A 72,089-nucleotide genomic window follows, 5' to 3' on the forward strand; every position below is an offset into this window, starting at 1 on the left:
CATGAGTAATGCTACTAGTTCGTCACTTGTCTATCTGGTTATATGTTTTCTAGCAATGTGATGAAAATTTCGTTTTTTTTAAAAAAAAACAGATCACCATGAATTTTTGAAATCTTGCATGCAGTTACAAAATGAGCTCCAAACGGTATCTACTGGTGAAGTGGGTAGTGTGGAAAGAGTATTGCGAGGTATGTTAGATGAGCATTCAGAAATCGCTGGAAAGTGTCTTCAACTAATGTTCATATCAGTTTCGAATGTTGATGTGGAGAGGGCTCTCCCTTCTTACAATGACATACTTACCGACAAAAGAACAAAATTAACACCAGAACACATTGAAGCAGTCTTACGTGTTATTTGCATATGTAAATTGTGAACACTAAAGTTTTTTTTTCTATTAGTGTTTTCTCTGTGTGTGTGTGTGTTTTCTTTAAATGATACTTTTATTCAATGAGGATGCTAGTTTTATTTAAAAAAAAAATATATTGTTTAATATAGTCATGCATGAACTCACGTCATGATGATTGATGATTCGAAATTAAGGTGAAATAAAAGGTAACTAATTGTAATTGCCAAGGAAAATAGTGGTCTTACATTGGATTTTTATTCACCGATTTTATCCCACTTTACGTATATTTTTTATAACGAAATTGCGAATTCTTATTTAGCACAAAATCGTGTCTCTAGTTACCGGTAATAGTCTAGATGTTAATTCCATGGATTACTATGCTTTTAAACTTAACAAACGGCCTTCGTACATCGGTTTACATGTGCAAGTGTCACTTTGGGTCACTTGTTGGATTATATTGTGTAAAAAATTAGAATAGTATAATTTTATTAGTATGTAAAATTTCTATATTATATATGTGGGAGAAATTTGCCCGATCTGATAAATATTATTTATTCTATCTTAATTTAAAATTATATGTTAAGTGGGGGTATTTATAATTTGATATATTAATGTATTATTTGTGTAATATTATATATCTAATTTAGCATGTACCATATACTTAAAAACATTTTTTGCCTCTACAAAATTTCAGTTAACTAGATGAAAACACTTACGTCAGCAACGTCTTTTTTCAAAGCTTCTTTTGGGAGTCCCTTATCCCATAGTTTTTTAAAACTTTTTTTTTTAACTCTCAGCAGTATATATAAGATCGAGCGGAATTGGCTCGAGAGAGGGAGTATTACGGAGGTCTTGCTTGGACTCGTTAGGTTCTCAGAGTCTTAAAAGGGTTCCTCGGTGGAAGGCATGAGCTATATTAGGTTCTACCTTCTAATAGGTTTTCACTTTCAAAGGACTTCTTTCTTGGACTAAAGTGAGGTCCTGTGAGAAAAAGTGATACAGTGAGTAATTCATGCATAGATTCAAGAAATATATTTTTTGCTAGGGAATTAGGCCCTGTACAGACGTGTTCGAGTTAGACTCAACATTCAGTTTCTGAATATTTTACTATTCTTACAATATTACGTGAGAAAATACGTTCGAACTTAGTCCAAATTACTACTTCGTAACTCTGTCCTAATTTCTAATGGGTGTGGTATGCCAATTCAATATCAATAAAACAAATTCGTACGTAACATTCAAATATAATTACTATAAAGTGTGTATATCCAAATTGGAAACAAAAGATGAATAAGTCTTTTATTCTATGTACGAGTTTATCACATTTTGCCTTCAATTCAGCATCGTGATACCACAAATCGTTTATCTCCTTGATCAATTGAAGTTTAGTTCTAATGTGCTTCTCTACCTTTTCTTTCATGAAGCTACAAAAGTTTTCAATCGGGTTCATATCAGGACTCGTGCTTGGCCACGGAAGAACACTAACTTTGTTGTTCTCGAAGAATTTTGACACAGCTTTGGCCCGGTGGCATGGGGCTCCATCATGCATAAAGATGAATTGTACGTCATCAAACCAGACTGCAGTCTGGGAAAGCACTTCTTTTTTAAGAACTTGGAGGTATTAGTCGTGCTTCATTGTCCTCTCTACTATATACAGTCTTTCAGGCCCAAAGACATAGATCACACCCCAGACCATGACTGAAGTAGGATACTAGGGTGGGTCGTTTTGCCACTTTTTCTTCGGAACGAAATGTAATACCTGGCAAAAGTGGCCAATCCACATGGACATTTCAGGTATATATTTTTTTTTTTTTTTCAAATCAGATAATATCTTCTGTGAGAACTATTGCATCAAAGTTTCAAAATTCCACTGAAAATTGCAAAAAAATACCAAAGGTTTTCATTAATTTTAGTTATGTTTAAGTAAACATTTTTTTGGTTAAATACTTGTCAGTTGCTATGAAAACTGACATTCAAGTATAAAAATGCCAGTTATATGCCCTTGGGGGGAATACGGGTGCCTCTTCTGTGTCCAGAAAAGGGGGCAAATTCAGTACAATTAAGCGTTTCTACAGCTTTTTTCGTCCTTGCCTTTTCCTTTGGGACCTGCTTGACCAATATGAAGATGAACGTGACAATTTTTTGGATAGCATCGTCACTGGAGATGATACGTGGTGTTATCACTACGAGCTAGAATCCAGAAAACAGTCCATGGAATGCCGATTTTTACAAGCGCGACATGCAGGCTCTGGTTCATCGTTGGCAAAAGTGCATAAATGGTGAGAACTATGTGGAAAAATGAGTATGTAGCTGAAATATTGCTCTGTTTAGCTATGCTGTTGTTAGTTATAAAAAAATATGAACCAGCTACAGTATTAGTATTAGTTAGCTCCATTAGTTTCCATAAAAAAAATATGCATTACTTTGTGAACGACTTTGGTATTTGACTGAAACTGTTATGATTGCTCAGAGATACAATGTAAGCGAGAGGGCTGCGGCACATATAACAGCTGTGCTTCAGGCAGCTTCAAAGGCTGGAATTATAACTTCTCAAAAATCTAGCGACATAACATCTGCTTTAACTGTAGACAGGAACAAAATAAGGCGTGCGAAACTTAAACTTGCTCGGAATTTAAAAGAAAGTCCTGGAAATGATGATCCCATTAAAATCCTATACTTTGATGATAGAAGGGATGACACTAAAACTCACACAGGCATTGTTAGAGAAGAGCACTTATCACTTGTGGCTGAACGTAACTCTCAATACGTTGGTCAGGTGACACCATCCTCTGGCTCTGCACATGACGAGACCAGAGCTATTTTCGAATATATCATGAGCCAACTCAGAGTTGGCTTTGATAAAGTTGAGGTTCTTGGGTATGATGGAACATACACGAACATGCTTGGAATGGAGTTGTTCTTCGAAAATTAGAGGAACTAACAGGAAAACAAATGCAATGGGTTATTTGTCTCTTGCATTTTAATGAACTGCTGTTGCGAGCTCTCTTCACGGATATTCAAGGCGCTTATTCAAGCCCCTATTATTACACACGTCCCATAGTTTCAAAACTATCTAACTGTGAAAAAGATTTCAGTGTTGCTATTCAAACCAATAAAATGTGACCTACCTCATCATAGTCCAGAAGAGCACAGAAAACTCAGTAAGGACCTGAGATGCTTGTTCCAGATATCTCAAGCCATTGATTTCAGTGCATGCCCAGAAGAGCTTGTTTCTATGTTCCCTGGCAAACTAAACGAAGCTAGCTGGTTGACTAGTGCAAAGAGAATTTTAACATTGTATATTGCAACAAAAACCCTACCAAGAAATTAATAGAAATTGCGACATTCACACTTAGAGTCTGTGTGGTTATCAACGTCGTATCAGAACATAGTCTTCCATTGCTGATGGTCCTCTCATGTCTTAGAGGCCATTCAAGGTCTAAATACTTACCAAGGGAATACCAGGCTGTAATCCGTTCATCCATTCAAACGAATGCATTCTTTGCACTTCCAGAAAAAATCTCGCCATGATGACTGATGGTCGACTTGCTGTCCGACAAGATGCATTACATAAGATTCTTAGTGCTCGAGAATACGAAGCAGGGAATCTCGGTAACTCCATTAGATATAAAATCATTCCCAGACTGAATTTTGAGGCAAACGATTAGACTGCAATGATCTTTTGGGAAAGCACTGATGTTTCAATAACTGTACTACCAGTGAGTTCTATGGACGGTACCAAACAAACAGGTCATGGTCAAACTTTCACTTCCTGACAACACTGTGCCAGAATAGTCCTTCACCGTCCATCCGTGCCACACGGTGGCAGTAGAACGGATAGCGAAATTAGTCACTGAAGAAGCCTTCCGAGTATGTGCCAGTGATGCTAGAGGCGGAATAATCAGGTCAACCTTTCCTTCTAGGCAAGCTGCTTCTAAATTTCAATCAAAGTCCCAATTTGTGACATTTTTTCCTGACAGTGACTAATTGGATTAGTTCATCTGGCCCAACATATGGTTGGTTGATTGGATAGGCCTAGCAGAGGAGCCCTAGGTGCAGCCACCTCTACATGGTAGGCTCTGGGTCACTTGGCCAGGCTATATTGCCAGGTGAGCGAGGAGCTGCACAACCGCTTAACTGTACTGAATTTGCCCCCTTTTCTGGCCCCAGAGGAGGCACCCCTATTCCCCCCAAGGGCATATAACTGGCATTTTTATACTTGAATGTCAGTTTTCATAGCAACTGACATGTATTTAACCAAAAATATGTTTACTTTAACATAACTAAAATTAATGAAAACCCTTGGTATTTTTTGTTATTTTCAGTGAAATTTTGAAACTTTGAGCCAATAGTTCTCACAGAAGATATTATCGATTTGAAAAAAAATCTATACCTGAAATGTCCATGTGGATTGGCCACTTTTGCCAGGTATTACATTTCATTCCGGGAAAAAAGTGGTAAAACGCTGCACCCTAGTAGGATACTTCACGTTTATTAAAGATATTCCAATTTGAATTCCACCCAGGTCAACGTCGCACATATTGTGAACATTCGTCAGACACAAAGATACATGATTCATCACTGAAACACACTATTCTCCAATCGTCAGCAGTCCAATATTCTAGGCCTCGTGCCCATTCGAGGCGCTTCTTTGTCATGTTTGGAGTAGACTCTAATTTTTGTTTTCTTTCTTGACCGTGTGCTTTTATTCCCTCGGCACAACGAATCCTTAGAAGTTGCACTTCTGTTTCCCAGAGCCAATCTTTTTAGTTTTTTGATATCTCTTTCGCCCATCCTATTTTGGCTCTTGTTCATTTCAACATAGATTCTACTCACAGATTTTTGTTCTATCCCAATTCTACTAGCAATGTATTGCCGTGTATATCTTATTTCCACAAGAAGTATCTTGTTAACTTCCATTTTACGCGGAGAAAGGTCTTTTGCTTTTCCTATTATGCTGAAATTACTACACATACTAAAAGATTGATACACGAAACACGTCACGATCATTTTAAACTGACCCATTCGAACTGTTGAACGCTTTGAATGTCGTTAACTTCTTACGACATCAACCCCAACACTTCAGACTGTAATTTGTTGATAGGAACCACAATAGCTATCTACAACTGTAACACCACTTTCAGAATTTCCCCCCCCCCCTTCCTCACTAATACCATCTGCTGTTCAACGGTGATATCACCACTTCAACTGACAGTAAACAAATGAAGGATGCTATATTGGTGATTTAACTATTAAATTAAATGTTCTAGAACTCTGAAATTAGGACTCCTACATCAATTTTGCATTTTTCGAGTGTGAGTCTAAGAATTTGAACACGTCTGTAGAATAGGGACAGGATTTGATCCTTGAAATGCTACATTCCATATTTAGGCGGATATGGCATATAGATTAGTAATTCCCTGATTTTAGGATTTTAGACTACTTATTCAAAACTGAAGCTCTGTACGGCTTTGGTAGGTTTTAAAGTAGTTGTTGTAGTTTGTTCCTCTTGCAGGACATATTAGGTTTTATGAATTCTCTAAACTCAGATTCCTGGATTCGATCCCTCGATGTAGACTCGTGAGAGGCTACTGAAAGAGATTTTTTTTTTTTTTAAATAGAAAACTACTCTATTTAAGGGAGTATGGTCTTTCCTCACCTTTACCTGTCAGATCTATTTAAGGATCTTTCGCTACTATAAGGCGAATTCATTCTCCTTTCCTACCTATGCTTGCATTAAGTATTTTAGATAAATATTCTTATAGATCATCTCCTATATGAGGGAGTACTCGAAATAGGGAGGTAGGCTAGGGCTTTTGATGCAATGAGTCAATGCCCTTTATAAGTTAAGCTAGACAGGGAACGCTTTTAATGAGGGTTAACCGTTCTGTCTGCCGCAGGCATATAATGAGAGAAATCTTAGCATAATAGACTGAAATATTGTGACGTCACATCCTTTTCGTTGCCATGGCGTTCGCCATTTTATTTTCTAAACAAGTAGCCTAAATACCTAAAGAACCTAAATGCAAAGCGAAAACAGTGATGAAATATTTCGGAATTGCAAACATTAGAGTGAATGACATATTTATGTTTCTTTTTAAATATTTCTAATCAATGAAACTAAAAAATAGATATAGAAAAAGAAAAAAATATACTCATCTTTGTTCATAATCAGATATTAATTGTAAATAATTCTGGAAAATTTTTGATTCATTAATATAAGTGTCATAACATTGCATACGTGAACAGGATTAATGTTTAACAGTTGTTTAGAATATACGCTGAACCATTCATAATTGAACATTTTCTTATTGTACTGTTTCTAAATGTTTTTTAAAATTAAAAAAAAAAAAGTTGAAGGGAATATAAGAAACGATCTGACCTTATGTCCGGATTGAAAATTTCCAAAGGCTTGCTTTTTTCCTTGTCTTTTGTAATATTGTAGACATTAATATTGTGAATTTCCATTATCAAGAATGAACATAAGGAAAGTAAATGTCCCAATTATAGAATTAGCATCGTTCTAAAATATGTACTTTAAAATTGTATTTTTACAGTTTTCCTTGTGCCGACAGTTTGCCAATCTGCACGTTAAGGTGATTATATTGTGTATAATTGCTTCTTAAGGTGGATTACATGATAATGACGTTTACATTAATTATTTGATTTCTACCTTATCACTTAAAGATGTAGCGCTTTTAGAAAAAAGTTCCTTAGATATTACTTTTCTTTATGAATTTTATTGATTTTCTTCGTAGTTTCCTTATTCTAAATCAGTACCCTTTCTCACCAACTTTCTCGGTCGTTAAAACATTTTATAATTACAAATAAATTTATAGCCGTTGTCCTCATTTGTACTAGACTTTAAAATACAGCGTTCGCTTCACGTGTTTATATAGAAAAAAAGATGGCGATCACCATGGTAACGGAAGTGAAATGACATCATTATTTCAGTCTATAAAGAATTCCAAAACTAGAGGTAAATTAGAGAAGAGAATACCCAGCACGTATAACTCATGCACCTTTAAAGAAAGCTATTTTAAATAATTTATCAATCTCTTTCTAATAAACTTTAAATAAAGGTAACTCAAGTGTTATGATTTCATATGTAGATAAGATCCTGAGTTATAAACCTGTTTATTAAGTTAATTACCTTACACATTACTTATTTTGTTTTAAGATACGAGTCTTAATATAATTTATATTCTAATTTTCTCTAAAAGTTTGTCGAAAATTCTGTCCTAGAGACACGGGTGGTCAGAGCTCACAGACAGAGCTCTATATTACTTACATAGAATAAAAATACTAATTTTTTTTTTTTCGACAAACCTATGTGGGCTTTTCGTCCGGTATATGAAATCATAAGAGTTTTATATGAAACTTAGATCCGGAAAGAAAACAGAAATGGCGACTGCAGTGGATCTGCAAACTTTAAAAGAGGCCCTGAATTTAGCAGAAACTGAAGAGGTAACTGTTGAACAGGTTTTAGAATTAATAAAATTGGGGAGACCGAGAACCAGAAATGATAGAGACCAACAACAGCAAAATAGCAATAATATGGACGTAGAAAGGCAAAATTGTTCCTGCTGGACCGTCCCCGAGGACGTAAAAATTGAACTACTACGATTTAGTGGAGATTCTAAGCAATGCCCTTTTAGCTTCCTTGACTCTATTGACGACTACTCTGAGCAGAAATGTTTCTTTCGAAACTATTTCGGAAAAGTTAGTTTCCCACTTGCTATATGGCGACAGTAGGGATTGGTTTGATTTCAAATCGCCTTTTTCTAATTTCTCAGAATTCAAAAGCAGTTTCATTCAGGAATACTATAGTTTTAACTACCAATTAGAATTTGAAGATGAAATTAGTAATGAAATTCAGACCCCAAGTGAATCACTAGCAAATTCATAAGGGTGTCTATTATTCTCTCGACTACAAAACCCTCCGAGTGAACAAGCACAAATTAAAAAGATTTTAAGCAAAGCTCATCCCAAGTATAGATTGTACTTGCACGAAAAGGAAGTAGCCCTCTTAACTGCCAAAAAGAAGTGTCCCCAAAATCCTAGGAATAAACAATAAATTACCTAGGTAGAACGAAAGGGAACAAGAGAAACTGTACTTTTTCAGTGCAACGCATGGAGGGAAAAACTGAAAGAAACAAACGGAGCCCTTCATGAACGCTACAATAGCAGATAGTACATGCTCCATAATTTTAAACTCTGGGAGTACTATTCTTTGGTCGACAGTAAGCTAGCAAAAAAATGGAAATAATTTGACTATATAATAAAGAAAAAAATAAATACCTTCTTAGTTAAAGGATACACAACTGCGAATTTTAGTATTTTAGTTCAAATTAATTTTTATGGCATTACAGTTAGGCTACGCTTTTCTATACTGGACAAGTTATTGAAAAACATCAATAGTGGCTACTATTGAAACCAGACAGCTCGCCGCTATAGAAATGATGTTACGAAAAGTTGCTGTTGAAGAAAACTTGAAACAAAATCTTAAAAAGGTCATTTTGAAAAATAAAGAAGTATTTTCAGACAAACCAGGTCAAACTAATTCAATTGAACATTATATAAATGTGAGGGACCCCCGTCTTTTCTTTTCAAAAATGCGCACCCTGACTTCTGAGAAACGGAAAATTATGTCTGATTTGTTGGATATAATGGAAAAAGATGGTCAGATAGAGAAATGTAATTCGCAATACGTGAGCGCACCTATCTTGCACAAAAAGGAAGATAGATCATGGAAACTTATACTTGACTCGAGGCGGACCAACCTCATGATGGAAAATGAGTTTTGCATTGCCCAGCATGCCTGAAGCCCGCTTTCGAACAGATCAGTATATCCCCCCCCCCTCCCCAAATGTCGAAATTACACTGCTTTTAATACCCACAAAGGTATATATAGGTTTAAAAAGGGAGCATATGGGCTCAAAAATCTTGCATCAGTTTAGCAAGGTTGATGCAACAAGTTTTAGGGGATCTATAAGTTACTAAAGTGATCTGTTACTATGATGATGCAATTGTATTTACTGAATCCCCTGAAGAACAAATTGAGATTTTAGATGAAACGTTGAAGCGTATAAAGAAAGCTGGCCTAACCTTAAGTCCACACAAAGTTGTTTTACTTACTCGAGAGCTTGAATTTCTTGGGTATAATATTACACCCAATAAAATCAGTTGCACAAAAGAAAAGTTGCGTATGGCTAAGTAATTTTCTCGTAATGTTAAACAGTTACCATCACTTCTGGGATACTTTCAATTTTTTCACTCAAGAATTTAGAATATGGCCCATCATATTGCTCCTCTTACTTCATTACTGAAGAAAAATACTCCGTTCGTACGGACCAGTTCATGAAGCATTGCAGAAATTAAAGGATTTACTTTTAGAAGACCGGCACAAGGCTCAATGAGCCTTACCATTTATTTACAGATGGCTCTGCCATAGCCTCGGGATATACATTATGTCAAAAGGACGAAAAAGAAAAGCTGTCTGTGGTTGCGTAAATTCTCCAACTCAAAGTAAATACTACTCAACTTATTTAGAAATTCTTGCATTAGTAACAGCACTTGAAAATTTTGAGATTTATTTAGTCCACACACCAGAGATTCACCGCCCATTACTTTCTATTTTAAGATCAACTAAAGTAGCACCTTTGTTAGCACGCTGGATAGCTAGGATCTTACAATTTCCATTAATCTTACATTTTATATCACGCCATGGATTTCCTCTCGAGAATCGAGTCGGGACATACTGAAGACCCCGAATATTTTGATACTATATCTACAGATGATACTATTCCTATCGAAAGGAATGACACAGGGTTTTTGAAAGTACAAACCAGAGGAGGGCAGTTAATAGATATTAACAATTTACCTCAAACAGAGCTTATGATTATCGACTACGACAGCAGTAGGGCTTGTAAAGAATATCAAACAAGAAATTAAAAAGAAGAAAAAGGCGTGGAAAATTAGTAGTAGGACAATAGTTCCCATCTCCACCCAGAAGAGAGAATTACTTGAAAATATTCCATTTTTGTATGCTAATACAAGAACAAGTGAAAGAAGAGGGAGAATTTCTGATTGACCTAAATGAAACTGAAGCTATCAGAAAATTTCAGAGGGAAGATAAATTTCTTAGCAAGTTGATACAATATAAGAACGGGGAATTATTAAGAGTATCGAAGAAGCAGGATCAGAAATTCAGGAAGCTGGATCGTCAAACACATTTTTCTTTCTAATAATATTCTTATGAGAAGATTTCTTTCTTTAAAAATGGGAGAAAAATGTTACATGGGTGTCAATGGATCTGCGGGCCTCAGTTTGTAATGCAGCCCATATAGCCGGAGAGTCGGGCCATCCATACTATGTGGAAACGCTTAGACGAATAAAGCAAAGTTTTTATTGGAAAAATATGAGGAACGACATTTTTCAGATGGTCAGGAGCTGTGTTCCTTGTTCAGTTTTTAAGGAAAACATAAATACAAGATTTGGGGAGATATCTCATGCACTTTTAAAGGAAACTATTTTAAATAATTTATCAATCTCTTTCTAATAAACTTTTAATAGAGGTAACTCAAGTATTTGGTTTCATATGTAGATAAGATCCTGACTTATAAACCTGTTTATTAAGTTAGTTACCCTAGATATTACTTATTTTGTTTTAAGATACGAGTCTGAATATAATTAATTATATTCTGATTTTTTTTTTCTAAAAGTCTTTGGAAAATTTTGTCCTAGACACATGGATGGTCAGAGCTCACAGTCTGATGGATTTCAGTATTTTATATACAATTGAATCGTTGAGTTCGAAAACCGGTCATCTCCATCGAAGCTAATTTGAGAGGAGCCACAAACAAAACTAAATTACTCAATATATGTCTGACATATAGGACTGTTTTCATTTTTCGACCGTAGAAAAATGACAGTTCTACGATCCGAAAATGAAAACAGCTCTAAATGTTAGATATATATTGAGTAATTTAGTTTTGTTTGTCGCTCCTCTCAAATTAGCTTCAATGGAGATGACCGGTTTTCGAACTCAACGATTCAATTAAATAAGTAACTTATTATTTTTTTTTTCCGACAAACACATGGTAAATGGGTTTTGGGCAATATACCCTGGTTGCAAGCATGTCTGCTGCAGTAAAAACTGCGATGTCGTGGAATGGCTACACCGGTTATATCGAGCATGATCGATGATGACAAGATGGAATATCTTAGGTGAGCAACTTCAATTAGCTTACCTATGGAGATGGATCAGCCTCAGTATGGTAATAGAATGGTGTGGCAAGAAAATAAAAATAATCATTCACAGTTGCAACTACACAAAATGTATTTTTTTTTTTTTTTTTTTACCCAAAAATGTTTCTTCACAAAGAACGCAGCCCAACATGTCCAACCAAAAATACACAAATGCACACATATAAATAAACGAAAAAACGCAACATCGAAGCAAAGTATGGTTTCCAATCCGCGTTTTTTCGTTATGCTGTTGTAATCTTCCATCTCTATCCCATCATAGTGCCGCTTGGGTCATTTCTCCCGTGCTTTACCCCGCAAATGAAAACAACTTAGCCAAACCTAGAATCAGAACCCTTGCTTGGTCTTGTGGCTAGCACACTTGACATCCGATCGCGTGGTCCTGGGTTCGATTCCCGGTGGGGGTACAGTTGAACGACCAGTGTGGTTCGGATTCTACTACAATCAGTAGGTCGACGTCTTCTTTAGCCTAGTAGGCATAATAGTGGGACGTTAAACTAAATCGTGCTTTCTAGATACGAAATAGCAGACATTATCCTCCCCAACCTCTGAGGCATTCTATTTATTCTGCACGGCGAGACCAGTAAACATGGTAGATGATCACAACTATATAGGGCCCGGTGGCTCACTGGTAGAGCGTTCACCTCTGGTGCATGGGGTTCTGGGTTCGATTCCAGATCGCGCAAAGTGAGCTTTATGATGGACAAACGTCATGTGCATGGGTTTTCTCGGTGTTCCCGTTTCCTCCAACTTTCCTCATTGCACCATTTCCTTCATTCCTCATCATCACCGTCTCCTTTAGCCTAGCCGACATACCCATGGGACGCAAAACTTAAAGATTTCATTTCATTTCATCAACTATATCCCTTACTCAAGACCAAGGTACTTTATGTCCGTTACAATTAGTGATATGAGGTGGAAAATTTTCCATTTCGAAAAAATTTCCGCTATATTTTTCCGGAAAATTTTCCGTTCTAAAAAAATATTAGCAATCAAGTAACAATTCCTCAGTTATCATAAAATAGATTAAATTCATGTTTAGAAATGTTACAGTATTTTTAACACTTAGAAATGTTAAAGGTGTCACTTTTTATGTACTCTAATGAACGAATAAGAGAAAAGCGAGGGATCGACTCACGGTAGGACTTGTATGATTTGGATCCTACGAATAAACTGTAGGTTCAAAAGGAAAGCTAAAGCTACAAAGAAACAACTGTAGAATCACACGCGTCAATTGCAATGGACAAGGTGCATTACTTCCATAACAAGAGACCACATATTGAAATTACTATACTTAATCTATTCACACAAAAAGCTGCCACTATCCTGGCTTTATCAACAGGCAATGGTGTTGAAATATGATTAATATCGCGGAGAAAAAAATAGTGAAAGAAATTAGAAATGGAAAAATAATCATCTTGTTTACCATACAAATAGTAGCTAATGTGATTCAATTAGAGATAGCGGATCGATGGTAGATTCTTAGTTCTATCCCAGATTCATGTAAACTTGTGGTGTACAATGTCGTATACGCTGATTTTCAGGGGCCACCAGCACTTATAGTTGGTTTCCTTTAGCCTATAGAGAATAACAGTGGGACGTAGTGTGATTCGGTAATAATCGAATTAAAGAAAAATAAATTCTTCTATACACATAATCATACTAATTATATTTGGTCTAGGAATTAATTCGTGCGGGTGGACAAGAGATGGCGCAACGAACGGAGCGTCCCACAGTTCCGTGTATCCACACATGTGTTGCAAACCCCTGTCATCGCGTATCGTTCGTAGTATAGGGCAGTGGATTAAAGCGTCAACAACACCAGTTTGTAGTTAAGTGAACATGGCGCAATTTGTGCCTGATAAAGTGTTTTTGCGGGGTGTCCTGCTGCATTACTTTAACATGCAGAAAAGTGCGACTGAAAGTCATCGTATTTTGGTGGAAGTGTATAGTGACCATGCTCTAGCTGAGCGAACGTGTCAGAAGTGGTTTGCACGGTTTAGAAGTGGTGATTTCGGCTTGGCAGACCAAGAGCGAGCTGGACAGCCAAAAAAATTTCAAGACGAAGAATTGACAGCATTGCTCGAGCAGGATTCGTGTCAAACGCAGGAACAACTTGCAGCAGCATTAGGCGTTGATCAAACAACAGTCTCCAAACGCTTGAAAGCCATGGGAATGATTCAAAAGATGTCACATTGGGTTCCACATGAATTGAAAGACAGAGACGTTGAAAGACGAAAAACCATTTGCGAATTGCTGCTTCAACGACAGAGCAGAAAGGGGTTTCTGCATCGAATTATTACGGGTGATGAGAAGTGGACCCATTACGAGAACCCTAAACGAAAAAAGGCCTGGGTGAAACCAGGTGAACCAGGTCCATCACAACCAAAACGAGATATTCACTGTGCAAAGGTTATGCTGTGCATATGGTGGGATATGAAAGGTGTGGTGTACTATGAGCTGCTGCAACCGGGTGAAACTATGAATGGAGAACGTTATCGACGACAATTAATGCGTTTGAAGCAAGCTCTGGCCAGAACACGACCAGAATGGGAGAACAGACATGATAAACTTATTGTTCAACATGATAACGCTCGCCCACATGTCGCAAAACCGGTCAAAACCTATTTAGAAAATGTCGGATGGGAAGTTTTACCCCACCCGCCGTATTCACCAGACGTTGCTCCTTCGGGCTACTACTTGTTCGATTGCATGAACAACGATTTGATTGGACAGCGGTTTACTTCTTCAGAAGATATCGAAACATGGGTCTCTGACTGGATCGCTTCCAAGGATGAGGACTTCTTTCGCCACGGAATCCGTACATTGCCTGACAGATGGGCGAAAGTGGTGGCTAGCGATGGACAATATTTTTCTTAAGGTATTTATGTATTTTGTGTTTGTACTACAGCTTCAATGTGTGCGTACCAACTGCACGAATTAATTCCTAGACCAAATATTTATGTATAATATATAAATTACTAATATAATAGTAATATTATATTACTACTAATACCAGAGTTGGCTGGTCTAAACAGTTAAAAAAAAAAAAAAAAAAAAAAAAAAAATTGGTTTAAACAAAAAATGCTTTAAATCGTATGAACTGCATGGTGACGTTTCCACATATGAAACCATCTGCATTAGTTTTATCTTCTTTTCACCTTTTAATCAAGGCGTCCCATGTTCAATTTTTGAAAGAAGGGTTCGAACCACAACCCTTCTTTCAAGTGTAAATCAAGTAGCGGTTCGGATGTCACTTTAGCCCTTTCAGCCCTGATTTTTTGTTTACTCTCCGATTTTATTTTTATTTTGTCTTATTATTCTTTTTGACTTAACAAATGAAATACAACCGTCAATTTGTTTGTGGGTGTCATATTTAGTTATGGACGAAACAATTTGCATGCACAAAAGTTGAAATACGTATGTAAAATACAAAATGGCATTAATCGTAAACATCATTATGATCTACATAGTTTAGAAACTCAAAGCATATCAAGGCGTCCCATGTTCAATTTTTGAAAGAAGGGTTCGAACCACAACCCTTCTTTCAAGTGTAAATCAAGTAGCGGTTCGGATGTCACTTTAGCCCTTTCAGCCCTGATTTTTTGTTTACTCTCCGATTTTATTTTTATTTTGTCTTATTATTCTTTTTGACTTAACAAATGAAATACAACCGTCAATTTGTTTGTGGGTGTCATATTTAGTTATGGACGAAACAATTTGCATGCACAAAAGTTGAAATACGTATGTAAAATACAAAATGGCATTAATCGTAAACATCATTATGATCTACATAGTTTAGAAACTCAAAGCATATCACTAAAACAGAAGGAGAATTTATTGCAAATAGTTTGTTTCGGTAAGAATAAAACAGCCTACGTGGTTGAGCTTCGTCCATCGTGATAGCCCCTGCAAGTACTCTACAATAAATGTGCGTTACTTCCTGACAACAGAAGAAAGCACCACAGAAATAGCGGAAAGTGATTTAGACAAGTTCAAAGAATACAAACCCAGCCATTTTGAATATTCCAGAGTAATTATATTAAAATATGATGTACACAAATATTACCACCAGGTCCGAAAGGGTTAAGCGGAAGTCCTCCCCTTAATAACCTACGTATTACATAAGGATGTTAAGCCTGAACATACGGAAGGAAACCAATTGTATATTTCTGCTTGCCTGAATGCCTGTTGTTTTATAAAGAAACCAAGGTTGCTTAAATATATTGATAGAAATTGGCAAAATTTATCGACTGCCTATGTAGCTTCCAACATTAGCTTGGTTTAATTTAATTGAATGATATCTACATACTAAATTTGTAATTTAATACCTGTTTTAGCGTACTGATTATGATACGTTGACCATAAAATTTTACATACCAAGCAATAACGAGATTTTTCCGTTATTGCTTTAAATGTAAAGTAATAACAGGATTTTCCCAATGGCTAAGGCGGGAGTTTCCCAATTTATATACAATTCTGTATAATTGTTTCATTTGTGCCACTGTTTATCTTTTTGTCCTTCTGAAATGACTCTTATCTTGACAATTATATTAACAGGTATGTCGAGATCAGTGCAACGTATTTTTATCAGGAGTCCTTCGTGATTGAGTCGGCAGACTCATCGCATTTGTGGCCAATTAGTCCCGATTTCGAGTTCAAATGGAGAACAATTTCTCTCCGTTTGGATTCCGCTTTAAGCTTATGTGACTCCTTCCAGCACAACCCCGTTGCTGCATAATAACACCAAGGCGAAACAAACTTATTTCTGACCTACATAATATAAATACATAAAGCAAATTATTTAAACAAACAAATAAAACGTTTAAACCCCCCAAAAAATGGGTTTAAACCAAAAAAATCTGGGTTTTTGGTTTTCTCAATAAAAACCATGTTTTTTGCCAACCATGACTAATACTAATTATATATGCATTTGTATGCTTATTACCTTAACTCTGGCACGAAAAATAACGGATACATAAATAAGTGCTGCAGGACCAGTAATCCCTTCCAAAATGGTAGATCAAGAAATCACCATTAACCTTTTCCCTACTGGCATATTTGGAGATTGCCAAAAAGCAGAGTACTTAGTGCATTGCTTCTTTCTAAAGCTGATAGGCGACAGAACACGAAAATGATTCAAAACCACGTTTAAAACTTATATCCTATGCCATAGACGCTAGCTCGTCCAGCCACTCGCCGTCAACATGACGGAGCAGCAATGATGGCACTGCAAAAAGGTTCATATTGAAATGGAAGTAGAACCATGACCTCCAAATTCGGTGCTGCTTCAAACATACCGGTACTTAGCCTAGTGGTATGACGCTTACCGTCATTCATAGAAGAAACACATAATTATGCAGTGTAATATGTCAAAAAATAGGAAAGGCTAAGAATTGACATAAATGTTAATTATATATTATAATTAGCCTTATTATTATTATTATCGAAATAATATTATTAAAGAAAATAGGTTCTTGGTCTGATAGTAATAATATGCTATTTTAAATTCGTTTCAAAGATAAATTTATGGCTCTCAGTGGCTGGTAGTTTTTGGTATTAAATTTTTTTTCAACTGCAGCTCTGTCTATGATCGTCAGATCACAGACTGCAATCCAACCGGAAAGTAAAATTTCCATTATCAAAATTAAATTAAATGCACCTGTTTGGGTTTCCAAATAGAAATTAGTGGTACCCAGTGAGTGATTCGTATCGAATTTAAAAGAATTTGCTTAATTGTTGTAGTATAAATATGGAAATCAATTATACAATTTCAAGCACAAGTTATTTATAAATTGATAATATCCTATTTGAGACTATTATTGAACTATTTTAGGCCTTAGATTACCTGGCGTGCGAAGTGTATTTTACTTCAAGATATCGGATTTTATAAGTTCGCACTTTAGTTCAATTGAATTGAACTCAATCAACATACCATTAATTATTATAATCTATTTAGTTAGGGGAAATATATTCTCCTTCCTTTCACAGGGTGCGCCATTTGTTTTGTCTTTGTGAAGCCAAGGCGTGCTGTAACGTATTCATATCCTTAAAAAAATTTTTAAAAGAGTTACAGCAGAAAGAAGTACAATTTCTGCATATAAATCACACAACCCTTTTGATGACTTCTCGTATTTCCAGACATCTTACACAGAAGTACTAAAAAAGAGGGGGAGAGAGAGAGACAGACAGCAGCTGATAATTTATTACAAAAAGAAACAGAATATGATCTCATATATAATTATATTTGGCAAGAAGAATTTTTTTCTTTTTTAATCAATTATCTGATAGTTAGGCACTGAAAAACAAAAGAACTCGTAGTTAACGAAGAACATAATTTCGAACAATGGCGAAATAATAATAATAGTAAAAAAAAAAGAGCATTTTGTACATAATTATTTTTCGTTTTCAATATTGTGAATACTTTTACATTCGTCTGTACTCTCTATATATATATTTATACATACACCGGGTCGAAATAATTGCACATAATTTCTGTTTACTTCGTGACCAGAAAGAGTGACATGACCTGCATGCACACAATATAGTATGTATGTTAAGTGACTCGCACTTAACAAAAGAAAAAAAATACATGTGTAAGAAGTCTGTTCTGAAAAAAAAAAAGAATGAATTCTTATCCGAAAAAATAACAAAAAAAAGCCATTAGAAAAAAAGAGAGACAAAAGTACACTTTTCATAAATGGCAACCGAATTCAGCCAAATTTTACTTTGGCTTTACATTTTTAATCAGCTTTGTGCATTTCTACTGAATTCTTCACTTAAAGCTTCAAAATCTAACTCTGGCCCACTCTCGATATTCGAGTCTAAACTCACTTCTATCGTACTAGTCGTTAAGTCCATAGCAATGGTTCTTTCACTTGAAAACTGAAAATTAATACCAGTACTCACTTTACTATTAGACGAGGTAACAACAGGATTAGTTTTCAATTCTTTTTCTATAATTTCTTGAGGAGAAATACAATCTAACTGATGCGTTGTGTTTGAATCACTGTTCACTAGTTTCGACACTCCACTACTTTCAGTCACTGAGAGAACTATGGAGTTCTGATAAGCATCTGACTGACTACTACTACCCGCATTGGTTTCAATTCGCGATTCCTGCGAAGTAAACTGTTGCAAATCTGCAAAGTTTGGACATGTTAAATCACTTATCACTCCAACACTATCACTATTTGTTGCACTTTTCATAGGAGACACTGAAATACTTAGACTCTTTTCATTTTTTATCTTTTTAATCTGTTCTGCTATAAGTTCACCAACAGCATCTATTGATGTACTAGTTTTGTTTTCATCTTCAATAACATCTTGTACAATATCAGTCAACTTAACATCTACAGCTTCTGCTTTCGGAATGTCACAGGTACTCAAAATAAAATCCATATTAGTCCTACTATTTTCACAGGAAACACTATTTATATCAATGGTCTTTTCTTGTAACTGCTGATGTGGTGACGGCTGATCGTGTCGCCCATCGTCTAACCGCATCATTTTCAGAGGAGGATCATTTATTTCCATCTGATTGCTACCATCCACTGAACTTAGAGATTCATTCGTATTTTCATCGAATGTGGCTTCCTTGTTTGTGTTTTCTAATGTCCTAGTCTGTAAGCGTAGTTTCTGATCGTCGCTTTCGTCCACATAGTAAGTGCCACATGGAACACCGAACATGTCTGCGACTCTCGCTTCTGAGATCTATGACGAAAAAAGAAACAAACAATATTAAAATAAGCATTTATATTCTACATCCAGGTACTTAAAGAGCATTTCAAATATATCAAAATAGTCATTTATAAATGTTGCTAATTATTGTGAATTATATAAAATAATTCTGCACTCGGTTTGAATATATATACAATGAGCCTAGCTAGGAAAATATATCTTGAAAAACAAAAATTTCACAATATTCTCCCAATTCTATTTGCATTCATTACGAGGCTATTTTTATCCACCTGATAAAAACCAAATAAAATATTCTGGTAGCTTTCTGTTTCACGACATATCTCTGTTTAGTGTATGATAGTGACATCCAAATATCCGCTTTGATAACTATTTGTTATGAAGAACATTAAGTAGGTTTTAGATTTGTAGGCTCTCGGTATATTATGGCCATTTAGCCCCTCACGTTTGAAGGATGACGTCCCTCGGCGAGCACACTAACCGGGGAAAGAGAAGGAAGAAAGCGGCATGGGACCTATACGTTAGGTACCACCCCGGCATTTGCCTAGTGTGAATGAGGAAAACCCAAGAAAACCTCATTCAAGGTAGCTGGCCTGAAAAAGCTGTTACACTTTTTCGCCCGAGTGCCCCCACCGGGAATCGAACCCGGGACCGCTCGCACCGAAGGCGAGAGCGTTAACGACTACGCTATGCGGGGCCGCATGAAGAACATTGTACAAGGGTTATTTATATATGCTTTACATTTATGACACCATGTCGTGGACTGTCCGGGCTTGTAAGTTAGGCATTACCCTTTCCACAAATTCTCCTTGAAAACGTATGTATTGTTGCCACCTCTCCAGTACCTTTCGTATGGCCGCATAGTACCATTCTGTCAGACAAGTGCTTGCAGGGCGCCACTGTCCTGAAATCTGACAATGCATAGGGAATTCTTCATTTCATTTCATATGCGCAGTCGGTAGGTGCGAGGTCTGGTAAGGACGGTGTACCAACACAGTGAACCCCGGTGCCTAGCTCTAAGTGTGTTGGCTGATATGCGGACGAGCATGGTCATGCAGAAGCAGGTGGTCTAATTTCTTTTGCGATATAGTTCCACTCAGCGACGCAACCTTCGTAGAGAAGCAGAATACACATCGATGTTGACAGTCATGTTTTATCCACGATCAGCTACGAGGGTCGTTACAGAAGATCGCTGTCACTTACTTTGCCAGAATCGGATGGATCAAAACTTCTTTGATACACGAAGTTGCGTTTCCATGCCCAAACTATTACCTCATTTCCGGCTCGTAATGATGAAAATGAGACTCACCACCCGCGTGAGAAACCCGTCCGGATCAGTAGCGTGAACTGCCAACAGCTCATGGTACCTATCCTCTTGTTTATTTTTGTTCCAATGTCAAAGATCGTGAAATACAATGTACACAGATTTTTTTTTTTCACAATTTCAGATCGTAACGGATGATTTGGTCCAATATGCGCCGATTGAGAGTTCAACTTGTCGAACATGATTCGCTTGTTTTCGGCAATGAGCTACTTAAAAAAAAAAGCAAAGGTCGCATCAGTCCGGGTCTGGATGGCCGGCTGCTGCTATTTCTCTTTTCATTCGTTTCGTTCCCACGTACAAATCTACTCAATCTAGTTGAATACTGCTGGACGTGTCGGGCCACTACAACTACCCATTGCGCGCATCTGCTGTAAATGTCAGTGAATTTGTTGCCTTCCTTTCATAAGAACTAAGCAGTACACCATGATAATCACCTTCCATGATGTGTCATTGACGACAAACAAGTTGCCCGTCAGATGTCACGCTGGTCACTACTCCTTATATCTATCAGCCTGCAGCATAATTATTCTCTTATTCTCTCTTTTATATTGTTTTATTGGAGCCGACTTGTCACTTCCAGAGTTCAAATACCAAACCTAACCTTAATTATTTTTACTACGCTACGCGGGGCCACAATTGACTATTAATGATAATATTCAAGCTTTAAAAATAGTTTTCATTTCTGTGTTAGCAATCAAAAACGATAACACTTGTCTCTTTCATATGGTGTTCTCACAGATTTTTGTAAACTGTTTTTCCTGATTTTCCTTGACAAAGGTTTACCTATTTCCCTGACAAAAGTTCGTTTAATTTCTCCACTTTCTCGTAACCCTTTTGGCACATAACTGCTTATGGCGACTCAAAGGAACTAAATAGTATGAATGAATCCGGAAGTCGTCAATTTTGTTGTGTGTATGTGGTATACAAATAATATCTATAGATAATTTAATTCGGGCAAATTTTGTATATCATTAAATCAAGATTACAGAAAAGAAAAATAACAATAATTGAATTAACTTTGAGCAAATAGTAGAACACTTCAATTATCTTATTCGCATTTCCGAGATTAAGTTAAATATTAAATAATGAATAATAAATTTGTAGAGCAAACAAAATGAAAGAAAGCTTAAAATTCAATATATGTATTCCAATGTTTGTCCGGTTTAGAAATTCTTAGTCCAATTAGTTAACTAAATGTTTAAAAAAATACACAAAATTTGTGTCTCATATTTATAATTCTCAAATACTTATAATTTTGGAAGGAAACGATTTTCGTTTATTTTTTACATAAAATACCCTTACCTCCGCCTAAAGTCAAGAAAGAAAGAAAAAAGAACCTTTAAATACATCACTTATCTGCCGAATAAAGTGGTCAATGAAAATAAATAAACATATGTTTAAATAGATTGGTTCCATCTTTATGTGTTATCCATATGAATTATATTAGGTTTATACACTGACAACTAAAAGTGCTATAACTGACTGTCATGACAATATACTTATCTCGCTGCACATCAATAGCATCCAATTATAAACTTTATAATAAATTTCTTTAGCATGGAGACATGCGGGAATACCTTCTACTGCTTTATATTCAGACTTCCTTATTATTACAATAATATCTTTTACACAGGATTCGAATTCTCCACCTTCAGGTTATCAAGAATATAACGATACGTTATTAATACTACCAACTGCATACATGAATAAAATGAATTACAGACGTGTTCAAATTATTAGACTCAACATTCAGTTTTTGAATGTTTTACTGTTCTTACGATATTACGCGAGAAAATACATTCGAATTTAGTCTAAATTACTACTTTGTAACTGTGTCCTAATTTCTATTGGGTATGCCATATGCTTTACAATATCAATAAAAAAAAAATGCGTACGTAATATTCAAATATAATTACTATAAAGTGTGTATATCTAAATTGGAAACAAAAAATGAAATGGAAAACTTACAAGAAAAATATCTCTCACACAAAGATTAATATTTCTTATGAAATCCCTTATTCTTTATTAAGCCTTTTATACTCTGTGGCATCCTATGTACGAGTTTAGCACATTTTGCCTCCCATTCAGCATCGTGATACCACAAATTGTTGATCTCCTTGATCAATTGAAGTTTGGTTCTAATGTGCTTCTTCTCTAACTTTTCTTTCATGAAGCTCCAAAAGTTTTCAATCAGGTTCACATCAGGACTAGTGCCTGGCCACGGAAGAACACTAATTTCGTTGTCTTTTGTCACAGCTTTGGCCCGGTGGTATGGGGCACCATCATGCATAAAGATGAATTGTACTTCATCAAACCAGACTGCAGTCTGGGAAAGCAGTTTTTCATGAAGAACTTGGAGGTATTAGTCGTGCTTTATTGTCCTCTCTACTTTATACAGTCTTCCAGGCCCGAAGACATAGATCACACCCCAGACCATGACTGCAGTAGGATACTTCACGGTTATTAAAGACATTCCAACTTGAATTCCTTCTAGGTCAACGTCGCACATATTGTGAACATTCATCAGACATAAAGACACAGGATTCATCACTGAAACACACTATTCTCCAATCGTCAGCAGTCCAAGATTCTAGGCCTCGTGCCCATTCTAGGCGCTTCTTTGCCATGATTGGAGTAGACTCTAATTTTTGTTTTCTTTCTTGACCGTGTGTTTTTATTCCCTCGGCACAAACAATCCTTCGAACACTTTCAGGTTAAATGTCTCCGCCATACTCAGTCATTTTTATGCTTAAGTCTATTAGATGTTGCATTTCTGTTTCCCAGAGCCAATCTTTTTAGTTTTTTGATATCTCTTAGCGATAGCTTTGGTTTTCGTCCACACTTCCCAACCCTATTTTGGCTCTTGTTCATTTCAAAAGAGATTCTACTCACAGATTTTTGTTCTATCCCAACTCTACTAGCAATATATTGCCGTGTATATCTTATTTCGACCAGAAGTATTTTGTTAACTTCCATTTTACGCGGAGAAAGGTCTTTTGCTTTTCCCATTATGCTGTAATTACAGGACTTCAGAAAATAAAAGATTGATACACGAAACACGTCAAGATCATTTTAAACTGGCCCATTCGAACTGTTACACGCTTTGAGTGTCGTTAACTTCTTACGACAGCAACCACAACACTTCAGACTGTAATTTGTTGATAGGAACCACAATAGCTATCTATAATTGAAACACCACTTTCAGAATCCCCCCCCCCCCTCACTAATACCATCTGCTGTTCAACGGTGATATCACCACTTCAACTGTACAGTAAACAAATGAAGGATCCTATATTGGTGGTTTAATTATTAAATTAAATGTTCTAGAACTATGAAATTAGGACTTCTACGTCAATTTTGCATTTTTCGAGCTTGAATGTAATAATTTCAACACGTCTGTATGTACAGACGAAACGATGAAACACAATAAATAAAATAATGGACGAATAATGAAACAATAGACAGTCTGGATGAAATCGTATTAGTCTTTTTAATATGAGAGCACAATGAACAAACATGACACTTTATATTCAAATACAAATTAAATATCAGGCATGGGGCGGTATAGACCAGTGGTTTCCTAGCAGCAACAATCTTAGAAGTTCAATTTTGGGCAAATGAGGCTAGCGCCTATAACAATTGTACTATTTTACTTGAGATTCATGTATGTATTTATTTTCAAACCGGCAGTTAATACTCTAAATTGGAAAGTAGGTGAAGGAATATAATACTGCACCAAGAGGAAGTCCAACATACAAATATCTCGGAATTATGGATCACGTACCAAAGAACAATATATATATATAAACTCAATACGTCTTCCATCGGTAAATTTGAAGTAATCTTTGTCATTTTCTCATCTTCCGAAGCAATTACAAAAACATACATTTCCCAAGAATGGAGGACAAGAGTTCTCTCATATTGGAAGAATTTACTAGTGACTGCAATTAGTAGCAATACTTCCTTGTTATATCTAAAATGTGTGACGCCGAACGACATGTCACACCTACTCTTCAGGTATTCATATCCCTTTCCATTTCTTCACTTGGCTATTTTATCCACCCTTCTTGGCAAATATGCATTTTCTAATAATCCGATTTCTTATTCTTTTATACTGCTTCTTAGCTTCAATGTTATCGACATTCTTTATTTTCCTTCTCCCATCCATTAAATCCAGAATTTCCTCGCTATTTTTTTGTTCGTGACGTAATACGTCCTTTGCAGTAGTAAGCAGTCTAGTTTTTATGAATGATTATTCCTTGTTTACTTCTTCCTTCGCTGGTTCTTGTGCTAACTTCTACTGTTGTTTTTTTTTTTTTTTTACATAACTTTCTTGAATGTCTTTGTTCTTCAGTTTGCCTGTGTTAAGTCTTCCGTTTTTTCTTCTTTTTTCTTCACTTCTTAAATTTGAACTCACTCTTCATCGTGACCAGCACAGATACTACGAACCTGAACCCACAAAGTGGGGATGATGTATATATTTCCTGAAAGCTTGGGTCAAGGTAAGATCAAAACCGGTTACCAAAATTGTGGAGGTCTCAAGCATTCTGCTTGAGGGTAGCTCGTTACTCATTTTTATTAACACCTTTAAGCGTGCCTTAAAGTCCGTTGCAACCCCGAAAAAACTGAAACGGTGAGACAAATATGAAAACAGAAAAACATGTCTTTCATCATTTCAAAAGTATAACGTATCAAAGTAAAATAGATTGTCCCAGGGTCCCCCAAAGGGTCCCAGATAGGGTCCAACTCAAATTTTTTAAATGAAAAGGGGGATCAACTTGCATATCGTATGAAAGTTGGTGTTAAACAAAAGAAGATAAATCAAATCAAGATTCTCTATGATAAGCCTGTGCAAAATAGCGGTGAGTCAAAATATCAACACAATCTTTATTGCAAAGTCTATGGCCACTAGTATGAATCTGAAACGGTGGAATAGGTGTAGAAAAAAAAACACGGATATGTCATTATTTCAAAAGTATAATGATTCAAACTTTAGAAAAAAAATGTTCCAGGGTCCCTCGCAGGGTCCCATACGGGGTCCAACTCAAAATGTTGAAATGGAAAGGGGTTCAAGTTGAGTATCATATGAAAGCTTATGTTAAGTGAAAGAAGAGGAAACAAGTCTCGATTCTTGATGAAAAAGTCTATTGCCACTCCTATTAATCTGAATCGGTGAGACAGATGGAAAAACAAAACAAAAGAAAAACTAAATGTATCAAAGGAAATGACTCGTGCCAATTTGCAATGCTTATCGACAGTCGAGACTTGTCCAATTCTGTATCATTTAACACGAGCTTTCACATGATGTTCTCATTTACCCCCCTTGGCACTTGAAACTTTTGAGTTGGACCCCGTCTGGGAACCTGCAGTTGAAACTGGGATTTTTTTCCTTTGATACATTCTAGTGTTTTTTTTTTTTTTTTTTTTTTTTTTTTTTTTTTTTTTTTTTTTTTTAACACCTGTCTCACCATTCAGATTAATAGGAGTGGCAATAGAGTTTTTCATCAAGAATCGAGACTTGTTTCCTCTTCTTTCACTTAACATAAGCTTTCATACGATACTCAATTTGAACCCCTTCCTATTTCAACATTTTGAGTTTGACCCCGTCTGGGACCCTGCGAGGGACCCTGAACATTTTTGTACTTTGAATCATTATACTTTTGAAATAATGACATATCCGTGTTTTTCTTTCTACATCTATTCCACCGTTTCAGATTCATACTAGTGGCCATAGACTTTGCAATGAAGATTGTGTTGATATTTTGACCCACCGCTATTTTCCACAGGCTTATCATAGAGAATCTTGATTTGATTTATCTTCTTTTGTTTAACACCAACTTTCATACGATATGTAAGTTGATCCCCCTTTTCATTTAAAAAATTGGCACGAGTCATTTCCTTTGATACATTTAGTTTTTCTTTTGTTTTGTTTTTCCATCTGTCTCACCGATTCAGATTAATAGGAGTGGCAATAGACTTTTTCATCAAGAATCGAGACTTGTTTCCTCTTCTTTCACTTAACATAAGCTTTCATATGATACTCAACTTGAACCCCTTTCCATTTCAACATTTTGAGTTGGACCCCGTATGGGACCCTGCGAGGGACACTGGAACATTTTTTTTCTAAAGTTTGAATCATTATACTTTTGAAATAATGACATATCCGTGTTTTTTTTTCTACACCTATTCCACCGTTTCAGATTCATACTAGTGGCCATAGACTTTGCAATAAAGATTGTGTTGATATTTTGACTCACCGCTATTTTGCACAGGCTTATCATAGAGAATCTTGATTTGATTTATCTTCTTTTGTTTAACACCAACTTTCATACGATATGCAAGTTGATCCCCCTTTTCATTTAAAAAAATTGAGTTGGACCCCGTCTGGGACCCTGGGACAATTTATTTTAATTTGATACGTTACACTTTTGAAATGATGAAAGACATGTTTTTCTGTTTTCATATTTGTCTCACCGTTTCAGATTTTTCGGGGTTGCAACGGACTTTAAGAGACACTTAAAGGTGTTAATAAAAATGAGTAACGTGCTGCCCTCAAGCGGAATGCTTGAGACCTCCCCAATTTTGGTAGCTGGTTTTGATCTTACCTTGACCCAAGCTTTCAGGAAATATATACATAACTCCACTTTGTGGGTTCAGGTTCAAGTACATCCCGTGTAAGATGTAGTTAACTGTCCATATCCGATCCTGAGTAACTTCTGTAATTCTTAATTTGGTTTCTGAACCTCTCTAATCTGTACCTATATAGACCTCTTGATATTTTCTAAGTATAAATCCTGCGCTTATGTTTCTTGAACAAAGTATTTACTACTACTAACTTTTCTTCGTGAAAAATTCAATGAGTTTTTCTCCTCTTTCGCTTGCACTTTCCTAGTCCATATTTTCCTACTGTTTTTTTCTTCTGTGCCTTCTCCTACGATAGCATTCCAATCTTCTACCAGAATATGTATCTTTTCTCTTTTTATGTCTTTCATGGTGTTTTCTATAGTTTCATAAACATGCTCTACTTCTTAATCATTGTGCACTTTTGTTGACACATATAATTAGATGATAGTAGTATCCCTTGATTTGGTAGCTAGTTTTACTGCTATGACTGTCGTTTTACTATGTTATAACTTCTTCTTACTTATCGTCCTATTTTCTTATTCATTATCAATCTAACTCCTGTGACTCGTTTTCCGTACCCGAATTAATAACTGAGGCGCCTAGTATCAAGATCCGCGACATCCATTTAGCTTAGTTTCGAGTAATCTTGCAAAACGTGTAGTGAATCTCCATATATACACGTACAAAGTCCCATATTTGAAATACACGTACATAGTCCCATATTTGAACTAGTTTTTTAGTATGATATATTAAGCTTTTAAACAAAATACTATTTCTATGGAATTCTTTTAGATCAAACATATAACAAACGATATATAACTCAATTTCGGTTTTTAAAAAAATGGCGGCTTTTGATACTACGTGCCTCAATTCTATGTTCACCTGACCAGAAATCATATTATTATCCATTTTACTTCGCGGATCCCCACTATATCCACGCTCAGTCCTTCTCTCTCTCTTCATATTTTCTAACTTACCTGCTGATGTTCAGACTCCTGATGTTGCATCATCTACTTGATTGCCTGTCCATAACTACCGCGACTCCCTTCTCCAAATCCGTGGAGCTAACTGCTTTTGCAGTACAGATTCTGAGTTTGGAATAATTCAGTTTTAAAAATCGCCATTGCCATCTGAATGTTGCTGAAAATTATACAGTGATGGTTTCCTATTGCCTTTCATCGGTTAGGAATCTACTTTTTTGCCGATACGCTACTGGTTTTCGCCGTTGTCCGCTTATAACGCAGGCAAACATAACGTTTCCTGTAGATCTGGATCCTCACTATGAGAATAGCTCTCTAAGCCAAAATATCATTGTCCAAGACTTGCCCCAAGAGGTATGTGCGGTGTTCTAACACACCCGAGTGAAGTGTTTAATTTTAATTTTATTCCCCCAACAATTCGTTTATGAAAATATACCGGAAAAGTTATATGTACGGAGTTTACTACAAAGGGCAACAGTTTATGACCAGAATATAACTCATTGTCATGTGCTAAGTGTTCTAAAATTATCCTAACTATATTATTTTACCGTATATTTAATAGTTTCAGATTCTAAAGCAAAATACGAGGTGCTGACTATTTAATCACTACTAATACGATTACCTGAACTTCATGGCTTCTGTCCTTCGAAGCTGGATTGCTAAGAAGAATGTCTTGCACCACAGCCTGTATTTTCTGTAAAAGCGGCTGAAGTTCTGAATACAATGTAGCTATTCGGGTTTCTTGTGACTGAACAGCTTCTACTCGCATCAAGATCAGATCCCATAGAGACAGAGAGCGTGCAATTACAGGTCCTACCACCTCCACCAATTCTTTCACTTCACACGTAGCCATTAACTGCAAAGAAAATATTCACATTATACAACAATAATAATAATGTAAAGATAGACAGGAAATGGATTGCTAGACTAAATCAAATCTTTTAATTTAGAAAAAAAAAAAAAAAAAAAGGCGCCAAACTGCTAATACTGCAGTTTTACGGTTCTGTTTCTCCAAGGAAGAAAATGCAGGTGGTTTACATGCGCCTGAAAATGTAACACTTATAAACGCATGAGACAGGTATCGATTTTTTTCACGATCATTGCATGTTCATTTCACGGAAACAGGTAGTTTTCATGTTGATAGGGTTTAAACCTTGCAACGTGAAAAATGCGTGTAAACATGTAGAGAGTGGAAAGACGTGTACGTAACCGACATATTCTATGTAGTTGACACATACGTTACCTCACGAGGATCTGAGGCTTTTCATTTGATAAAAATGTATTGACATGTTAAATACAGGTGATAGCGAATTAGTGGGCATGTTAGGGGAATATACATGTAACGTACATCGCATTAAATACTATACATGGTCAGGACCTTGCATATGTGTATGACAAACTGGAGAAGACTTGGTGCCTGAATATTACATGTCTCCTATGTCTATAACGTGAATGTTTAGCTCCAATCCACCTTGTTCACCACACGTATCTGTTTAATCCATTTATTGGCAATCACGAACATTGCATTTTCCGTTTACCTGCATATTGTCTGTACATTGCATGTATGTGGGTTCATACTTCGCATGTACACGGAGATAATACAGGCAATTTATTCAGTTGTAATCCAATGTATTATACATGTGTCAAGACCTTGCATAGCGAATGTCGAATTGGAGACTTGTGCTTGAATATTGCCTGTCTCTTATGCCTATAACGTGAATGTTTAGCTCCAATCCACCTTATTCACCACACGTATCTGTTTAATCCATTTATTGACAATCATGATCATTGCATATTCCCGTTCACCTGTACATTGCCTGTACACTACACGTAGGAGAGTTACACACTTCGCATGTACACGAAAATGATAAATGTAAAATAACATATTCTACATCATGCGTTTTCCATGCCATACGCTAATACATGGTATTTACATGTAATGCGAATGTCACACGTGTATATTACAAGTTGATAAACAGGCACCCTCCTTGTACTTTTCATTCTTACTGTATTGCGAATGTTATCAACAACCCATTTAAGGTACTTTACATGCACATATTACCTCCATTTACTTGCATGTGAGTGACTACGTGTACATTGCATGTTTTCAGTTTAATGTACAGGCTCTGTACAACGCGTGTTTCCGTGCAAAATTTCCAACAGAAGTTTAATACTTTTTCGACATGCATATCACCTGAAGACAATCTGCCTGCAATATTTTCTTTACGTGTTTTCGCCGAAACAGGCACCTGTATAATGCATGTCAAAATCTGACAGGCAGTTCCATGTACAAAACATTGCATGTTTCCTCAAAAATTTTCATAATAGATGTACTTATTCTTACATATTAACCGTTATAGCAGACACAGTGAACTTTACGTAGTGAGCTTCTATATAGATAAAAAGCCTTTACATTTCCGATGTAGTGTACATACACTTCACTCGTAACATTCTATTCTTACATGGATTCTCAATTTCCTACTCCTACTAGCTGATTATATTGTATACTTATGAACTTTCCACATTATCTCCTTTTCCTTTTCGGATATAAATAACTTCCTTAATGTTCTCGGCATTTAAAAAAAAAAAAAATCAGCTACTAGGAATACAAAACGGTTATAGCTTATTCAGACTTATGGGTGGACTGTTGGTTTTATGGGAACAGTGATGCCAAGTTGAGCATTAAAAACAAATGCAGAACAGATCGCGCTTCTATTATACTGCCGACTGATATTGCCAACTCACGTAGTAAAAAAAATCCACCACCACGACGATTAATAAATAATAATAATAATAACTTACCACATTGAATCAATCGCACTCCAAAGGATCAATTCCTTCCATATGTTTTGTCATTCCACTCTTTGTCCTCGGCTATCCCAATATTTACCCACGATTCGTCCATGTATACTATGTTTCTATTTTGGTTTCGAAATTTTCTTATTTGCCGTAGATATTTGTGGCGCAACGACACAACATCCTCTCTCTCTATAAGCATGGCCTTACTTTGTCTTTTCTCATAAACAAATTCAAGCTCTTTTAGAAGTATGTGGAATGTGGATCTTTTAAAGTTCGGTAAATCGGGATCTTAAGTTACCTGTTTGAGAACGGAATAGTGTTGGTGGCAAATTTCTAAAGAAGAACTCATGGACCTTTTGTCTGATCGCACTCCTAACAAATTCATTATATTTTACAAATCGACTGTTCTTTGCAATTTTCTTTCTTAATCGCTTCTTGTTCGGTGTTACAAAAGGTCCAAGACAATACAAAAAATATAGACCAACTTGGGTGCACAAATGCTTCCTTTCGGAGTTAAAGGCTGCCGAAAACACGAAAAAATGAACTTTAAAGGTCCATAGCTCCAATACTATGGGAACTACCCTAGTCGGGTCAAGGCTTTATTTAGGAACTAGGATATGTCCTATTCAAGTATCCAAGTTTTAGAACGCTGCGGTATTCATGTAACAGTTTTTATAGAGGGAGTTTAGCAACGGGCATATAATTTGAAGTACTCACCAACTACCTTCATAAAATTTGTTGCGGAAGTACCGCAGGATTCTAAAACTTGGAAACTTAAATAGGGCACATCCCAGTTCCAAAGTGAAGTCTTGACCCGACTATGGTAGGTTCCATAGTATTAGAGCTATTGATTTGATTTTGAGTTTATCGTTCTTTTTAGCAGCGAAGCTATACGAGACGTGGATCTACAGCTTAACGTGGTATCCGAAACAGATGAGCTCCCGCTGGGAATAAAACCCGGGTCTCCCACGCCAAAGGCGCGTACGCTAATTGGTTAGTATGAGGTAGCTCGGCAAAGGTAATACTAGGATCTATGATGAAACGAGTTAATGATAAAGACTGTCCATCTTTCAGTACTGCGAAGAAATGGAAACAACATTTTACATGTAGTCATATTTTCATTGAAGATGGGCCTGAAGACGGAAGATCCTGCAGTTTTTTTTTTTTAAGTGTAACGTCCCACGATTATTCACCGAGGCTAAGGAAAACGATAATGATTAAATGGATGATAATGGTGAAATGATGAAAGTGGGAGGAAACTGAAAACTCCAGAGAAAACACATGCACACAGTGTTTATCCGCCATAAAGTTCATCTGGCGCGAGCTGGAATCGAATCAGGGATCCCACACACCAGATGTGAATGCTCTACCACTGAGCCACCGTGGCCCAGTAGTTTAGTTTCCACCATACTGCACATCTAATATTATACCTACCTCACTATCAGCACAGTGCGTACCTCGGTTGCTATAATCTTTCCAGAGGCAACACTGGCACAGAGTTTTTATGAGAACTGGATTATCATTACGATAGAGAGAGCAAGACGATATGGAGTGGAAATACACCACCTAAAAACGTGCACTCAAAGACAGACAATACAAAATAAAATATTTTATGATTGTGATTTGCTGATTATGATTGTGATGTGCTGCGAAACGTCAACGAAAGGTGTTGATGGTAGATAAGGCACCAGATCACATTACGAAATAATCGCATTTGCCCATTGCGTCTTTGAACTAGTGTTTCCTTTCATTTATCCACTATAGAACTATCATACTTTCTCGAAAACGAGGCGATTTCAGCTCCAGAACAATGGTTTGCAAGCTATGACAGGACATTCTTCGATAAAGTCTAAAGGTATATTGTTTTGTGCACTGATTATATACAAAAGAATTATTAAATTATCTTGCAAATTTAACTGATGTGGCTCAATTGCCTTTACTCGAGGCAACAGTATACTCTCACCCATTATAACAATCATCAGAAAGCAAAAGAGCACAATGAAGTAGAGAAAAACGATGAAATTACAGAAAAAAACTAAGCAAAGTGCAGGAAACCCATCAGTGAAGATTACATACTTTTCTGATGTAACTCAAATCAAATACACCAGGATAAATTTCTATATAGCTGTTCAAAAAAAGATGTTAAGATTTGGTCATGCAGGTACATCCAGGCGCTCTCATTTCTCTATAGTACTTCACTGTTATCTTCATTTCTGGATAGAAAAATATATGCCAATGTGTAGTAATTCACATATTTGATAAATTGGACAAACAATCGACTTTTATCTCTCACCCCTTCCTAATACACAATGATACACAAAGAGTGAAAAATGCACAACTGGACCGGAATTAGAGCCCCACTACGCTGATCAGTGAGGTCTCTGGACAGTCATACTTTCTGCCATTTTTGATGTCGGTGCTCAACTACTCAAACCGCGTGGACTGTTCCACAACTTCTGTTCTGCTTGGACAACTCAGCATCTACGTTACAGACTACTTCTGACGGTTAAATATCAAGAATGACAGAATGTATGGTTGTTCAGGGAGTCGACTGGACAACACAGCGGTAAACGTATCAGCACGAGAAATTCGATTCGAATTCCAGTCCATTCGTGCATTTTTTTTCCCCATTTTGTGCACATCAGTAATTCATGTTACGGAAATGGCATGTATGCTTCGTCACATGATACTGTATCTCTTACGACTGTGGTAAAAATTATGCAGCCAAAAGGAAGAGAAACTTTAGAGCAATATCTTTAAAAATATAATAATAATAATAATAATAATAATAATAATAATAATAATAATAATAATAATAATAATAATAATAATAATAATAATAATAATAATAATAATAATAAGAAGAAGAAGAAGAAGAAGAAGAAGAAGAAGAAGAAGAAACTAGGAGTAAAATTTCTTCAGTTAAAATATTTACCTCACGGAGCTTTGATTTTCTTCTTTCAGATCGAGCTTCAGGAGTTATGTATGCCCAAGGTCCTCTTCTACGACCTCGGCGTCTGTAGGGACCATGTCGTACAATACCATTCATACTGGGTGTCAGTGTGACCGGTTGGCTTGCTAATGAATCATTTGACTGGCTCTGTGAGTTTTCATCACCAGTCTTTGTTTGTGAATTTGAGTCTGAAAAAATATACTTTATTATTAAATGATCCAATACGATGCATATTCATTATAGAAATATCAAGATGTCTACAAAGTGATGAACCTTTGGAAGTCAAAATTGAGAATATATCTATTGTGATTAGAAAATAATATTATGAAACAACATACGCCCCATTTTGTTCAATGTCCTTCTAACATTTTTGCAGCAACACCATAATTCCGTCATTATAAACTTCTGTTGTTTCTCGTCAAACAAAATTGTGACATGAGGTTTTTCACAAGTCTCTTTTGAAATTAACTTAACACCAGTCAGAAAGTTCTGCAGACACTGAAACGAATGAGAGACGGTTCAAAGTCCGAGAAATACAGCGGATGCGTTAAAACCTCTCTGCCGAGTTCTCAATTTCTGACGGTCGTTAAAGATAGTTGAAATTTAAAACATACAAGGTCTGCTACATCTATAAGGAACTTTCAATGTTCCTTTTGAATATTTCTAACTTTTCATTATGACACAATTTGTACTTTTAGAGAACATAGAAAATATATTTCAACAATTTACGCACTTATTTTATATTTGGTTATAACAATATTAGTTTTATTAATTATCACTTATTATTTGATGAGGATTGAAGCTATTTATGTAACAAAATATACTGTCCAAAATTGGAAACTTTCGAAGTGAATGCCACAAGGAACGGTCCTAGAGCCAATTAAATTTTAAATATTTGAAAATGGTTGATTCTTCGTCTAGTAGCAATTGCGAGAGTTTGGTAAGAGGAGAGTGATTACAAAAGGAAAATTTTGTCCAAATATATATATACCGTCTGGCGTTGTGAGCGTCATATATGACATCCTTTCTGTTGATTAGTTCCGGTCGTTTCTTTTGAATTACTAGATACACTCACGCTGTCGACAGTATGTCCGAGTCTATCGTTCTGCCCCACAGCAGCAGCTCGTGATTCCCAATGCTCTTCCAATTTCACCAAATGCACAGTATAACCTTTCTTGTCGTCAGTGTGGGCTTTGCCACAAACTGTGGAGCTCGCCTCGCTTCGCTTTTGAACTTTTCGCATATTGTTGCCATAGGTTATCCTCTCCAAATGGTTTAACATTGTTTGGTGATGGATGTTTGGAGTCACTGGCCTTGCTTCAATGTCGGTTTGGCTCGACTTTCGGCAGAATTTTGTTCACTTTTGCTGTGACTGGTTGCCTACTCGGAGTAGCGTCTTAGACATCAAATGTTTTCAGAATGAAAGACTGAATTATCTATTGGCTGTTGCTTTTGATATTGTATCTTGCTCATAAACAGCACAAATTTGTGCCTTTATCCAAATAAAATCAGAAAATGTAGCGGTTTTAAGGAAATTTCAGTTATCTTCACGGTGCAATTATCTTATGTTTGATAATAGGAATTCCAATACATTTAACACGTCTACTAACTTCAATTATCAACTGTCGAATGACCTGCTGTGACTCGGAACACTACTTTTCCTGTGATCGGAACACTAACGCTATCTCATACGCAAAAGTCTCACTACTTTTTAGACCACCTAATACTAACCTTTAACTCTAGGTAAGCACTCATTTTATTAATTTATTCGTATACGTTTCAATGACTCTTTATCATCATCGCTACATAAGTATTAAGGAACTTTTACATTGGTTCATAAACTCATAACGGTAAATTTTCAATTTATTCAAAAAATAATAAAGGATTAATGAACTTCGGTGTCACATAATGCGTAGCTTCTTGTTCACATCTTTGACAAAACAATTCGTGGATAGAGAGCCAACTTAATTTTAAACTTGTGCTCATAAACTAAATGCTCACCATAGCTACAAATAATAGTATGAGAAAATTCTCCCTGTTGAAGATTCTTCAATCTTGAGTTGAGTTGATTTTTAGTTTAGCGTCCCGTTCAGCAGCGAGGCTATATGAGACGTGGACCTACTGATTAACGTGGAATCCGAACCACATGCGCTCCCGCCGGGAATCGAACCCGGGTCTCCCACGCCAAAGGCGCGTACGCTAACCGCTTAGCCACGAGGGAGCTCGATTCTTCAATCTTGTCATTCGGATTTTTAAATTTAAGTTTGCACTCATCATTTCAATTATCTAATTGTTAAACGTACATTATAAGAATATTTCCTCTATGAAAAATATTTATTTTGGTATTCTAGTTTTTACTTTAAAAATGAGTGTTAAAGTCAAATTTTTAATTTGAAAATAGTTTCTACATTCCCTGTAATCTAAAAACGATTTTTCTTCTTGCAGTATTGGAACGAAGAACGAACGGCAGTTCTGCAGTTTTCTTTCCTTTTCTTTTTTTTTTAAATAAGAAACCAATGGAGCATCTAGAAGTTCTTTCTTTTAACCTTCTCTTTTAAAAAAATAAATAATAAAAGAAAGCCTTTCGTATAGTAAATTCTTGTTTGAATCGTCATTAGCAGCTAGAAAGAAAACTGCAAAACAGCCGTCCGTCCTTTGTTCCAATACTACAAGAAGAAAAAGCATATCTTGGCAAAGTATTTAACACATTATCTCAAAACAAAGAGCTTAAATTAAAAAATAAACTCAAACTTTAAATACTGGAACAAATTATGAAGAAACAGATGTAACATAGATTACTATTTGTGACTACCAATTTCAAGGGTCTAAAACTCGTCATTCTTTGTCTACGGTATCAGGATTAGTAAATAACCCTTAAACAGAACATACCTGCAGGGAGCTTGTCATTCGCAGGTGGAGTCGGCTTGGGAAGATTTTCCACACTTCCGTGATCAGGATACATTTCAAAATGACGAGCCATTCTTCTGTGACCTAAATATATCTTTTGGCATGTTGGACATCGAAAGTGATCTGATATATTTCTCTTTTTAACTGTTATTTCTGTAACAAATAAACAAACATGTCTATAAGGCGTAATATACTAAAACAGACTTCGACAATCATTATTGATTGAAACTTTTGTTTATTAACAATATTTCACACACAAATAAATACCGGTATCTATCTCTGATTCTACCCAGCTTGTTCACACTACAAGAAGTCAAGAACACATTTTACCAGAGAAACACTGTATGGTTTGTGCACGCAAATATGAAATATGTTGTAATGAAGACGCAGCTACTCAGCATTTGGGTATATACTAACTCTAATCCTAATTCTTAAATAACCTCTTTACTCTCATAGCTACCGGTTTTAAATTGTCAGGGAAAGGAACTACCCCTTGTTGTGCTCTGATGGATTGATAGTCCTACCTAGTAATATCACGTAATATGCTTGAATCTAACTTCGAGCAAAATACTCAAGATATATATATATTACACAAACAGAAAACCATTATATTTCCGTCTTACATTTAAATACTCTGCTAAGACTGCAAGCTGGATCATGCCTAGGACTTTCAATTTCGTTCGGTAGATGTCAACCACTGAGGAAGTCTGCTGCCATCTAATGGCGCGATATGTAACTTCTAGGATTCTAGAAGTATACACCTTTGTTTTAATAGTTCAAAATGGGATAATGATAGCAACATTAATGTCACCGTTATCCATGGAGATGTTAATAAACTGACTCTATTAACGAATTCGGCAGAAATAATCTCTCTACATATTAACGGATTTACTTCGTTAACTAACTCAATCGAGATAATCTCTCTAGCTATCTATTAGGTCATTCCACCTCAATTCAACCAAAATTTTTGGGGAAACTCAGATTTGGGTTAAATTAAGCCTACTATCTCAGATTTGGATGAAATTTGGTAAAGTTATAAAACTTTTTATGCTGATTGCAAGTGTGTAAACTAACTTCAAACCTTTATTTCTCAAAATCCCCATCATGGTTTTCAATTAATTTGTTTTTGTTTGAAAGTTTATTACATCTAGTTCCACATATACAAAAATTGTGATGGGCCATCCAAGCACTGAGGAAATATCCAAGTCAGTGTTGCCAACTGATTGAGAAATAAACTTTTTTCCTATAACTCCCATACGATTTAACATATCCACTCCAAAATTGGCGTAAGTACTCTTCGGTATCCTGGAAATATGCCTGTGAACATTATCACTTCTCCCACGCAACCCAGTTATCAGGGTTGCCAACCAATTTAAGGGTTGCCTGTCACAGCATTAGACGTATCTGTGCTCACACTCTGCATTATTACCTATGACGTTACAAATATACGAAATCGTGTGGACCAAATACCCCTAATTACCGAACTATCAATTTCGTAAAAACAATATACGAGGACCGTTTTTTCAAAACTCGATAGAGAAAATTTTCAGAAACGGAGGTATGCTACCGATAGAGCTGTGAAATGAGAATTGACAGATATTGAAATGTGACATGTGTATAGAAACTAAATCATGAACATTTTGTCAGAACTCGTTCGAGATTATGTACAATAAGAACAAAAATGCAATTGTTGTAAAAAAAAAAAAAAAAAAAAATGTTGTTTTGTGCTTTATCGAATTTTGAAAAACGCTCCTCATATATATTCAATTATACAGAACACTACGTGTTCGACACCCTACTAACCTGTACATAGGGCTCAAAATCCGTATTTACTCTGCTCTGATTTCCACACAACACCGAAATTCGTTTTTTTTTTTTTTTTCATTCTTTCTTTGAAAATATCCATGACGCTAGAAAAAATGCTACATGGTTCAACGCTGCCACTCTTTCCGAAAGTCAGAGTTAGTGAATGTATTTGAACATCTTCCAAATATTGCTTACCTCGCACAACGGAGAGCCTATCAGCTAGTATATCTATAATAAGTAAAGTCTTATGCTGCTGTTCTAATGTAGTATATATTGTTAATGTTAGAATTAAAGAGACTATTGTATCCAAATGTGATTCCCCCAACTAGTTATGACTATTCAACACAAAAGTTATTCCATTTGTTCAGATGATATGATGAAACATGACGTACTAACGGTCTTTCAAACACAGAAGCTGCTAATGTCGGATATAAAACAAAAGTTTCCTCACATAACAAAAGTGGAATATTTTACTGATGGGTGTGGAGCCCAATATAAAAAGTGCAAAGCCTTCTTGAATCTTTACTTCCACGCAAGTGATTTCCGTGGTATGGTGCGAAAATCGTGTTTTTTGCTACCAGCCATGGAAAGTCCCCATGCCAGGGCCGGATTAAGGAGAGGGCTTAGGAGGGCTATAGCCCAGGCCTCTAGATGGACAAGGTCCTCCACGCTGATCAAAATCTCAACTGACTATCTAAAAAGAATTATGAAGATACGATCATCATCACTAAATAAAATATGACCAAAAATATGAAACATATTCCCTTAAGTTTCCTACTGTACTTTACAGAAATGTATTAGGTGAAGTCAGCAGGGGCCACATATTTTTTTCTAGCCCCGGATGGGTTATTCCAGTCCTACCCCATGGGATGGAATTGGTGGGACTGTTAAGCGGGTTGTGGCAAAAGCAAACCTTCAGAGACCATTGTCTGATCAAATAAATATATGTGCCCTTATGTTTCAATTCTGTGGAGAAAATATCATTAGCACCAAGTTTTTCTTTGTGCACAAAGAAGAAATGCCTGTTGTTCGTGCCACACTTCAACAAAGATTTCTGAGAGCAAACAATATTCTGGGGACACGTGCAATTCATTGTTTTAAAAAAAACTGGTCCATTCAAGGTTAGGTTAGGATTTAGATTTCTGGGCTTTCGGCATCTAAGGCCATTTAGCCCTTCACGTTTTGAGGAATGACGTCCCTCGGCGAGCACACAGTCCGGGGAAAGGGAAGGAAGAAAGGATTGGGGAAGGAAGGAAGCGGTCTGGGACCTATAAGTTAGCTACCACTCCGGCATTTGCTTGGTGTGAATGAGGAAAACCTCATTCAGGGTGGCTGGCCTGAAAAAGCGTTTTACACTTTTTCGACCGAGTGCCCCCACCGGGAATCGAACCCGGGACCGCTCGCACCGAAGGCGAGAGCGTTAGCGACTACGCTACGCGGGGCCACTGGTCCATTCAAGATTGGAGTAAAGCGTAAAGTGTGGATGAAGATTTTAGTCAGTGAATAGTGATGAAGGCGATGTATCAGTAAAATTTCTACATCCCCATGGTCCATCTCCCTCATTTTATTGGACTGAAAATGATTCCTGTCGTGTTTTGTTTACCCACATCTTAAGTAAAATGGATATAACAACTGTTACTGGCAGAACATACCAGTTATCTCCAAAGTCTCTAAAAGTAGTTACTTCAATGTGGAAAACGTTTACAAAAAGCACTTGATGTTAATATCTAATTACAGCAAAACCGAAGATTTATGTGCCATAACATAATACCTATAATACTGTCAGGCTTATTATATTTGCTTCTTTGGTAGTTATTCTGATTAACATTAAAAAATGCTAATGCTCATTTATTGTTCAGATTATTGTATTTTTCCCCTTAATTATAAATTTTCGAAAACTCCCTATTTCTTCTCCAGGCTTGGATGGCACATCACAATTTTAATATAGTGAGAAAGCTTACTGCACAATGTGGCACAGATATGTCTAACGCTGTGACACGCAACCCTGACAACTGGGTTGCTTGGGAGGAGTGGTGTTTCTAGGATACCGAGGAGTACTTATACCAATTTTGGAGTGGATATGTTAAATCGTATGGAAGTTACTGGAAAAAGTTTTTCTCAATCAGTTGGCAACACTGACTGGGATATTTCCTCAGTGCTTGGATAGCTCATCACGATTCTTGTATATTTGAAACCAGATGTAACAAGCTTTTAAACAAAAACAAATTCACTGAAATCCATATTGGGGATACAAAATGACGTTCGTTTTTTTTTTTTTTTTTTTTTTCTCCTGTCAAAATGTTACCTTTCAAATGACTTATAAATTTTATCAGCTTTACGGAAAGTTTTCATTTTTCTCATGGTAAAAACTTCAAGATAATCTGAATAAATAAATAAAAAAATCATGTTTCTGGCATTAATAGGAACTGAAATATGATTTTTTAAATGTTCTTACAAAACGGGGAAATACCATGTAGCGACTCTTAAAAATGGATTTTCTTCTCATTTTTAAAAGGCAATAACTTCTGAACCGCTGATGGTATTGTAATAAAATTTACACACTTGCAATCAGCATAAAAAGTTTTATAACTATAAAATTTCATCCACATCTGAGATAGTGGGTTAATAGCCTTGGTTGAACTGACGTGGAATAACCCTATTGCAGAAAACAGAATTCAAAAATTGATTTTCCTTTACGTTATTGTGCAGAGTAACGTGCGTACTAATTTTACAATCTTATAACGTGTACTAGCGTGATCCTAGTAAGTTTACAATGTTCATTACCATAAAGCACAAAAGGCAAAAAGTAGCCTGGTACAGACTGCAAAATGTTAAACTGTTTACACACAAACGTATCTTGCAGCAAAATTAGAACTTGGACATAGAAAAGTAGTACGTGAACTTAGAGTATATACTAGAAGCTTTACTTTGTTTATAATTAAACACAAATAAACTATTTGCTGAGCAAAACATATAGTCACATTAAAAAATAAATAAATAAATAAAAACCTACATACGTGACAGTTTCGCCGACTAACACTTTGGCTTCATCAGACACTATTTACTGTGTGATGAAGCCAAAGTGTTAGTCGGTGAAATTGTCACACGTATGTAGTTTTTTAAATGTGAATATATCTTTTTCCTGAATGGATTTAACTCTTATTCTGTGACGCGCAAGTTAAGTTACTCACATGAAGATCAAATCACTTCATGAAAACATGTTCCTCTTCAGGTGTAAGACTTCTAAAATTGAAAAACTGAACAAATAATCTTTTGATAAAACTTGTTTTTGTAAGGGAAAAAGTCTTACAAAGATTTCTTGATGAAAGATTTTACTAATCATCTATAGACACAAATTATGTGTTGGACTTATTTGGGCATTGCTTCTTCATTTCTTGGAAGATAATTTTACACATCCATGCAAAAATTAAAATAAAAATTAGTAATTTGAAAAACGGACAGTATAACAAACTATTTTATACATTAAAAATCCATGTCGATTTTCTTTTTTACATTAACAAATTGTGTATAGACGATTTTGAACATCTAATGTAATGTTATTAATAATGGCTGAATCTATCCAGGTAAACTCGTACAGACGCAATAAACAAGGTAGGTCTGAACTATCATTTTTTATCAAGCTTATACTTTCAAAAGATCAATTTTCCTATTGGGTCAAATCTCTTCTCAACGGAAGGCAATATGGAAGGATTAAGATTTTGTTTACTTAATACTAGCTGCATGTATGCAGATTAAATTTGTTGCGCAAATAATTACAAAATAATGTTTTCTGTAATTATGCACCTGGTAATTCCTTAGTCATCGGTGGTTCTGGCTCTTCATCTTGCTCATGTTCGCTAATTTGATAATCGGAGTAGCCGCCATCGGAGTCATCCAAGTCGGGTTCTGCGAAATCTAGATGATGAAGGCGTTTATAATCTCGTACCATGTGACGAGGAGGTCTCGATAAGCGTCCAGATCTTGTGCGAGGTAAATGTTTCTTCCTTTCGTCTTTTTCTCCCTACATAGAAATTAATATTGAAAAATTAGTTTCACATGCAGTTACTCGATCATTTTACACTGAATTATTAAGAATGAAAGATAAAAATGAATATCTGGAAGTAAATATGTCAAAATTCATATACTGGATTAGTGCAAAACTTCGTCGCATTTTCTCTTGTTGTCCAAAATAGACTGATAAGAAGTAATGTTTAACTCACCATCTTAAAGCTCTAGACTTGCTCTTCCAGTTCGCTTTGAATGTCCTATCATTTTTAAGATGCAGATTACTGACTCTCAAGTAAAAAAAAAAAAAATAAATAAATAAATAAAAAAAAGAGAGAGAGAGAAGCTATATCTTTCTTTGAGTTTAATCGAGGAGTCAGCGTCAACTATGAGTACCAATTGTTCTGTATATGAGAATACAATGTGCGAAAGCACGGCACGAAAGTGGTTAACTCACCTCAGAAAATGAATTCCTGACACAAAAGATGCCCTACACTCAGTATTTTCAAGCCAATTACTTCAATGATTTAAATCACGTCAATTAAGTTCAATAATAATAATAAACAGATAGATAAATGCTAGTTTCGGTGCTTGCAAAATTGCCTTCTGTGGAGAGGAGGGTCGGTAGTTCAGTAACACAGCACTCAATTTTGATGCGAAGATTTATGGTTCCATCTAAGGCCATGCGGAGTTTCTGGCAGACAATTTCGTATCCGTGGGTTCTCTCGGAGTTGTTCTATTTCCTCCCATATCATCATTCCATCAATTGTATCATAAATATTCACTTCCACTAATCATTCGTGGTCTTTAGCCTAAAGGGCATAATCGTGGGACGTTAAAATTTTCAAGAAACTTTATTTCTTCTACATATTTGATAACGCGTTTTTATATACGCAACATTAACAATACCTGTGATGCGATACAACCGTTCTTGACTCATCTCGCGAAAAAAAAAAGGGGTATAATATTTATAAGCTACACAATCCTTATTACTAGCGACATCCATTAGAAATTTCCCCCATCAATTCGCATTATGTCTGTTTTATGGATACGAAGGGTCAAAAAGAAAAGAAGATGGGAGCCAGAGATGTGCGAAGTGGTTATTAGACTCCTGCTTTTGAAGGTCAATACACGTAACAATCCAATCACCAACAGATAGATGATGATGTATTGCTCAGAAGCAAGTTCCTACATCATAAACGTTTGTATTGTTAAATAATTTGACAAATTTACTGGTACATGCGTCATCCTAAAATCTCGAATGTAATGCCTACTCTCCTCAGCAGGTTGGAGTTACTCCCGCTTTCTCCTACTTTTTTCATCCCATCATTTTGTTCATTATGACTGTCACAGTCCCCTTTAGCCTAGGTGCATAATCGTAGGATTTCTTTTTTAAAGTATGCAATGATATCTTGCAACTTACTATGGGCTCAGAACTTTTGAAAGATGAGAAAGAAAAATCCATTGAAAGTGAGTATAGCTCATTACTGAAAACTCTTGGTGTGGAACAAGTTCTCCCCGAACCTCTTAAACAACTGATCAATTAATTGAAGCGACTATCTATCTTATATTGAGAGTCAATTTTCCGTTGTTTTTTTTTTCTTTCTCGTCTGTTGTTTTTCATCATTTAACGGTGAGTTTATCCAATCAACAATACGCGTCAATGCAATTAGTTAAATCAGTGCTCATATCTATAAATCAAGTAAAGTAAGATGTAAGTAGGAACGATTCCCATTCCCAGATGATGAGCCAACTACTGATGGAAGCACCACCAAGAAGGTGCAACGCACCTGTCGCCCTGTTAGGAGAGATAAAAAATTAAAAAAATGTTTAGTCCGCAGAGTCAGGTTAGCCTAGAAAGTTGTTATGCCCTTTAAGCTAAGGGAAACATTGATTAAAGGAAGTGAATGATAATGGAAGAAGTGGTGCAATGAGGAAGTGGAAGGAAACGGGAGTGCCCCGTGAAAACCCACGGACACCATGCTGTCCACCACAAACTTACTTGGACGGGGATCGAACCAGGGACCCCACGCACCAGAGGTAACATTAGCCTAGAATCTGTAAAGAAAGAAAGAACGGACATGTGGATATGGTTATGTGAAAGATATCGGTATGACAGGTTCACCAGCTGCTTCTTGCCTCTTCAGGAGGAAGACTAAGTAGTAACTTCCAGGGAAAAAAAAAAAAACTTTTGACGAACTAATTACACAAGAAGTGGGTTCATTACTACGACGCAGAGATTAAGGCTGAGTCTAAATATCAGAAACACTATAACTACACCGTACTTCCCATAAAGGCGTGCATCCAACACTCTGATGACAAGGTAATGCTCCGAGTCTTATTGTTTGTATATGTATGAAGAATTAGTAATGACAGACCGGAACTTACTAAAGTATGTTTCATTATTAGTGTAATTACAGTTTACAAATTATCAAAAGAGGATAAAAATGTCAAGAGCATTGCAACTACAATGACACGCAAATGGCATCATACTTCTATCTCTAGATAAAATAAAATAAAAATATATTTTTAAAAGAACAAGCTTTTCTTAAAGTTAAATATATAATTTAAAAAATAAATACTTTCTTTCAAAAAATAAAGATGTAAATCGTGTACAAGTGTACAAGGGGGAAAAAGAACTATTAATGCATGACTAGACAGAAAAGTTATGGGGAGCGCTCTCATGTGTAACCACTTAGTAAATTCTTCAAATCTGGCGGAATAGTAGAATATAATGTTACTACTATAACGTTCTTTTCTATTATTGATATAAATTGAGATATACAGGTTACATATGTTATATGACAGTTGAAGAATTTATTGTATAGAAAAGCGCTTCACATGCAAAAATAAAATTCTTTTCAAAACAAAGTAATATATATAAATCTAAGACGAGCTTCATTGTTGCAATTTCGTGCCCAAAAATACGTGCTCATCTTGCTTCCGCCACTTACACAGTGGAGTTTGTCTTTACTGAACAGAATCACGAGCTCCCATTACGCTCTAAGTTTACCCTCTTCTTCGTGTTACCGCTTCAGCCTTTAACGCCCACAACAGCAGTGGACTCTTCCAACAAGAAAGATTGATAATGGTCAGTATCTGATTTGTTTTATAGGAATTCTAAGAATATATCCAGTCTATGTACATAAATTTATTTATAAAAAATTTACATTTTACATAAATTTATTTATTAAAAAATAAAGTCGTATTGGATTCAGAAATATTTTCTATTTTTTGGTCATAATTAAATAGCTTTCTATCATAGAATTTTATTTTCTTTCCTACACATTTGCCAAGAATATAATCCACATGAGAAATAGATTTAAAAATTACTCTTAGTTAAATATATATAAATATATAAAGTAACAAAGAAATATTGTATTGTCACTGTGCAAAGCTTCATCACTGTATAACGTTGGGAAATGAATTAAGTAAAGGTTGCACGGTTTGAGGTCACAGTTGAAATATTGTAAGTCAGTTAAAATAAATATATAAAAGTAACGGGTGGTTAACCGTAAATAGACGTATCACCGCTATCTTGAATTCAATACAACGGATATTCAACTCGACAAGCCGAGTCTTACTGATTAAGTTTCAACCTGTTCTCACTTTCGATTTAAAAATTAGAGATAACTCCTATTATTATTATTATTGTAAAAAAAAAAAAAACTATTGGAAGCGTGTCAATCAATTGTATTGTGTGAAAAATGACATAATAAAGTATTAGTTTATGTATATTTATATGAAGCCAAAAACAGTAGGAAACGTATTCGAATGGATCATGTTGTTCATAAGTAGATTCGATCAGCAATGTTTATAGTCAAAAACGTGCAACCGTATAGTACATAGGCACCGTTGGTGTGTTACGTTCTCATTTTTAAGTTGTTAAACCTAGTCGAATATTCATTATAATAGTAACGTTATCGTTAGGTGTTGGAGGTTAGGGGATTACCTTCCCTCTTCTACTTCTAAGTCTAAACTACTTACTTTATATTGTCTTCTCTTACCTTGTAACCGATATCTACCAATTCGCTTCCTGCTTCTACTTTTTGGAAGTATTTTGTTGCTGAATGAATACATTTTTGAAAGAATAACCTTTTAGTAGTTCGACTTTCGGTAACTTGTTCGTGTTAAAAGAAATTCAGTATAAGGTTAGTTTTGATGTTTATTCGGAGATTTGTATTATGTACCTCACTCCACTTAAATTTGAAATTTATTTTAGCGGGATATCAACTAACGAACTTTACTCATTTTTACTGAAGTCAATAAAGTTTCAGACTGGTTTTATGCAAGTTCAAACACTTAAGAGAGAAACTTTTGTTAGTGGAACATCAAAAAAATAGTATATATTTCTATATATTTATAGTTTTAAGGTGGATCACTAGGTGTTCCCGGTGCTATGCTAAACGCTGCCTGAATAGTGCGGCATTGCCAGATAGTGTCGAGTGTTTACTGATGCCAGATAATAAAGGGAGTAATCATGGAATTCTGCTTAGATACTTACTGGAGAAATTATTTTTCGTCCCTTACCGCGATTTCTCTTCTCGAACTGCAACGCTAGAATCCAGGAATTTTCTTATTGTGACTACTACGGTAAACGTACAAATTTGGCAACAACGCATTATGGCGTTCTGCGCAAGTTTCGTCTCAAAATCTATTTCCTTACATGTAAATTTATATTTAAATAAAATATGAAACTTAACACGAAAAACGGTCAAACAATGCATCTATTTCGTAATAAGATTGCTATTCTAAAATACTTTACGTACACAAATAAACATTTCATGAAACAGAGCACTTTTAGTAAGGTCTAACAGCAAGTACCATCTTGTGTGCTCAACGAATCAAATATTTTCTTTTATTTGTTACATTTTTCGATATCAGGAGAAACCATATGAATCAGCGTCTTGTGCTGTAGCTCAAACAATACCCTATCTTATAATACAATATTTATAATATGTAACGTTTCATTCCGCAGTAGTTAAGGGAATGAGCTAAAATATGTACTGACTTCCGGGTGGTGATCCACCTTACAAGAAACGTATTTGTTTGATAGTTCTATACTAAAACCATGTGACATCAAAACGAAATAACTCTTTACATGAAACATAGGCCTACTCAATAAATTTACCATTATTTAAATTATGTACACTCAACCAACCTGTACAGCGCTTTAACTTATTAATCCTTCTGTAATGATAATAATGAACTAGATTTTAATATAGCCTATAAAACTTCGGAACTAATCTGTTAAATTATAAATATTAAGCTGAACTAACCTTGGTATACTATCATTCAGTACTGTAATTGCCAAATTATTCAGTGGAAATCTGCAGCTTTTTCAGCGGTGCTTACGGCAAGGTTGTAGAACACAGGTTCCTCTTCCCATTTAGCAGTAATAAAGACAAAAAACAACGTGCCCTGGGGCTTTAACCCGTCTTCGCTCGCTCGGCACTACTATGTGAATCAAATATTAAACTTTGGTACAGAAAGAAACCAACCTAGCGATATGGTAGGACCTGTGTTCTAGAAGATTCCCACGTTTACGTAAAGCATCTACTCAAAACTCATAACAACGATTGATGCCACATGATGTGAGGATTTTGTAGTAGATGAGCCACGATAAGAGTTCCCTCTGAAAAATTCGGCAATTACTAAATGATAGACGTATATCAAGGATAGGGCAAGCTTCTAGATTACTGGTCCCCCTTCCTATTGAGCAGTAATAAAGACAGAAAACAACGTGCTCTGCGGGGCTCTAACCCGCCGTCACTCGCGAACACTCGCTCAGCAATACTGTGTAAATTAAAGATATAAACTTAAGTACAGAAAAAAACAACCCAGCTACTAACCTACATTGGGGACCAGTAATCTAGAACCTTCCCCAAGGATAGTTCTAGGTAACATTTCTAACTGTGCGTCAGTTTAGTTCCTTCAGAGGTTAAATTATAGTACTTCTTCGTCACTAAAGGATGTACTTCTACACATGATATTGTGGTAGTTATGTAGAGTACAGTGGATTATGTGAAGCTAATCTAAGCAACACCATCTACGGAAGTGGTTTCGTACTAAATTTACCTTTGAAAGGTCGGGCGTATGCCTCTCTTCTTCAGGTTCCATTTCGGACCCGCTAATCCTTCTTCCTGTCCCACGCATTGCTGATTTGGGCGGCCTCCCTCTCCGTCCCCGCCCTCTAGGAACTGATGATTCTGCCGGTGATTTGGGGTCATGGAGATCAAAGTCTTCAGGGTATACAACACGATAAATGATTCGAGTATTTGTTTCGGCGTCATAAACAATTTTTTTCGAACTGGAAGCAGATGCAGAAGCATCAAACTGCCTCTGTTGCAATACCGTAGCGATTTGTTTCAGTTGTTCCTGATTTAATGGTTGCATACTATGAAATGTGTGTCCTTGTTGTACTAACTGGATGGGATTTTCACTAGAGCCCAAAGGTTTCTCACTATTAAAATTCGGAATGGGTAACTTTAATTGTACTCCGCCTGAAATCGCACTGCTGTTAACATTTCCGTCCCTCACAGGAAGTAATTTTGTAGGCATCAATTTATTAGAGTTAAGAGTCCTATTAACTGATTGAATCACTTGATTAGTCGTACTATCTTTTCCCGAAACCATCCTGACCATGCCTGTCTCAGTCGGAGTACTTGAGGTGACGGTAGTTACTAAATTTGCTGCTGAAATTACTGCACTCGTGTTGCTATTTGCATTTGTGCAGATCGAGGAAGAAGCAAGAGATATTGGCACCGGAGCTACTGTTCTTACTGTTACATTTCTAGGATTTACATTACTAGCTTTATCATTAAGTGATATTGTGAATGAATTTGTACTATCTCGTCTACATTGCACAGCTGCTACATCATTTGATAAATTTTCAACACTATTAACACTACTACTAGGCAAGGACGAAATTGAAGCCAAAGAATTATCTGATGAAGTGAGATGGTTTGCATTTCTTCCTGGGACAACTATAAAGGACACTTTTTGTTTATCCACAGAATCAACCCCTTGAGAAATGGGCAAAGTAGGTGACCGACCTAGTTTGTGCACAGTCGATATATGTGAAACTGGAAACACAGATTTTGTCCTATTGATCTGAGTGGGTTTCGTTGTACTCTCTCCACTTTGTGACTGAATTCGTTGGAACTGTTCCTGTACATCACTACTGTTCCTTACAAGTTGTACTTTATCACTGCCTTGATTAACGTCATAGTTATTAACTTTCACCGTGTACGCTACCGTTCCTTCTGAGTATTGAGTTGTAATCGGCTGCTGTTCCACATTGGAACTGCCTATTAAATGTGTAGCAGGCGACGGGAATGTGCCTACTGATGTATCACCAACATGTAACAAACTTTGTGAACTTCCGACTTGCGAGGTGGATGGCACAATTGATTCACCCGATCCCCCTCCACTATTTTGCACAAGCAATACTTTGTTTACATTTTCACTACTCAAAACCAATGACTGAGTAGGATTTCTAAAACTATCACTATTGTCAGATTCAATCTTTAAAACGTCCGCCCTAACTCCATTTCCATCATTTACTACAAAATGAAATCCTAATGATTCTGCTTGTTCAGGTGTTAATTGTATAGTGTGAGTTTCACCTTGTTCTCCCTGCAATATTGCCACTAAATTATCATTCGTTTGCTCGTTAGTGTTTTCATGTTCAGTGCTGAATGCGCTGCATTGATCCGGACTAGTGTCTGATTGAGCTGATGCTTCTTGCAAAGCTTGCTGTAATATGTCAGCATTTATTTCATTAATTGTATTATCTCCAGCGTCTCCCTGTACAATAACTGTCTGACCATCAACTAGAATAACTCTCGTTTGCTGTTGCGCTGTCTGTTCGTCTCCCATTCTCAATTCCAGCAGTAAACATTTCAGGTACTTTATTAAATTTATATATTACGAAAGTTCTGCAACAGACACAAGCACATAAATGAGTACTTTCGACACAAATTATTACCAAATGTAACAGCAAAAAAATACACTTAAGTTATATAAATATAATTATCGCAGTTCGCGTCCAAAACGACCCTCTTCCTCTCCATTTTGCGTCACGTGATCGTTGCGCTATCTGTGGAGAAAATTAAGAAGCACTCCAAGTGAACAATTATTTCCCACTTTTACTCTTCTCCTCAGATATCAGATATCCTTTAGTCCGGTTTTTATAAGGACCCGCACGGGAGACTCAAAATTTGCGATAATCGGCACAGCAGTTATGATTATTTTTTGACAATTTTGTGTTACGTTGCTGCACGTAGAATTTGGCGAAGACTGGTATGGAATGATAGTGTCGGTCTTGCCCCATCACGAGCTCTCGACTACAGTTGGTTGTGCTCGTCTCGTTGTCAATGAACTTCTCAGAGTGTATCTTCCGTGATCAAATATTTATGAAATATTTAAATCTATTTATGTAACGATAAAAGGCAAAGGAAGAAATATTAAGCAATATAACGTGTATATAAATTATAATATAATTTTCGGCGTAAGTCAGTTCAGCACTCTTTCATGTAATGTCATATAGGTATAAATGAAGTAAAAAGTGCTGCATAACTTCATCAGGTCGTCTTATACAGTATAGTAGTAACAATAAGCGAAACTTGTATCAGGGGCGGATCCAGGACGGACTTCTGGGGGGCGGTGGGTTGTAATATTGCTACTTAGAGCTACTTTTAAGAGGTCCAAAATCTGGAATGGGTTTTATTTATATATAAAATAAGAAAGTTTCCTCTTCTGGGGCGGAGGCGATCGCCCCATGGATCCGCCACTGACTTGTATAGTTATACCGTATGCAATTTATTTTACATTACAAGAACTATTGATTAATATTTACAGCGTATTACAAAACTTATTTGATCACATACCCGTAATAAGATGAAAATATTGGCACAACTATAGCAATTGAAGCCAATTTTAGATTTAGTGAATGACCCTTTTAGATCAAATATCTAGTAACGCTGGAACACGTGCTTAATTAGTTTAAGCAAAAGGTCTAAATACCAAATGTAGTGTCTGAAAGTGAATAAACTATGACGTATATGCTAGGCATCTTATTGAACTTCCTCATCCCTATTTCTACCCCCTTCCAAAAGTTATTTTGCCAAATCCTTTCTTAATGAGTACCTACACTCAGAAAAAAAACACCTGTCAGCTTGAACTTATTGTTTGAGAGAAGGGATGAGTGAGAGAATGAGCGAGTCTGCGGTATGTCGGTCTATATTTAAATGTTAGATGGAATACTGTGTTTTGAATATTACACCATAGAGTATAGTAGGATTCTAATCGAATAGTACATGTATTGTATTTGTTTATTTCATCCCTTTATATACATATAGTGTATATATAACACTGCATTACAATCAGGGATGAGTTCAGTGGGTAGCCCGGGGGGAATCTCACCCCGAAGAAAATTCATTACCCCCGGGGAAACTCAAAATATCAATTATAAAATGTAGAAATTACTTCACCCAATTATTTGCTTTTCTACCGTGCACGTTCATACGAAAAACGATCTCTCATATAAATGACGCATACTCATTCTATATTAATATTAAGCATGTAACATCTAAGACAGCATACTAAATAGTCAATAGAACCTGTGTTTCTTAACACTATCAACGAGTTTGGCAGAGCATGAAATTGTCAATTGTTGATGAAAGGTTTGTATTTTAGTAGGTACTATACTCTCCTCCTATACTATATTAGTAGGTGACACTAGAAAAGATTGAGATGGGAAAGAAAAGATAGGAAAAATCCTTCCATCATTCCATATGATCTATGATATCAGCACACTTCGGTTCTTGAAAACTAACAGTTCTTGCATTATTCGAAATAGAGCGACCTAAATGTCATTTTTCGTATCGGAAGCAATAGACATAAGTGTGCTTTACGATTGTTAAAATAAACACACCTTTCTTTGACTAAATTGAAGTCAGAGGGTGAGATTCACAGGGAGTCATTTTGAGGGATCAGGGAGGAACAGTTGTCCGCCCTGGGTTTGAGATTTATATTGATTTTATCAATAGAATAGTAGTAGCCTATAGACCAATAAGTGAAATATTGAAGTCGACGAAGATTCTACTGAAGGTTTCGTAAACAAAGTTATTGATGTATATGCAGCGGAAAAGCCTAGGCGAATATGTTTGATTTAGAATCAGAAGTATGAGAAAGAATGATAACTTTTTGTTAAAATATTTCTATGTATGTTTGTTTTAAATTTAATTACTGTAAATAGCAATTAAAGTTTAGTCTAAAATATTTTTTTGCCAGTCTTTATAATTATTTAATGTTTTAACCCTTTCGGTCCTGACGGTAACATATGTCATCATATTTTATGATTAATATAATTACTGTGGAGGATTCAAAATGGCTGGGTTTTCATATCCATATTACTTGAACTTGTCTTAATCACTTTCCGCTATTTCTCTGGTGCCAGCCATTTTGAATCCTCCAGAGTAATTATATTAATCTTTTTTTAAAAAAAGCATGTACACATATGATACCGTCAGAACCGAAAAGGTTAGGGAGCCGCGATGGCTCAGTGGTAGAGCGTTCACCTCTGGCGCATAGGGGCCCTGGTTCGATCCCAGCTTGCACCAAGTGAACTTTGTGTTGTACAAACACCGTGTGCATGGGTTTCCTCGGTGTTCTCTCGTTTCCTCTCACTTTCTTCATTTCACTCATTTTTCATAATCACCGTCTCCTTTAGCCTAGCCGGCATAACGTGGGACGTAAAACTCAAAAATTTTCATTTCATTACATATATTTAATGTTTTAGATAACATTAAACGATTGTTTTTTAATTATGATCTTACATTGAATATTTATCCGCAATTAGTCTCAATATTAGGTAAGATGTGTATGTGAATGGAATTGTTAAATATGTTGTTTTCTTGCAAAAATACAGAAAACGCCTCCTCCCCAGGGTGAAAATGTCTGGATTCAACCCTGATTACAATGCATATGAAATGGATACGTCATTTATATACAGGGTGTTTCAAAACAACACCGACAACGTTTGGGAGGTGATTCCTGACACCAAGATAATATAAAAAGTATAGACCAACCTGGGTGCACAAATGCTCCCTTTCGGAGTTATAGGCTACCGAAAACATGAAACAATGAACATTAAAGGTTCATAGCTCCAATGCTATGGAACCTACCGTAGTCCGGTCAAGACTTCACTTAGAAACTGATATGTGCGCTATCCAAAAATACATGTTTCAGAATCCTGCGGTACTCACGCAACAATTTTTATAGTGGGAGTTTGGCTAAGGGCATATAATTTGAAGTACTCACCAACTACCTCTGTAAAAACTGTTGCAGAAGTACCGCAGGATTCTGAAACATGGATATTTGGATAGGGCACATACTAGTTCTGAAGTGAAGTCTTGACCCAACTAGGGTAGGTCCCATAGTATTGGAGCTATGGACCTTTAAAGTTCATTTTTTTATGTTTTTGGCAGCCTATAACTCCGAGAGGAAGCATTTGTGCACCCAGAATAGGCCATACTTTTTGTCTTATCTTGGTGTCAGGAAACATCTCCCAAACGTTGTTGGTGTTGTTTCGAAACACCCTGTATAAACACAAAAGTAAAAGGAACAATAATAATGAAAATTGCACACACTAGGTTAATAATTATGCCTTGCATCTTGCATGATATCATTATTATACCTTACATTTTGCATGATATCATTATTAAAAACAGTTAGAATAATCAATTATTACTTGCAATGTATTTAGTAATCCTCGCTCAAATATCTAATGCTAAAAGCAAGTAATGACACTTGTTTACTGTGCATCATGTAAAATTTTTATTCCGTTAGCAATTCATGTATTCCTTTCCCGAGTAAAAGCAGTGTTGTAATAAATATTTCTGAAGTTCTTTTTTAAATTTAGCAACATAGTCCTGAGTCTTTATATCTTTGGGAAGTTTATTGTAAAGCATGATACTCGCTTATTAACTCCCTTTTTCACATAACACAGTTGTGTGTTCTACAATAGAAAAGTTTTGTTTGTTTCTTGTATCATCATCATTTGTTCTTCTACTGGCGTAAAATAAGTGTCTCTTTACAATTATCAGTAAATTTAAAATATACAAACAGGGTACTAGAAGTAAACGAAGTTTTTTTTTTTTTTTAATATTGTTTTGCAGTGATCCTTTGGTTCACTTGTTACCACCATTCGTATTATTCGTTTCTGTATTGTAAAAATTATTTTGGCTTTATGAGTATTTTCCCAAAATATAATGCAATATGTTAAATTCGACTAGAATAATCCAAAGTAAATTGTTTTTAAAATAAAATCACTTAAAATACTTTTAAGTACTTTAATTGTGAAATAAATTTGATTTAAATTTTTACGAAGTTCAGTTATTTGCACATCTCAGAAGAGATTTTTATCAATCCAAATTAATAAAAACTTAGTTAGTTCACATAGTCTATTTCGTTATTTTTAATTAAAATATTCACAGGCTGTGTATATTTGTTGCGCATGTGATAAAAATTGATTGCTTGTGTCTTTTAAAATTTATATTTAAGCTTATTTTCTCTAATCCAGTGAGTTAGTTTACAAAGGATTTCATTTGCACTACCTTCAACATCTTCATTTGTTTTTTCTTTTACTATAATCTTAGCTGAAGCAATGTTACTTGGTAAGTCGTTAATCTATATCAAAAATAATAACGGCCCTAATACGGATCCTTATGGCATTCCACATGATATTTCTTGTTTCCCCGATATGTAGTATATAGTTTGGTTTGTATCTCTGTTATTGTATATGTAATTTCTACTACTTATTGCCGATTTTCCAGATACGATTTAAACCATTTGGACGCAATGTCTCTTATTCCATAATCTTGTAGTTTTGAAAGAAGATTTCTATGTGACAGTACGTCAAATGCTTCGGAAAGATCAAGAAAAATACCTATACATTTCTTCTTACTTTCTAAACTTTTATGTACAATTTCTACGAAATTATATATTGATATTTCCGTTGATTTTCCTTTTGGGAAGCCATGTTCTCTGTGTTATTAGATTATGTTTAAGTAAAAAGAATGCTAGCCGGACACTCATTGTGGCTTCTAATATTTTTTAGAAAGTTGAGAGAAGTGAAATAAGTCTATAATTTTCAAGCGCTGATTTATCGCCTTTTTTGATATATTGGTTTTACTTTTGCAACTTTTAACATACTAGGAAATTCTCCACTTAAGAACAACATATTTACAAAGAAACACAAGGGCTCAGCATATATATTTAATACTTTTCTTTACAATACTTGGCGGTATGCCATCTACGCCAGCTGCCCATAATTTTTTTCATTTTTTTACTTTTAATATTTCTGCATTAGTAACTGGATATAGATACATGGAATTGTTGCAAATTTTTGAGAATATTTTTGAAGTGGGCAATGCTGGCTCATTATTGTATGTTTGTGATAATTTGCCGTAATACTTATTATATAGGTCAGTTATTTACGAAAATCTTTTATTATGTTGCCATTTTTAATTACCTCTAAATTAGGAGTGTTTACACTTAACTCGCTCTGCACTAGTTTACACAACGTCTTCGACTCACTGATTTTTAATGATTCTGTCATTGGGTAACTTTTTTGCTGCTTTCGAACTCCTTTATGTTCTTGTATCTTTTGTAACATTTCTGTACATGATGATAGGCTTCCTCGTGTTTTAGCCTTGGTAAGAAGTCTCATTTTTTATTTGCTATTGTGATCCTTTGTGTTACCCAGGATCTTTATTGTTTTGGTGAAGTTATACATTTTACAAGATGGAATGCTAGATTGAAATAGAATGTTATGGTGTCAATGAAGTAACTGAAAGCTTCATTAACCTGGTTATACAAGTAAAGCTCGTTCCAATTTTCTTCTTTGAAAATGTGATTAAAATATTGTATATTTTCATCATTAAATTTTCTTTTGTACGTTACATTACATGCTCTTGTATTACAGAAACTTACATGTATATCGAATACTTGAGCAAGGTGGTCTGAAAAACCACTGTTGAAGACATTTACTGTGTTATAGTTAAAGTCCAGAAGGTATAACATCGTTGGCTTCCCGCGCTTGGACAGGCTCGTCACTGGGGGTGTGGTAAGAAGATAGCCAATCACCACTCGCGAATCACCGCGCTCAGCGAGCCGCGAGTAACCAAGCTGGCATCTCCCCATAAACGTCACTACAACTTTTCGCGGGAAGCCAAAGACATTATACCCTCTGTACTATATATATTCCGTACTATATACCTTCCGTACTTATTTCATTGCAAAATAACTAATTATCTTAATAAACTGCATAAAGTATAAACTTTATAATTGCAAAGATTATGACAAAATAACCAGATGAATTTGAAGACTTATGTCCAAAATACGTATATTTTATATCAATTTTTTTACTTGTTACGTGAGCCCTCTATGGTTGAATGTATAACACACCTATGTTCGACGCAGAAGTCCTCAGGTTTGATTCCCAGTGGAGGCGAAAGGAACACAGTCTTGGTGCTGGTTTTCATAATAAAAATAAAATATAATAATAATAATAATAATAATAATAATAATAATAATAATAATAATAATAATAATAGTTTATTTGTTATGTTTACTACAAGAAAACGTGCTCCGAAACAAGCGTCTTTAACAGCTACACGCTACTGCTGATTTGCAACGCAAGTGTATCACTCTTTTAGACTTTTGATAAGATGCTTTGATCTCCACATTGTAAGTTTGTTTCCAATGGACCAACAGCCAGTTTCTACTATGTTTCATTCTTAGTAATTTTTGGGCCGATAAACTCTATCATTATACATAGGGAATCCAATACGAAACCCATCATTCTTTCCTCAGTTGGGTTATTTCAAAAGATTACGATCGCTTTTTCTTGTTTAAGAACTTACATTCACCTAACCCCCCATCTATCCCCATAGAATAAACAGACAACATAATTTAAAAATGATAATTTAAGACATAAAACCTCTGTATTCTTCGTCTATTTATAAAGATATTTAAGTTGGAAGTCTGCAAGGCTCTCGCAAGTGGGTCTTGTTCTTGCCCGAGTCTTGCGGACTTGGTCTTGGACTTGTTTTTGCACACTTGATCTTGGTCTCGGTCTTGCATATAAATACTCGGTCTTGGTCTTCGAACCAGGGAGTTTTCACCCAAGTTAGCATTCTATCAGTCATACATAGGACTCACGCTCATATGATCTCAACCTCCAGACTGGAGGTAGAGGTCGATTGATAGTTGGAGTTCGGAGGTTGAGGTTGACGGAAATTGATTGATTGTTGGAGTTTGGAGGTTAAATGGTAGTTGCAGTTCGGAGGTTGATTTCGAACCGAGTGAAGGTCAAGGAGCAATCAGAGTTTGAGGGTTGAGATCGTAGTTTCCTAGGACTAGTGTTGTCAACGACTCGAGTAGTTCGGCTCACGGCTGCCACCTCCGAGCCGAGCCAACAGCTCACCCAACCAAGCCGGCTCGAACCCTCTGCTCAGTTGGGCCAAACAGAGCCGAGCCGATGGCTCACCTGAGCTGAACCGAACTGAGCCGATGGCTCATCGCAACCGAGCCGGGTCGAGCCGCTGGCTCAGTTGAACCGAGCCGAGCCAAGCCGGCTGACATCACTAAACTGTACAGCTGTTGACGCATATTTTACCAGAAGATGAAAATGAAAATAAAGATCAAATATATTCATTTAATACGCATGATCTTGAAAAACAAAATCTTGAATTTATGGCTGAGAAGCTAGCTTTCTAATTTAAAGTCAAATATCCACGGCTCTGTGTCAAAGAAACTCTTCAGGGACTACAGTGCAACTGGACAAAACTCATCTCAAAACGAGGACTAACATTTCACCAAAGGAACTTCTAGACACAATCAAAATAGTTAACAAATATTTTCTTGAATGTAATGGAGAATTTATTCGCAAAGGAAAGAACATCATTAGAAAATTAACAGGTATCATAAAAAATGAATTTGTTAGAAGTGTGAACCGGAAGTTTTAATATTTTATCCGATTTAGAACATACATAAGAATAAATGAACTAAACAAGCAACTAAAAATTTCTTCCTCCAAAAGAACATTTTAAAAGAAAATGAAGAAAGTGGTGAAGTGAGAGAATTAAAAGTTCAGGAAAGAAATTCTGATTGACAAACGTAAGTGGATTAGGCCTAATGGGGATACCATTTAAGGAAAAAGAAAAACGCACACGGACAATTGTTGCATTTAAAAATAAATAAAATATATTTCCATGACGGAATAAAATTCCTCTAATATAATAGACATCTAAATTAGAAACAGCAAAGACAGCTGAAAGTAAAGAGAAATAAGTAATTTCACATCAGGTTCCAAGGAGAATACACAACAGCAAGCGAGCAAGCAGACAACAGAGTTACTCCTGTGGTCCTGTCCCAAGCGTGTGTCGAAGGTGACGTCATTTCGCGAGTAGGAAGGAAACGCGTTCGCTGATGAATTTACCAAGGCAGTAACTATTTACGCCACAGAGTCCGACACTCTAGTGCCTTTTATCTGTACAGGATTATGCGTGATAAATATTATAACCGTTACATTTTTCATTATCTGTTGCAAGAAAATAATTGGCATAAGGATAGGACCTGTGGTAAAACTAAATGTAAAAAAGTACATAAACGGTCTGGTAGTTTTAGTTAGACTCAAGTGGAGGTGGGGTAAGTTCTCAAACATTTAAATATACGACGTATTATGTAGGTGCACCACGCAACCAGTTACTAGAGAAGAAACCCCGAAGTAGGACTGGTATTAAAACGAGACAATACGAGACGACTTCCAGTATTAGTCTCCTTTCGATCGACAAATAGCGGTCTCAGTCTCGTCTCGATAGTCTCGAAATAAATTATGTGAAATTTTTCCACACTAAATTTGACAGTAGTTAAATAAAATATTCCTCCAATAGTTCTTCCTATTACTTCAGAATAAGTCCTGGGTGCACCATTTTCTACAAGATAAAGTATAAAATAGCAATTCATATACACCATTTAAAAATACATATGTCCATTTCCATTAAATATACTCATTCTTTCTTAAATTATTTGTTTACTAATTGAAATACCCGGTGTTCCACGGGGAGAATGGGTTTATATTTCAAAGATATATTTGAGATTAGTTTTTCCCAGTAGAATGCGTATTTGATTCGGAATGAAATAGTACAGATCCATTTCCAGCAGGAGCAAATGAATAAACTTGCCGCTATCGAAGAATAAAGCCTTGGGCTTTAATGGTATCGGAAATGTCATTATTCACTTCAGCCACCCCGAAAACTGTCGAATAGACACTCATATCTTTCAACTGGGAATTTTTAACTTTCACCCCTTCCATTAAACCTAAATGCCGATAATGCTAAACTTTGATGTGAACGATATCGAAAATATCATAATTCATGTCACTGACCTCAAAAGCTGTGGATTTGACATTAATATCGTTCATTTTCGATTATTTTTACATGTCCTTGTGTTCCCCTTGACAGCCGGATTTCGATTCCCGGCGGGAATCGTGTAGTTCGGGTTCCACGTTAAGTTGTAGAACCATGTCTTATATAGACTCGCAGCTGAAAGGGACGCTAAACTCTATATCACCTCACCTCGTGAGATATTCTACTTTTCTATAATTTCTAAACCACTTTTCTCTCTTTGAATCCTCTCCTCCCCCTTGGGACACGCATAGGTTCAAACCGAAAAACTTTCTTCATGGTTGGAGGATGCAAGGCTACTGAACCATACGCGTACAACCCCTATGGGACTATGGTAGTGAGTTGCGGAGTTTCAGGAGCACGCATGGATAAACCACGCTTACATTTATATTTATTAAAATCTCATATTAGGACTTACTCCGCAAGACAAACTTTTAACAAATGCGACTTTTAAAATTCTCTTCTTCTTCTCCTTCTTCTTCTTCTTCTTCTTCTTCTTCTTCTTATTATTATTATTATTATTATTATTATTATTATTATTATTATTGTTATTATTATTATTATTATTATTATTATTATTATTATTATTATTATTATTATTATTATAGCAATAGACAATAGAAATAGCTATATGAAGCAATTTATCTCGGCCAACTCACTACCATAGTTAATACACACCATTCAGCAAACGGTAGTTGTAGAAATGAGTCTTTTGCAACAGCAGTTATTAGCTCAATCGGTAGAGCGCTGACTCATGGATTCAAGGGTTGTGAGTTTGAATCTAGTCCAAGTCAAAAGATTTTTTTCTGATTTAATCCTTCAGATGGAAATGTTTCTCTATTCACTTTTATCTCATAATTCTGGATAGAGATGTTAGGATGTGAAAAAAGTATACTAGAATAAAAGAAAAGAAAAATTAATTACGTGATACTTTTTCCAATTTTTAATTATATTTTCACCTATCTAGGACGTTTCTGAAAGATCAGACTTCTATATCTCCTTTTCGCTCTTTTACGTGTCCTTTAACTACGTAATTCCTACACTTACTTCATAAATCACATATACGTATATTACAGATGTATCTGTTTCTCTTCTCTTTACATCATGTTTGGAGATAAATGTTTTGAGAACACGTTACACACACGATTTTAAAAAAAAAATAATACGATCTACGATATCAGAGATACATGTTGTGGTGTTTAAATTAACATATAAAACAATAAATAGAAAAACTGAGAATACGAATCTTTTCAGAGATGACAGTGCATTGATACTTCAAATCTGTGTCTTTACTCCATATACCTATGTTAATTCCCTAGTCAAAATATAAAATCTTCAAAATTAATCACAAATTCTTATACAACAATCCCTTCCTTGGAGTACCGCGCGGTCACATAACCGTCACGGCGATGTAAAGGTACTTTTGGTGACGAAGGTACAAATACGCATACATCAGAAGTCCCTAAAGAATATGGAGAATTGCAACGAAACTTCGTATTGGAACAATTTGCAAAACAATAAATGAAACGTGTTTTAATTTTTGCGGAAAAACAGTGTTGGGGTCTAGGCCCCATCCGAAAAAACGGTAAATAATACAGTAATAGCGAAGGAAGGAGTAGACCAAAGCAAATGAAATTGTGTGTAGATATTATATAGACCCTGTGTAAAATAAGTCCTTTCGTGTTTCTCAAGTATCCGTATTCGTTTTGATTAAATTTGGTAGGTCAAGAGCAAACTGGAAATAAATCGACACGTGTTTTTGTTTATACGCAAAAACATTGTAAGTGTTAAAGGTGCCTCCTGAAATACTATAAAATACGCTATACTGTTTGTGCGTGTAGTTGATCTGCCAAATTTCAAGAAATCGCACGGAGACACGACACTTGTGAAACACGAAAGGCCATATTTTGCATATCCAACATCTGCATACAATTAAATTTCTTCGGTTTACTCCTCACGCTGCTCAACGCCTCTGTCCACTAAACAGTTTTTTTTTTCTTACAGGAAAATACGAAACACGTATTCCCACATCTTACCTCTACAATATTTGTGCACATTTCATTCACTTCGGTCCACTTCGTTTTGACTTTCGGGATCGCTTGCCCCTAAAAAGCGTTTTCCCCCCGAAAATAAAAAAAAAACATTCTTTTAATTTTTGCCTATTGTTCATACACAAAGTTATGTTGCAATTCTACATGTTCTTTACAGACATCTGACCTACTGTTACTACTACTTTTGATCTTTCGTGATCAAAGGTTTGGAGGGGTCTGTGCCCCACCCAACCGTTTTCTCCAGGAAAATACCAAACCCGTATCCTCTTTTACGTCTGCAGTATCTGTGGACAATTTCATCCACTTCGGTTCACTTCTTCTTGCCTTTCAGGCGTCAACTTTCAAAATTTTGGGTGAGGGCTTTTGCCCCCTAATACCGTTCTTCCGCAGAAAATTAAAAAAACAGTGTTCCTTCATTTTTTGCGTATTGTCCATATACAAAGTTTCTTCTTGCCTTTCGGGCGTCAACTTTCAAAATTTTGGGTTGGGGCTTTTGCCCCGTAAAACCGCTTTTCCGCAGAAAATAATGAAAATGTATTCGTTTATTTTTTTGGTATTGTCCATACGTAAAGTTTGGTTGCAATTCTTCATGTCCTTTACACACATCTGACAAAGTGTTACTAGCACTTTTGATATTTCGTGATCATATGTTTGGAGGGGTCCGTGTCCCACCCAGCTGTTTTTTCATTAAAATACGAAACCCGTAGTCCCTCATTTTATGTCTGCAATATCTGTGCACAATTTCATTCGCTTCGGTTCAGTTGTTCTTGCCTTTCGGGTGTCAACTTTGAAAATTTTGGGATTGGCTTTTATATTAAACCTTTACATTACGTAACTTTCTTATGAGATTCTTTTTTCGGGATGGAAGGAGAGAAATGATTTTCTCTGATATCTGTTTCTTGCCATTTATCTTGTTTGAACTGCTTAAGTAAGATCATTTTGTAACTTTTGATGTCATCCTACTCCGTCACAATAATAAATTGTCATTCTTAACACTTTGTTTTAATCTTTTGTTTGCAGTTTGCCACACTGATATATTTGTTACAAATTTGAGGTTTGGTCCAAAGCATTTCGAATTCGCAACCAACCCAACCGCCGAGCTTTTGGGTTGCCTGCTATTGCAGGAAAAGAAGAATTGCAGGTGGTAATGCACTTTTGGGGTCGTGTATACATCACATATTATGATACGAGACTATTTTACATAGTATATTACAATAAATGGACTGCTTGGATGCCAAGAACTAGTACAGATATGTACCTTACACTTGTATAGATAGGTATTTTTAAAAGAATTTTTGTAAGCACTAAATTATAAAACAATAAACCATATACAGTAGTTATGGTTTTGGTTCCCAACATAAAAGAGATATGGATTGTTTATGAGATATTGAACTTCAACTTTAACTCCTGGCTGATGTATGCATATATTTTGTCTCGACTCAAATTTCGAGACGTTTAGCCTGGGATTCGAGTTGAGTCGAAACAAAAACTGTCGAGTCGTACACGAGTGGAGACAAACATATTTTCGAGTCGAGACAACATTTTCTCGAGACGAGTCGAGACAGGCATAAATCTCGACTCGTACGGATCCCTATTAAACATAATTAAATTACGAAGTAGATGCATGTTGTGTGGACTGATTCTTCGTAACATCGATTCCAGAAAGGGTTAAACAATGTAGAACCACAACAAAAATCTTTTTGACAGATAGCTGTGTATTATTTTACTCCATAAGACGCTTCTCTTAGAGTTCAGCGTAATTAATTGAATACCTACAAGATACACAGGTTGATATAGTAGAAAAGAAATATTGTCACACTCAAGATTTCTTCAAAAGTGTTGTCCCAACCAAGACTTGGCTATTAAGCCTTCATTCGGCAAACCGTAAGTTTCTGTGTTTGTTCCTGTTTTTATTTTTTTAATTCAAACTTTTGTTTCCGTTTTTTCTCTCTCCGACCATTATTTCATGACTCAACTCTTAAGTTAGGAGATTTCGGCACTAGTGAAAGAATAGTCGAGGTGTTCTAGGCATTGTGCTAAAAATCCTGTGGGTTTGGATTCAAATCCACTGTACGTCAATTTAATACTCTTAAGTTTAATTTGTTCTTGCAAGGTGTATGATGACTTCTCTTTGCTCAAAGTTTTCCATCTAGAGATGAGATGCAAGAATCATGACCACATTAACCGAAAGAAAGTGAAGATATCTCCAATTGAAATATTACCAGAAACATTCATAGATATTCATATTTGATTATGTTTTAGTTCATTTTTGTTTATTCTTCTTTACAAAATTACAGTTCTCGATTACTTAGAATATAGCAAAAAAGATTTCGAATCTTGGATCGAACTTTTTCTCTTTCCATATCTGGTTCTATGCATCCCACCACTTTCTGAAAAAGTCTCAAAACTTACCACTTGGGTGAAACAAAGAGACAGAATCTGGTCTCAAAATAATCGGGAAGCACTATTAGACCAGCATTTAAAAGCCTAATATAAACCTCGCAAAGTAGCAAAAGCAAAGCTCTTCAACTCCAAGATCATCGAACAAAAATTATCACATGGAGATGTTAGTGGTGCAGTGAGCTTATTGATTTCTGAAAACACAATGACCACACCAGATGCGTCAGTGTTGAAAGCTCTTAGAGAAAAGCATCCTGCTCATTAACACTCATTCGCTAGTCCAGAACCTCCTGAGGCCTCTACTTCTATACCCAGAGTATCACCTGCATAATTCTTAAAAGCACTGAAGTCCTTTCCGTCTGGATCGGCTGGTGGAATGGATAAACTACGCCCCTCAATTCTTAAATTTTTGATACAAAGTCAAGACTTTGAATCAAAAGAGCGTCTCATCACTTATACATGTGAACTACTACACTTAATTATATCTCGAAATGTACCTGTCATGCTTAGACCTATTTTCTTTGGTGCGTCACTTATAGCCCTCAAGAAGAGAAGCGGTGGTATCAGACCAATAGCTGTGCGAAATGTATGGAGACGCTTGTCTGCTAAGATCGTTTGTTTCCGAATGCGTGACTCATCAATCGACATTTTATCACCACATCAATTAGGGGTTTGCGTACCATCTGGGATAGAAACTGCCGTCCATGCAGCACGAATATATTATTCATCTCCTCACACTCAAGTGAAAGCATTTTTGAAAATCGATTTTCGCAATGCTTTTAATGAAATCAACCTCGCTTCTACGCTCCTTTCCGTCAAAAATAATTTTCCAACCTTCTATCCATACATTTACCAATGTTACTCTTAACCAAGTAACCTTTTTATAGGAGAAAATATAATCTTGTCACAATGCGGAGTGCAACAGGGCGATCCGCTAGGCCCGGCTCTGTTTGCTTTGACTCTCTAACCCATTGTAAGTGATATTAATACAGAGCTGAACATTCGGTATTTGGACGATGGAACCATAGCAGGAAATACAGATTTAGTGTTAAGTACATTAAACAATATTCGAACCGCTGGCTTATTATTCAACCGTTGGCTTATTTTTAAATTACTCCAAATGCGAAGTGAGCTTTCTGGGCTCCACAAATGATCAAATTGAGAAACTCTATCAGAGTTTTAATGAATCAGCACCAGAAATTCAGCTTTTGACATCATTTAATGCTGAATTGTTAGGCGCTGCTATTTCGGCGGATGCACGGAGCAAAATATTATCAGAAAAGATCTCCAAATTATGTGTTTTATTACTTTTTAATATGACAATACAAATTTCAAAACATTTACATGCAAGAATATCTGCGAGTGCAAAAATCAATTTCAATTCACAGTGATATTGGATGCCGTAATCACAAGGAGACTATCGTAGAGCTCCTGGTGTCGTGACACAGTAGTTTCTTTCCTCTCTGCTTGGTACCTATTCATCACAAGCAAGATGAATAAGTATATATGCTATATGGCTATTCCAAAATATCCATAATTAACTCAGGAGAAATACCTTCCAAATGACGCAGCTGCTTTTGCATAAGGACAAGTTCAGAGCGTAGGTGTGAGAAGGGCAGCATACAACAGTTCTTGCTCTTTTCTGAATCAGAATACCAGCACCGCATAACAACAACGCTAAATAGGACATGGGGCGGACGCCCCCTGGTGACACTTTCCGATTCCCGACTACTACCGCGAACATGTATTATAAAGTATTGTGTGTTTCAGATGTAAAGCATCACGGGCAATAGCCAATGGTGCGCGATATTCCGCGCGGTGTTGCCGGATTGCGTACTCCCCTTTCCCTTCTCGCTCTTCCTCCAGTTGAGATTATGACATACATTGGCAACAGTATTCACAACTATTTCAGCAAACTCAAGAATTTTAACTGTGCATCCTAGGAGTATATATAGCAACTAAATTACTTACTTATTAAGTTTCCCAGTGGGTATGCTAAACACTAGTCTTCAACACTACTTTCACTGTCGTCTAAGTCAGTTAATATTTCGTTATTGTCTGAATCTGAGTCTTGTAAATTTATTATCATGGGCTAAAAAAAATTGTAAACACAAAAAATAATTCTTCGATCCTGACTTCATAGCACTTTTTAAAAAAAAAAAAAAGAATGAAAACTCCGCACTTTTATTCGGTTTGCTTAAAAACATTGTCAACTATAGTTATAGAGAACAAACGAACTACCACGAAAGAAAGCAACCCAGCCCAGACACTTTGAATTCTGTTTATACTAGAAGAGAAGTTACGTTCCTGCACAACTAGCCCCTTTGTTTCCTTATCAGTTTTCATAGCAAGTAACACCCTTGGGCTTGGTGTAGGTGTCACAAAAGCAATCCGTCTGATTCCTAAGCAACTCGATATACTCGAGTTTGTTTTGGGTTACGATAATTTATGACACCATTCAGATGTCTGGTGCTTTTGAATCTCTTGTAGAAGAGAAAAGAGGGAATAAAAGTCGCACATAATAAGGTAATGAAAAGTGAAAGAAAAAAGAAAAAGAAAACACTACGTTTCTTATGTCGAATAAGAAAGAATCTATCTTGAAGTAAATTTCAAAACAATATTACGAACTTCCCATACTTTGTTCTTACGATGTTAGGCATATATATGACTCAGATTGCAAAGGCATGTAGCCACGGGGGAAAAGGGGCCCTGTCTTTCCGAACTATTTCCAACTCCAAAATGAGGTTTGTCTGGTATATGTTTAATAAACTTATTTAATAGTTGATGCAAATGAGGAACGTTTATAATAAAATATGAAATTTTTTTAAAAATCAAACATCATCAACACGGTTTCTGTACCTAATTAAAACAACTAAAATTAATCATATGCTTTATATTCTCATTTTCCTAACTGGGCACACAACGTATGACCTCGCTACTATATTATTGCATAATAATATCTGAGTTGATATTTTTTCGAGGTTTTTTCCCATTATTATTTTAACCTACATAAATACAAAGTCAGATAAATAGACTGCTATTAACAGCATTTGTTTTCTTATGAATAGCTTATTGATTCATCTCCTACAATCCGGTTTTCAACTTCGTACTGTCAAGATCCGTCTTTTGATAAGGTAGCATCCAGAAAATAAATGTTTATAGTATGTATGGTGAGTTAAAATGCTTCCATATTCTGAAAGAGATCATTTGTTCTCTTTTAAATGTGTGAAAAGCTTTCCTCCCCCTGAAAGTAATGTTGCCCTAGAACAACCTGCTGGTTACACCCCTGATCATCCTATAACAAAAGTTGAGTTCCACTTTTTCCAAATTGAAGAAAAATCCACTGGAAATTAGACGCTGGACTCATCGCTCGTTTTGCTAATTGTTTTATATGAAAACCTTTAAAAGCGTCTATCATGACAACCAGTTGACATAGAAAGATGTAGTTTTCACGTATGTGTTCGTAATACTTTTCTCTACTTCATAAAGTGAGCAGTTGATATGCTAATACAATATTTCTAATAGCGCCTCTGGTATTGTCAAGATTCGCAGTAGCGCGAGAAGTCAGCGTGCAGAACTGCTTGTCGCGAATTGTCAACACCGCTCAAAGCCAATTGGACGCCATGTGAAGCCAACTCAAGGCCATGCCGGTTATCATATGAAACACACAATAGGTGAAGTAGTACAAGACTATTATTTTCGGTATACGAAAAAATAACTTCTCTCAGTAAATGTTTTCAGCACTCTGAAGAAGTGGTAATCTGCATCACAGTGCAGAAAGCGTCACTATAAGCATTGGTCGACGTGAAAGCAGTAGGGATGCGCACGAGACGAGTCGAGACATGATTTTCCTGACAAAATTCGAGTCGAGACACGGCTCCTCCAATAGAGAAATATACAATTTTCGAGTCGAGACATCACTTTTACAGCACATTTTCGAGACGAGACAGCCACAAATCTTGTCTCGTGCGCATCCCTAGAAAGCAGCGGTGAAGATCATAAGCAGGGCCCGGAAGTTGAGGAAAATAATCATTTTTTTACGAGTGCCCGAAGACGAGGCTTAACATATTATATGTTCATTTTGGGTAATTGTAGGCCAGAAAATGATGGATTTTATTTGTCCTTTTTTTTTTTTTGCCTTTTTCGGTGGTTTTTTTTTGTTTTGTTTTGTTTATTGGTCTTTCTTTTAAAGCTTGTGATAGGTTTTAACATTTTTTTGCACTTCATCTTTCAACAATAAATTTACTGGCTGTTAACTCGAATCACCACCACCTCTTAAACATCTTTTCTTTAGTAAAAAAGAAATTCAAGAGATAAGACATTCTTCTACGACTGGACTGATAAGACCAGATCTGCAACAATCACAAGTCAGATAAGGAGGCGTAAAAATGTCCTCCAGAAAGGTGATGAGGGTGGGGAAGTTTTCTTATTTTAGTTTGTACTTCAGTTGTGGAAGAAGGACAGACCTTCCTACCAGAAGCTTGTATTTCTTGACCATTATATTCATTAAATATGTAATTCTAATTAAATTAGGTCTTATTTTTACGTCCTTTTTTCCAGTTTTTAGGTCCTTTTTTAAGATATTTTAGGTCTTTTTATAGATCATTTTTAATAGGGTGACCAGACGGACTGATTTTCGCAGTGCAGTACTATTTTTTAAAGAGCTGTCCTGCGTGTTGCGAAGATTCCTAGAAAATCGAGAAATGTCCTTCTTTCTTAAAGTGTCCTGCGAAATGTCCTGACTTACAGTGACTTATTAGCAATATTTTAATGTTTCATTCTTTATTTACAATATTTTGAATAACAGGCACTCTTTCCTGAATGATGAACCGCTGTGTTTTTTAACCTTCCTCAAAAGATTAAGAAAGGAGAACAAGCAAAAAACCATTGTTTTGCAATACGTTGTTTTTACTGACGGGGGCTAGGGATGCGCTCGAGTCGAGACATGTCTCGAATCTCGACTCGACTCGACTCGAATTCGAGTCGAGATTCGAGTCGAGACACACTTTGTAAAATTCGAGACGAGTCGAGACAAACGTATTTCTCGACTCGAATTTTCGAGTCGAGACACGAGTCGAGTCGAGACGGCTCTTAAAAATCTCGACTCGACTCGAATGTCTGGAAAATTTTTCTATAATTTTTAATATTATTTTGAAGAAAGTATTCACTCAGAAACAGCCTTGAAACCAATTCCAGCTTTTATTCCTTCAGAAAGGTACAGAACGCATAAAATTAATAATTAATCTTTAAAGATCAAGATTTAATTTTCAGCTCAATTCAGTTAATTAGAACTAATAGTTAATGTTGTTGTATTTGGTTGTACTGCAAATATAATGATAATAATAATAATTGATTATCTAGTTTGTATAAAACTATTATCCGTAGTTTAAATCTAGTTTGTATAAAACTATTGCGATAAAGTGGACTTCATAAATTCTCTGAATGAGCAGTTGATAGTCTATAGTAATTTAGCATAGTTATAATTATTGTTTTTGTTCCCATGAACGCAATAGGGTTACGTAACTTCTGGATTATTCGCTTGCCCAACTATTTTGAGGCTTTAATATGTTGCAGCATATCAAGAGCTACGGATAATATATAATGAAACATTTGTTGTACATCACATATTGTGATACGAGACTATTTTACATAGTATATCTTATCTAATATAAATAAAATAAAGAGTTTGTTTGTGAGTTTGTCTGTCTGTTTGTGTGCGACCTGGGGACCAGACGAGTGGACCGAGAGTTCCCAAAATTTGGTCACGGGTACCTTGGTCCAGGCCCCAGATCAAGACGAAGCGTTTATTTTTAAATTTCGAACCAGGGGGGTCTCGGAGGGGACGTTTACTGGGACCGACCTGAGGACCAGACAAGTTGACCGAGAGTTACCAAATTTTGGTCACGGATACCTTGGTCCAGGTCCCAGTCTAAGGCAAAGCGTTTTTGTCAAAATTGTAACCAGGGGGGTCTCAGGGGCGCGTTTACCGAGACATGTAGTAAAAGTAATCCAAATTGATCGACATTAGTGTCAAATCCATAGTTTTCACGGTCGCTGAGATCAATGGTGACACTTCCATCAGCGATGACTTGCAAATTCAGCTACCACTGTACGCGGGCCGGGTGTCAGCGGGTGAGGAATACCGAGACATGTATAAATAGCCCATATTGATTGATACTAGTGTCAAATCCATAGTTTTCGCGGTCGCTGAAATGAATGGTGATACTTCCACAGGTGTTGACTTCCAAATACAGCCCCCATGCTAAGAATGGGTATATTAAGCTAGTATTACAGTAAATGGACTGCTTGGATGCCAAGAACTAGTACAGATAAGTACCTTTCACTTCTGTGAATAGGTATTTTTTTAAAGGATTTTTGTAAACACTAAATTATAAAACAATGAACTACATACAGTAGTTATGGTTTTGGTTCCCAACATAAAAGAAATATGAATTGTTCATGAGATATTGAACTTTAACTTTCACTCCTGGAAAATTTCAATTTTGGAGTTAGGCCACTTGGCATCGAAGCAGTTCACTGTAAGATAAATACATTCCGCACATTAGTAACATAGTTGTTCAGGAGCCTTCGATTTCCATCCTCTCAAATGAAAGCTGAACGATTGCTTGATACATGCTGACTATATATTAGAAATAGTGTATTAAGTTTTCGAGCTTTGGTGCGTATCCGTATTTACACTCTGATATAACTTTAAGTTCACACTCAAATCGAGCTAATTGTTTAATACATTTCGAAAGCTTTTGTTTATATGCAGCTCATTAAGGAAAATCTATTTCATAATCGTAACATTTATGTACTAAGAAACTATGAACGTAAAGTGGACTCGACCTAGCCTCGTGGCTGCTGTGACTCAGTGGCACAGCTTTCACCCTTGGTGTGTGAGGACTCTGATTCTGTGTGTGTGTGTGTGAACTCCGTGGCTAGTGTACGCGTCTTTGTCGTGGAAGACTCGGGTTCAATTCCCGGCGCGAGCTCATGTAGTTCGGATTCCACGTTAATCAGTAGGTCTACACTTCATATATCCTCGCTGCTGAAAGAGACGGTAAAGTCAAAATCAACTCAACAATATATATGTGTGTGTGCTTATGTGAATTTCCTCGTGGCTGTATGGTTAACACATACACCTTGATCGCGGGAGACTCTGGTTCGATTTACGGTGGAAGCTCATGAAGTTGTTACCGGTATTCCACTTTAAACTGTAGATCCATGCCTCATATAACCATACATATAATATATATGCCTTTGATACACTTATTTTCCGACTTGAAAGCCATCGAAAATTTCCGGACACAGAGTCCCGTAGACCGAAAATGAGAAACATGGCTACAGAGTAAAACTGCCATAAAAATTTAAGCTTTTTAGGCTAACTTAATCCTTATATATAATGCAACTAGCTTGGCCAAGCTATAATGAAGGAAATGCTATCATTTGCA

General features: G+C 36.0%; 1 protein-coding gene and 2 non-coding genes across 3 annotated transcripts; all 3 read right to left on the minus strand.

Annotated features, from left to right (window-relative positions):
- Window positions 1-17,840: 17,840 nt before the first annotated feature.
- On the minus strand, window positions 17,841-50,813 carry LOC145695101 (uncharacterized). Its single transcript, XM_081771999.1, has 6 exons — window positions 48,789-50,813; window positions 42,510-42,726; window positions 36,882-37,052; window positions 33,975-34,180; window positions 28,863-29,096; window positions 17,841-19,327 (listed from the first exon to the last, which is right to left on the minus strand). The coding sequence occupies exons 1-6, from the start codon at window positions 50,589-50,591 to the stop codon at window positions 18,362-18,364; spliced, it is 3,597 nt and encodes a 1,198-aa protein (XP_081628125.1). The 5' UTR covers window positions 50,592-50,813; the 3' UTR covers window positions 17,841-18,361.
- On the minus strand, window positions 19,937-20,010 carry TRNAR-UCG (transfer RNA arginine (anticodon UCG)). Its single transcript has one exon. It is a non-coding gene; the product is annotated as a tRNA-Arg (tRNA).
- TRNAR-UCG (transfer RNA arginine (anticodon UCG)) lies at window positions 40,075-40,148 on the minus strand. The gene has a single exon. It is a non-coding gene; the product is annotated as a tRNA-Arg (tRNA).
- Window positions 50,814-72,089: the final 21,276 nt, after the last annotated feature.

This window comes from Thermobia domestica, chromosome 9, assembly GCF_964235325.1.
Source record: "Thermobia domestica chromosome 9, izTheDome1.hap1.1, whole genome shotgun sequence".
NCBI lineage: Eukaryota > Metazoa > Arthropoda > Insecta > Zygentoma > Lepismatidae > Thermobia > Thermobia domestica.

Excerpts from the sequence above, each read along its gene's own strand:
- LOC145695101 (XM_081771999.1), bottom strand. The coding sequence starts at position 50,591 with ATGGGAGACGAACAGACAGCGCAACAGCAAACGAGAGTTATTCTAGTT. Across the intron at positions 34,181-36,881 it reads GAATGACAAGCTCCCTGCAG|ACTCAAATTCACAAACAAAG; the intron begins GTATGTTCTGTT and ends ATATTTTTTCAG. Across the intron at positions 19,328-28,862 it reads ACAGAAGCCATGAAGTTCAG|ATCTCAGAAGCGAGAGTCGC; the intron begins GTAATCGTATTA and ends TTTTCGTCATAG.